This window comes from Salvia miltiorrhiza, chromosome 3 (genome assembly GCF_028751815.1).
Source record: "Salvia miltiorrhiza cultivar Shanhuang (shh) chromosome 3, IMPLAD_Smil_shh, whole genome shotgun sequence".
Taxonomy (NCBI): Eukaryota; Viridiplantae; Streptophyta; class Magnoliopsida; order Lamiales; family Lamiaceae; genus Salvia; species Salvia miltiorrhiza.
The window spans coordinates 12,190,128-12,261,676 of NC_080389.1; the positions used below are offsets into that span (position 1 = coordinate 12,190,128).

The following is a 71,549-nucleotide window of genomic DNA, read 5'->3' on the forward strand; positions in this document are numbered from 1 at the left end:
GCATGAGCTGCATCTGCGATACGCATCTCCAGCGGATCAGCTTCATCTCCATCAGCAACAGGGGACTTATAACCTTCAAGAAATTCCTGCAAAGAGGTAAGAATTTGAGTGAGAGATTCAACTTGTTGTTTGTGGATAGAAATTGGAGGGGAATGGTGATGCTCGATTGTATCGATGATATGCATAAGAGAAACCAAGGCTGCATATGCCGCCATGATCCAAGGAAAAATAGTGTATATTTTTCTGAGAATTTCGAACAAGAATTTGATGGAATCTTAGTTTAGCTTCAGCAAAAACAATGCGTAAAATGACTATATCTCCTCAATTATTATCAGAAACATTATGTGTCAAACAACTAAGATAAGATAAAATATGTGGGTTGAGACTACAGTTTACTAGCTAGTCGTTGATGTCGCCTAGTTTTTCTTTTTAATATTTTATTTATTTTATTATTATTTTGCTTGGTTTATTAGGTAATTGTTTCGCAGTATTTTTATTTGTTTGGAATTCTATCCTTCACCTTATTGGCTTATTCCCTTAAAAACATCTAGTCTTAAGACTAGATGAATCCTTCTGTTTTTAGATGAATCCTTATGTTTTTAAGGGAATAAGCCAATAAGGTGAAGGATAGAATTCCAAACAAATAAAAATAAATAAATAAATAAAATAAATAAAAATAAGGTGAAGGATAGAATTCGAAACTAATGAGCGCTCATTAGTGCGATGCACAACAAAAATCGAAATTAAAAGATATATTTAAATAAATAAATATAAATATGAAATAAAATCAACATATTTATAAAATCGAAAAAGATAATGCATTTACGCGTGACTAATATGATAATGAAAAGTATTAATTAACAATGAAAACCATTTATTTATTTATTTAAATAGAACACACTAATCTTTTGTCTGTTGGCAACTTTACCTTTTTCGGTCCCATAATTGATCTTGTTCTTGAAAATACTATACATAAATGACTGCTTTTTTGCTTTTGATAAGAATGATATCATTTTCACAAATAAAATACTATATACAAACTACATTTGCAAGAAAAATAATTGGTTGCACTGCTTCACTTTGCTTGTTCTTGTTTTTAGCCTTTAGGTGAGTTGGATGTTGCAATATGATAATGGAAAATTAGTCAACAATAATCTTCCTTTACTTCACATAATGTAGAAATTTCACTCCTTTAATGGATTTGTTAGGATTCGGCACTACACTATGTCTGTTCTCCTTTCAGAATTGATCGTGTTCTTGGAAATTAGAATCTAATCTACTTTTATTTTTCTTCTACATCTAGAAAAATGAAAAATCAATCAAGCAAAGCCACTTTTTTGGATACCATATTCAAAATTATCTGTTTTCCTCATTCTTTTTTTCTTTGATACATGGTGTCATTTTCACAAAAAAGTACTCGATGAATCATGAATCATGATCATCAATCCTTCATTTCATTTGCCCAAAAATAAAGCAAAATAAACCAAAAATTGTACCTCAGAGATGGCCTATGCTGCTCTTGTCTCCCTCACAAACACCATAGACCGATTCCTTAACAGCAGCAATCTATATGCCATCTATGTTGAAGAAAAACAACAAATTACATCTCTCCTTGATATTATATGTTACTCCCTTTCAAGATTTCCTCGATAAATTTCCAGACAAGTTCAAGAGTTTGGAAGGGTGAATGAGGGAAAGTGGCAAATGAAGCAAAAGATATCTTAGAATATCTTGTGTTGGAAAAAGATATGATTTATGTTGCTAAAAATAAAAAAGAAAATGAAAAATAAGCAAAATATATTTATAAGGGAAAATCGTGTGTTAAATATTGTGACGTCGGATGAAGTTGCCAGGCAGCGTGGGAAAGAAATCTATGTATTTTCTTTTTTTTCTTTGGATTAAGGACGAGAGAATTGAGGATTGAACTCCAGTTTGCCAAGCTCTGCAGTTCTTGGCTGACTTTGAATGGCATAACTAGAACCTGAAAGGATGGGTCCCCTTGTTCCTCTACTATCTTATTCAAAGACAACCATTGATTCACTGCAAATCCACAATTTAATTGAATTTTTAATTGTTCCGATTTTTCACACGGCTAACAATTTTCGGCTATCGTGGCTAGTTAAAGTGACAAATTAATACCATCATGACAAGCTGAAGTAGCGTAGAAATCCAAGTACCTCGTCTATCACATCAATTGTTTAAACCATGTAGGCATTTAAGGCATCCACCTCAACATTAATTTGGTTGCAATTGATAATCGTGTGAAAAATCAGAACAATTGAAAGTTCATGTGTTTGGAGGCAGATTTTTTAGTTTATGTGCAAAACTAGAATTGGTTGAAAGTTTGTGTATTTAAGCGCAACTAACCCATTGGACTTTGCAGTTGCTTAAATTTTAATAAATTGCACAATTTTCATCAAATTTGCCTCTTCAATTGAATAACATAGTTTATTGAGATAATTGAATAACATAGGTCTAGCAGATTTTTGTTTTCTCATATGAGTACTACTTTTGTTCAATCTCTCAGGTTTATAAAGAAACAATATTATCTGTGGATAGATTAATCTCTTGAGCATTTGGGATGGCCAACCTGTTATTTTCTGAATCGAGGTTATTTAATTTGGAAAAGAAACGCCGCAGTGCCGGTGGCAAAAAGATGCTGAAAGGAGAACTACTTTGCTTTTCTTGGAAAATGAATGAATAATGATATAGGCATTTCGACTGAATTATTTCAACTTAATTAAATGAAAAAGTTGATGCCATATTTGGATTCTAGCGAAAAAAGACAACGCATATCTGGAATGCATTTGTAAGTGACAAATATGATAATGAAAAGTATTAACAATGAAAGCCACACATTAATCTTGTTTATTTAGTTATTTATTTAAATAAAGAACACACTAATCTTTTGTCTGTTGGTAACTTTACTTTTTTCGGTCCCATAATTGATCGTGTTCTTGAAAATACAATACGCAAAATAATTACTGCTTTTGTTTCTTTTGATAAGGATATCATTTTCACAAATAAAATCGACCGCATAATTCATAACCTTTCATTTTCATCTCAAATTTATATGTTGATCGATTTTTATCTATGTGTACTTGGAAATTCACATGGAGGTGGCCGAAAATGATAAGGTGGCCGCTGGAAATGACACGTGTCAATTTTCGACGTCCATGTAGATAAAAACCGAACACTGGACAAATTTGAGACAAAAATGAAAGGTTATGGCCGGTTTTCGAAAATTGGTGCAAAAAAATTGCAAAAAATTAGTAACGCTTCATCTCCATCAAGATTTCAGTTTATTCATATTGTTGAAAAACATTTTAAGATGATTTTGTCCTTTTTTTAATTCACAAATACAATTTCCATAACAGTGGGGCACACATTCGTTTGTGCATCCTTTATCACTAGTTTCTGATCCTGATTGGAAGTAGCATTCGCATGACACAATATCTGTCAACACCACTTTACCAGTACAATTTTGCAAGGCACACTCTGCATCGCTCCGACACGCAGGTCCTTCAACAATAGTTCATAATAATAAAAAATTAGTATATAAATAGTTAAATAGAACATCAATTTTTTTTTATTAAAATTACCATATTCGCTGGACATATATCTTTGCTCATCGAGACAAATGCAAACGCCATCCAAGCATAATGGAGGACCTTTATTGCATCTAATTTTACAGTCCTCATGTAACACACATTTTGCTAATGACATTTTTACTGCATTTATCCGAAGAAGAAAAACAATAATACAAAACTTAAAACAACAAGTTGAAGAATATATTTTCAAGATTGAAGTCTATTTCATAGAATATATATATACATATATAGGGTTAGGATCAATGGGGAATAACTCTATGAGAATCACATCTTTTCATGAGAACGGAGAACCATGAACAAACACATAAGAGTAATTGGTAAATTAGCCAATACTTTTAGTTGAAATAAATACATGACTTCATGCTTTCAAGTCGTTTAGAATTATAAAATAGAAAACAAATGATACAAAATTTATCTTTAAAGCCTAAAATGTTATTTGAATAATCTATAAAAACAATTATATTTAAAAGTCTAATAAAATTTTTTACTTGAATAAAAAGCAAGCTTAGAACACACTAGAGGAAGAGATGCTGACCATCAACTATCATTAATTAACAAAAAGATGATCGTAAAAATCGACTTTTGAGAAGCCATGTTAAATATTTTGATGATGAATGAATGCTTACACTGAAATTGTATATTGAATAGTATTTTCTACATATTTATATAGTGTTTCAAATACGAAATCCTAATATTCCATTAATTATTATAGTTAAATTTACATTCTATAATCTTCATATTGGCATATAGAATGATTTAATCAAGTATGGTGAATAAAGATCTTGTCTAAAACATTACTGATTTCCAAGATACATTTGATTCATTATATTTATAAACGTTTTGATCTTTATTTATGTTGTACAAAAACGCTTCAAATTTATTGAACAAGAAAAAAACATAGTTTTTGCACGAACTTATACGGAAATGAAAATTTATGGACATATTCCAAATAATGAATACTACAATATATTTCCCTTTGCTTCTTTTATTTGACATCTTACCTGAATGGTTAGTTTATGCATCTTGATTTTTTTTTATTTTTATTTTCCAGTGAAGCATATGTTTCCATGTCGAATCGAATAAGATCCAGTGTCCCAACAAAATGTATAATATGATTTTAACCTTGAGACCTAGCGGAGATAGGTGGATCCTAGGGAGCTATTCGGATCCTAGGGAGCTATTCTTATGAACATTTGAGAGTTCGTATATTTTCTTGAGACCTAATGGAGATAGAGAATTTATTAATCTATTGTCATATACTGCTCTAACGAGAATGTGTATTATATTTGTGATTTCTCATCGTAACTGGATTAAATTGGTAATTAGGATTAAATGGTTGATTAAATGGATTGTATAAGTTCGTGCAAGAACTAGTTTTTTTCTTGTTCAATAAATTTGAAGCGTTTTATATATACAACATAAATAAAGAAAACGTTTATAAATAGAATGAATCAAATGTATCTTGGAAATCAGTATTGTTTAATCAATCAATCAGGTTGTAATGTAAGAGAGGTTGATACGAAACTCAAAATCTAAACAAGAAAGTAGATTAAAAAAAAACAATGGTAACCTTAGCAATTGTCTTCCACAATCACAAACGTAAAGTATCACCAATTAATAGCAAATAAATTTATTTCTAATGAAGCCAACCAAGATTTGGAAGAGCTAATTTGTGCGTTCGAGTCTCTTGATGTTCTGGATTTGCATACCAGGATTGAGTCCCTTGGGGCAAGCTTTAGCACAATTCAAGATTGTATAGGCATCGATACATCTTCAATTAATCATTGATAGCATATAGGTCCTCAATCCATAAATTCAAAACTAAATAGAATTCTAATGCAATAAGAAATATATTCCTACCATATTTATAATTTGATGTAAATTAAATACGTTTTAGTTTGGGTTATTATAATGTCTATGTTTTAGTTTGAATTATTATAAAGTATTCCTAAAAAGATTGATTACATAAATATAATGTTAATCAATAATTTGCGAATTTTCGTGTCACGTTTTATTTGTAGAAGAGTCCAAACTTTATATGCTTCGTAAATGACACGTTTTATTTGTAAGTTAATATATTAAAATATTTTGTATTTCATTGGATCCTTATTTGATGGATCTAATAAGTCCGATAATATAAAATATTCTTTATACATATATATTTGGGTGAAAAATAAATTATATCAAATAGATTTATTTTATAACTATATAATATAAAATATGTAAAGGGGTAAAATAGACAATCCACAAGTTGTCCCATAAAATGCTTAGACTCTTTTTCTATTAGTATAGATATAGATATACGTAAAATTTGAATAGTTTGTATTTCGAAACTTCTCTTTATAAATATAAGGATGGAGTCATAAAGTCATCATTTTCAGATTCCAAAAAAATTGGTGAAAATGCACACACTTGGCCTAAGCATCTTCCTCTCTTTTGAAAATTGAATTTCCTAGTTGGTATTTCAGCGGTTTTGTTAGATGATAACTCCTATATTTTTCTGGTGCTAAAAAAAAACTCCTATATTTTCTTATATTTTCTTCTACTTCTTAACTGTTGTCTGACGTTGACTTGGTTTGAATAGAAGAATAAAAATAATATGGGTTAATTCATTGAAAGAGATACTCCCTCCGTCCACGAAATGAGTACCCATATTTCCATTTTCGTCCGTCCACGAAATGAGTACCCATTTCCCTTTTTGGCAAGTGTACCCCACACAACACTTTAATTAATACACTCAAAAAGGTGGGACCTCTATTCTATTCACACTACACTCAATACATTTCTTAAAACCCGTGCCGTCCACAAATGGGTACTCATTTCGTGGACGGAGGGAGTATATCATTTTTACATGCTGAGGATTGCCGGCCTCATGAGAGAGATTGGTGATTTTTTTTTTTCCTTTTTGTTTTTTCTTGAATATTTAAAGAGCCATATATCATTTTTACAACGCAGCCTAAGGAAAAAAGCCGTTCACAAGAAATTCGTCACATTGTAGACGGCATGGGTAAGGACCTTCATTTTATGGACCATAATATTATAAATGAAAAGTGGTAAATATTTTGTGAACGAATTGAAAAATAAATTGAGAGAAATTTTTCGTAGGCGGATGAAGGGAGTAATTATCCCTTAAATATTTCAACATACAGCTACACTCGCTACCCAACAAACCAATTCAAATGGAGTTATGTTAGAATTAATCAACTCACAACTCACAGGTTTGACAAATTGTTTCTGCACAATCGAGATATATGGCTTATGAAGCTTTTGATACTCTGCTTCAAACCTTAGATCGAATCCTAAAGCATGGCGATGATCGCGTCATCACTCATTCTGTTAAACAAGAAATTTTATCCATCCGCATCCAAGCTGTCGTCTTGCAGTTGAATCTCAAACATTATCCAAACAAAGAAACAATCAGAGATGCAGCAGTTTCAACAAATGAGATTATTGAATATCTCTTCTCTGAAGAAAACCTTTCAGATGGAGTCAGACTTGCGAACAGGCTGAGGAAACTAGCAGAGAGATTGGAGTCAACCGTTGGAGATGTGGTGGACTGCATCAAGGGTAAAGGCTCAGTCGGCAGTGTAACTGATTCTGCCGATGTTAGTTCATCATCAAGATCAGCAATCACAAGCAGCAAAGATGATGGTGTGGTTGGTTTTGAAGAAGATGTGGAAGTGATCAAGAATCGGCTTTTAGAGAGATCATCCAGACTACGGGTCCTCCCAATTGTTGGAACAGGAGGCATTGGTAAGACCACACTTGCTAAAATTGTTTATAATCATGCATCCGTTGTCGAAAATTTTGATATCTGCGCCTGGGTCACAATATCACAACATCATAGTGTAGAACGTATTGTTCTAAATCTTCTAGCTTCCATGAAAGAAATTTCAACACTAAGAGATAGTGACATCCCTATGGAAACCTTAATTTACAAATACCTACTAGGTCGGAGGTATCTTATTGTAATGGACGACATGTGGAGTAAGAAAGCTTGGGATGATGTAAGGATGTTGTTTCCTGACTCCGGTAATGGCAGTTGGATCATAGTAACCACAAGGCTGCATGATGTGGCTGCTTATGTCGACTCTTCTAGTTCCATTCATACTATGAGTGTGTTGGATGCACATCATAGTTGGAATTTGCTAGAGCAGAAGGTGTTTGCCGGTACATACTTTCCTATTGAACTAAAAGATATAGGGAAGAAAATTGTTCAAAATTGTGGAGGACTCCCCCTTTCAATTGTGGTGGTGGCAGGACTTCTATCTAAGGTTCATACTCGATCCTCATGGGAGCAAATTGCTGCAAATGACGGGCAACTTGAATCAATAATTGGTTCGAGTTATACTCATTTACCCAATCACTTGAAGCCATGTCTTTTATATATGTCTGGCTTTCCAGAAGATCAGGAGATTCGTGTTACAGAGCTTGTTCATCTTTGGATGTCCGAAGGTTTCGTAACACTTTCAAATGGATCTAAAAGCTTAGAAGAGGAGGCAGAAGATTGTTTTGAGGATCTTGTCGAGAGAAGTCTAGTTTTGGTCGCCAACAGAAAGTTTGATGGGAAAATAAAGAGTTGCAGCCTTCACGATATTGTGCGGGAATTTTGCATAAGGCAAGGTGCAAATGAGAAGGTAATTCTTCCAGTTATTGATTATTTACCTACTCCTATCCTGCGAAGGCATTTTGTTCCACGTCTCATAAAAGACCATCACAACATAAGTACTACTTCCTATGATCTACTACATCTCAAAGACTCTGTGCATAGCTCACACATACGCACCATTATATGCATCCCCAAGAAAGGGGGTAGGTCTGTGGGCAATGTAGAAAAGTTTAGTTCATTGAGGGTCCTTCACGTTTTACGTAGAAGCGATTATTGGGACTGGGAGCCAGGTCAAGTGTTCGATCTGGTTCATTTAACTTACCTTGCTTCCAACATTCCCAATAATATAGTTCCTTCAGCCATATTAAAGCTTCAGAATCTTCAAATTTTAATTATTTATAGATCTGAGGTTCGTTTGCCTATGGAGATTTGGAGGTTGAAACAATTAAGATATCTTATTGCCTTCTCATTTCAACCCTTACCGAGCCCTGAGTGGGAACAAAATCCCCTCGATAACTTGCAGGAACTTTCGCTGGCAACAGACTTGGTGTGCAGTAAAAGAATGGTGGAAATAATTCCAAACATTAAAAAGTTGGGAATATGTTACTCCAAGGAGAAGTTTGATGCGAATGTAGACTATTGCCTCGACAATCTTAATTTGTTTTGTCAACTTGAGAAATTGAAATTGAAGATGAGTGGAGGTTTTTTATCGAGAAAACTTGCTGAAACTAGAGGTCTAAACTTTCCTCTACAACTGAGAAGGTTAACCTTGAGTGGTGGGAAGCTTCCTTGGGATGATATGACCATCATTGGTTCATTACCTAATCTTCAAGTGCTTAAACTAAGAAACTATGCTTGCAAAGGCAGTTACTGGATGACAATTGAGGGAAATTTTCGTGAGCTGAGATTCTTGCTAATTGACCGATCAGGTTTGGTTGATTGGATAATTGAAGCTAGCCACTTCCCGAGACTCGAGTGCCTAATACTTCGTCGGTGTCGTGTTCTATATAGGATTCCACGTAATATTGGATACATTCCAACACTTCAGCTGATTGAGGTTGAGAAGTGGCACATGCGTAGTCTTTTAAGCTCGGCAGCACTGATAGAAAAAATGCAACGGAATTCTGGAAATGATAGCTTTCAAGTTCGTGTGAAGCATTCCTGATATGATGTTGTTTGAACAATATAGATAAAGTGTCGTCCGCTCCTTTTCAGGTTAGAGATTAATTTAGAAACTGCTGTTTGTAGAAATTATTCAGATTTAGATGATTGGTATTCAATTTGTTGGATGACTTGTCTCTTTTCTTTCTTTGATCACTTGTAGAGTTTTGAATTGCTGATCTAATATTTGAATGCTCAAATTAACAAGGGAGAGTCGAAGGAATAATGATTTAGTCTCTGTTGATGAAGCTCCATGCAAATCTCAATGATATGGAAACAACACAAGGAAGATGAAACTTTCTTGAGGCTGTATTTTCCGGTGACTTTGTTGTGTCGCTAATGCTGAAATTTTACCTTCTTTATTAATGATACTTGGCGGTCTAAACTTACGAGGAGGTTAGCTGTCTTCGCAAGCAAGTTCGATGGTTATGTGATGTAATTTTCCTTTTCAATTCCTTCTTTATTGTTCTTTGTGGGGGTTAATTGCATAAAATGTTACCAAACTATGCTACTTGTATCAAATTTGTTACCAAACTTTAATTTGTTTCAAAACAAATATTAAACTTGTACTCCCTTTGTTCCATGAATCTTGAGTCACTTTTCTTTTTTCCCACGAATCTTGAGTCATTTCCTTATATGGCAAAAAAAAATTCCCTTTATTCACCTTTTTCACTTTTTCACCTACCACACTTTAACACACTAAATACTATTTTTTTAATTTATGTGCCGAAAAGAATTGCCTCAAGATTTGCGGGACTGATGAAGTATTTTATAGTATCATTTAAGTTTTTTAATTCAAGTTTCCAAATAAATTTATTTCATGTGGCAATGAAAATCTACATAGTCATTCAATTCCATTTAAGTCAATTAATTAAAATATTTGCCACATCATTTTTTATATAAAATAGAGTAAATAAAAGAAAACCTAATCTCAACCTACGTAAACTTAAACTCCTACTCCTACTCCTACTGCACACTACAACAGATTAGCGTTGTGGAAACCGGAGCCATTTTCTTCTTCCAAATATCAGAAGTTTTCTTTTGCTAAATTGTCTTCTCTTCTATGCTTTCGATCACAAGGTTTACTTCTCTCTTTTCTTTCGCTATAATATTTCTTCCTTCATATTAATCCTGCATACTTTAGAGTCTACAATAGCATTGTTTTCATAATTATCAAGTTTGTCTTATTTTTGGCCTTGTTGATTATAGGCTGACATGAAGATGGGTATCATTTATGAGATCATATTTTTATAAGAAAACTTAAAATTTCTTAATACAATACTTGTTGAATTGTTTATTGAGAAGATAATATAGGTGATATGTTCTAATGGTTAACGGATGAATGATTTTTTCCGGCAATAACCCCTTTTATGGGGTTATTATTGTTAGAAAATACTCATAGTTTACCAATTTTCTAATTTATAACATCCAGAAAATACATCAATTTTCAATTTAATCGTAATTATAACATGACTTTATAACCTGGCCAGAAAATACACCAATATTCAACTCTTAAGGTACAAAGAATAGTCAATCAAAGCCACCAACATCCTTCTTTATACAATTCATCCAGCAATCCCTTGTTCCTCCCTTAGTGCGCCAGAATCAGAGAGGAGAATTCATTCATTCTGCCAAACTTGAAGGTAAGCCTACCTTGAATTTCAACCTTCTTCCATAATTTAAGCCTGCCAATATTTAAGAGAAACAACAATGATTCTATTTCAGTTCCAGCTCATTTTATTCAACAACAAACCAACAAAGCATTCAAGGTATTCAAGTTCTTACATGCTTTACATCCTATCAGCCTATCTTCAGTTTAGAAGAGAAATAGAGGAGAGTGGCTAAGGCAGGGCGACGCCGGCATAGATGGTGGCGGTCACGCCGGCCTCGCCGTTAACGAAGGTGGAGCAAGAGATGAGCGTGCGCGTGTGTTTCTGAATAAGAGGCAGAGATTGGGCCAAGTATTTGGGCTCAACACTTTTTTTAGTGGGCCGAATTTATGTGGTTATTTGGGCTGTAGTTATTTATAGTTGGGCTATTTTCATTTTTGGGCCCATTTCCCTTATAATTCAGATGGGCTGAATAATATGGATCCATATTAATGTTTGGGTTGTCATTCTTATTATTTAAGACCGATAGATTAATTGGACTTGGAAGTTTTGATTATGAATTAATTTAGAAAGAAACTTGTTTAATTAGTAAGCGGGTCAAAAGACCCTAAGATGAGTGGATTAATTAAGATTATTAATTTGATCTCATAAGACGAGTTTATTTTATTATTTAATCCTATAATTTGGGTTATTAATAGAAATTATTGGATTATTATTTTGGAATAATAATTCTTGAATAAGAGAGTCATGCATAGGTAAATTACGCATTCTCATTAATTAAGAATTTTACTCGAGCAATGTCTTATTTTATACTCTCGCAATTAAGGTCAAGCGCGAGAGTGAAAGCTACTCAAGGAATCACAACACTTTAACAAGCTTTGCTATCAGGTGGGCTTTTCTAACGCATAAAATAAAATGCTAATGAAGAACTATGAAAGTTTTTATGCTTCAAATGCGAGTTAGATTTTCAAGTGAATAGGCTATGCTATTTACGTTTATTTATGCCTAAATATTTTACGCTTATTTATTTACGCTTGGTTACGCCCAAGTAATCTATGCTTTATGACGCTTAACCGATTACGCCTTGTTACGCTTCATTGTTTACGCAATGATAACGCTTAAATGATTTATGTTATGCTACTTACATTTTGTTACGTTTAAGTGATTTATGCTTTGTTACGCCTATGTGATTTACGCTTTGTTGCGCTTGAATACTTTGCGCATATTATTAATGCCTATGTGATTATGCTAACGAGTTTGAATTCTGAGAAGATAGCTATCCTGTCAGGATTTGTATACACAAAGCGACCGTGAGTCAATGAGAGGGTTGACCAGTCAAATGTTCGTTGAGGAGGCCTCCTTCAACGGTACGATGCTAGCATCTATTGAGGGAGGCCTCCCTCAACAGTACGATATGTCGTATCCATTGAGGGAGGCCTCCCTCACGGCGTGATGCCTTTGTTCGATGAGGAAGCCCTTCCTCACGACACGATGCTTACTTATATAACTATTAATGATGAAACGCATGCACGGTATCTATGATTATGAAAATGCTTAGTAGGCACAGGATTTGAAAGAAGGCTCTCGTGTCTTGCAGATGCTATAGTTTGTCAATAAAATGTTAATTAGCTTAAATTTTAGTTTTTGCCAACTGCCCACTAAATACTTTTGTACTTAGCCCCATTATATATTTAATTGTGCAGGTTGAGCTGTGATGGATGATGAAGAGTTGCTGAGCGGAGCTTTTGTCTAACTTAGAATAAGCTCAAAGAGGATACATGTATGAAATATTTATTGAGTCTATAACTATTCCAAATACTCTTCAAGAAATATTTAACGTTTACTTGGGTTCATCGAGTATCCTTTTTAATTATATGCGTCGATTCATTAATGTCTTTATTTTCATTTCAGTAATTAATGTTAGTTACCCATGTCAATTATCGAGTAATAAACAAGTCAAACACGCCCCCTTTCTAACCCCACTCCTTAATTCTCTTTCCTAGTCACGATTTCCCAAATTAGTTATCTTTAGGTAAGTCCGGTCGTGACAAAACACTTGTCACGACCGGCCTTAATTAAGGATAATTAATCCGGGAAAACCATGACTGGGGAAGGGAAATTAAGAAGCGGGTTTAGAAAGGGGCGCATAAAAGAATACTCAAAGGACTTGAATACGCGTGAAATATTCCTTAAAAAGGAAAAAGGCATAGGTCGCATAAAAAGGGTACTCAAAGAACTTGTATACGCGTTATATTCCTTAAAAGGAAAAAGGCATCATTAGGGGCTTGGCTAAAACATTATCAGAGTTTGCAACGGAAGGCGTAACTGAAATAATCAGTGTTTACAGCGGAAAGCATAACTGTGATACATGTATGAAGACATGTATCCTTTCTGAGCCTACTTTAAGTTCGACAAAAACTCCCACTCAGCAACACTTCATCGCCCATCACAGCTCAACCTGCACAATCATAAACATCGAAGGGCTAAGTACAAAAGTACTTAGTGGGCAGTGCCAAGCATATAACATAACATCATTAACAATTTCACAATATCGCATAAGAGGCATGAGTTTCTTTCAAATCCTTTGCTCATTAAACATTTCCATATTCATAAACAGGATGAGCGCATTCTTCATCATTAACAATCATCAACACGCATCGTGTCGTGGAGAAGGCCTTCCCCAACGAACACGGGCATCGCACCGTGAAGGGGAGCCTCCCTCAGCGGTCACGGCATCGTACTATTGAGGGAGGCCTCCCCCAATAGACGCTGTAACACTGGCATACTGGCATACTGGCATCGCGCCGCGAGAGAGGCCTCTCTCAGCGGACACGGGCATCGCGCCGTGAGGAAGGCCCTCCTCAACGGACACGGCATCGTACTGTTGAGGGAGGCCTCCCCCAACAGACGCAAGCATCAAACATAAGCATAAACTTATCAGCGTAAAGCATTCAAGCGTAAATAAGTGTAATCAAGCGTAAATTACATAGGGCGTAAATAGTATAAACAGCATAGCGTAAATCATTTAACGTGCAGCATAATAAAGCTTAACTCATTTAAGCGTAATAAAGCATACCATACTTGAAGATCCAATTTGCATTTTAAAGCATAACACATGCATAGCATTTTATTTACGCGTAAGGAATTGCCCACCTCAATTGTTCTTAAAGCTGGCGTGGAGTCGTTTCTTCTTCGGCTTCACTTTCTGTCGCCCGGACCTTCATTGATGAAGAGTCGATAAGTTCGTGAAGTAATTGTCATAAGACAAAGTCTAATTCTACGTGCCTAGGGTATCTTTTAGTGTTTTAGGGTTCTAGCATCCATAATTCGTTACATCATTACTAGCGTAACCTCAAATAATTAATAGGCTCAAAAGAGAGTAGCCAATTAATTAAATAAACCAGTGGCTTTAAAGAAATAAATGATAATAGTTCGCTTTAAAGTCCGAAGTCCAAAAACATCATTAAAACATGCTCTATTTTTACACTGACTCAACTTCAAAATTTAATCTGTTCTGACTCCGACATCTCCTGGACTCGAGACTCATACCGAAAGAAAGATCTTCGAATCTAGTTTCATATAAAAAAACGTAGAGTCGAAAACTCCAAGTGGTTTGAGAGATATGACGTTTTTACCACGATCTACCATGTTCGGCAGTTTTGAACAATCGAAAACTTGGATTTTTGAAAAATAGTAAACGTTGTCAAACTGGGCTCAACTTTGGTGGATATCTAGCTAACACAATAAGGTTAATACCATAAAAATTTGGAAAGCTAGATCACACAGGAAGCTACTGAAATAAATGACTCTTTCATCTGTTCTCTGAAATTCTCGGTAGTTATGTGCAGTTTAGGTTTTGCATTTTAAAGAAGTATCAAACGAAGTTGGAATGGCTTGAAATTTTACCAGGGTACTCAAGACTCATGTAGGGACTTGCTATAAAGTTTTCAAAGCTATTAGACATCGACAAACCGTCGATCACAGTAGGTCAGTAGGCCTACGAAATTCATATTTATAAGTCCTTAAAAAAATAATTTATATAAATCCAGAAATAAGAGTTTAATCCCAAAAATATTCATTAAAAGTCCATCATAATTTAAATAAAGAACGGACCTCATTTAAAATAAATATTCCCAAACTTGTTACGCACATATACTAAATCTTTCATGAAACATCCTTTAAAATAAACTTTGATACATAGAAAATAATTCAACAACTTGAGCTCTTAAGAGGTTGTTTTGCAACAGACACCAAATCTGCCTCGGATCTCCAAATGAGGCTCCAAAAGACATTCTGGAAACTAGACATTTCAAGGATCATTCTCCAATTTGAATCGAATGAAAAACAATTCAAACGAGCAAGATATGCCCTCTCAAAGATGGGTATTTAACTAGCAAAAATCTGAAAATTTCAGATTTCCAGATTACAACCAAGTCAGTGGGCTTTCTTTAAAAATTCATATCTCCCTTTACAAAACTCCACTGGGAACCCCAAGGGTCAATCTGGAAACTAGGGAGAGATCATAACACTCTCCAGTTGGATTTACTCTAAGAACATTCATGGTTTAGAAGATATGACTATCTAAAGTTCAGTGCACAAAAAGAGTTCAAGTTTGGCAGATTCAGAACATAAATCGGAAAAACCACTTTAGGCTTCACCAAAAATTCTAAAACTGAACAAGTAAGTTCCCAACATGTCAGTGAATATTCAGTAGAAAGATAGGCTTGAGAATCAAAGATTTAAGTCGGTATTTGCCACCTCAAAGTCGTAGGTTTGTAAAATCTACTGGATGGTACAAGGAATAAGAACTAGATTTCAAGAATTTATACCGGTTGTTTCCCTTATTCAAAAATGGTGAGGCCGATGTCAAAAGAAAGATACGGGAGTCTAGAGTGACATATTCAAGTTTCAAAGGTTTTCACCGATTGAAACTTTACTTATGGCCTCCCAAAGATTGTTTACCAAAAATGTATTCCAGATGGGCAGTGATGTTTACAAATTCATAAATAAATCATAAGAGCTTCAAACCTTCTGAAATTTTGCCAAAGTATAGAAAACATATGAAAGATGATACACAATTAATTTGGGAATTTTTGGGAACCTTTTGGATGGCTGGAATCGCCTTGCAAAACACTGTCGGAGCAGTGTGCTTATGGCAGATTCGCTGCCTTACCTCATGCACGGTTTTTCACCCAATAAACTCTACCAAAATAATCATCCAAAATCATAAAACATATCCTCACATAATTTAGCACACATATGTGTAAAAATCCATGGCCATAAAGCATTTTCAGTTGAGAAAAAGCAAAGAAAACTCACCCTCGAAGCACAACCTTCACTCTAACTTTACGCCCTAGTTTTTCCACGCTCTCCCTTGCTTTGCTACTTCTCTTGGGGCATCAAGGGCTTCTATGGAGTGTGATAATGGTGGGAGAATAGTTGTGAGAGTGGAGGAAAGGAGGAGGGACGAAAATGGAGGGAATATGGAGGGGAAGTGAGGCTTTTACTCTTCTTAGTGGGGCTAAAGGTTGTGTGAGGATATGTTTCAGCCAAATGACTTAAGTGGAGGGAGTAGGTGGGTGTGGGAGTGTAGTGGTGGAGTGGAGTTGGTGGAGTGGAGTTGGTGATTGAAGAGCTTTTGCTTTTGCTAATTGATTTGGTTGTCTTCTTGATTGATTATGCTATGTATGAAAGAGGCTTATGATGTTACTCATGTGGTCAACGTATATACATGCTTCATGCTTGAGGTCTAAATTATGCTATGGTATGTTGATAGTGTAGGAGACATTAGGGAGTGGAAAGAATAATGATGATGGTAAAGTAAATAGAATTGAGGTTACTAATAAAAAAAATCATCTAGCTTGATTAATATTAATTAATCAAGTATTTGTAAAACTAATATTGGGTTCTACTAAATAACGACGCTTCGTTATAACTCTCTACGAATTAAATATCTAATTTAACTCGTTCTTATGATTCGGAATTAGATCACGACTTCCAAGTAAATAATAGAAATAATATTTCTATTAATAACTTGACTTTGCTAAGTCAGTTATTAAACTGGATAATAAATTATTGAATGGCTCAATAATCCTCGTCGCGTTTTTCTCATACGTTATAAAAGTATAAAGCTAAAATAATAACTCCGTTTCTGATAAAAAAAAAAATCAGGACCATAAACTGGATTCATTTATAAAAATTGCATTTACTAGTTTTACTCATAATTAAAAGAGCGGGCTACTACATACTACCCTTCTTAACAAAAATTTCGTCCCGAAATTTGCATATCTCTGCTAAAACAGTTCGGGGTATTTTTCCTTCATCTTGTCTTCAAGTTCCCGCGTAGCTTCTCTTGTCTGCGGTGTCTCCATAAGATTTTCACTGATGTGATTGAGACTGATTTCGCAAGTGTCCACGTATTGCTGGCAAGGGGGTGCAGGTGTTCCCAATTACTGAACCTCGTTGTTTGTTGGGGCATTGCGTGGAGTAGTGACCTTTTTGGCCACAATTGTAACAACCGTTAGTTCCAGCTCGACAGATACCCCTATGCATCTTACCACAATTTGGGCAAGGTGAAATTCCTCTCTGACTTTGGCTACCCCCAGTTGACTCGAGGTTAGTTCGTGCCTCGTACCTTGGTTGAATAAATTGTTCGGCCCGTTCCTTTTCTTGCCACACTTTCTTACTAGTCTGATTGATATTGTCTTCGTTGTTGTCCCACTTGCGCTTCCCTTTGAGAGTATGTGAGGCTACTGGTGGATCATTTGGCGTTGAGATCAATGGTGGGGCAGACTTGTCTGACGGCATTGCAGCTTCAATGTCAAGTGCCCTGTTCAGAGACTCCGTGTATGAGAGTCCTCCGTGGCTTGCTAGAGCCATCTTAATTTCGTACCGTAGACCGGCACAAAATTTTTCTGCCATCTTCTCATCTGTGTCCACTTGTTGTGGAGCAAACCTCGACAGGTTGCAGAATTCCTTGTCGTATTCAACCACAGATTTCTTTCCTTGCTTTAACTCGTAGAACTCAGCTTCTTTCTTCTTCCTATAGCTTTTCGGGATATATTTATCATATAATCCCGTCTTAAAATCTTCCCAAGTATAGATTGCCCATTGTTCCGGTGTCAGAATTTTTCGACGTGCTTCCCACCAGAAGTCAGCTGATCCTGTTAGTTGGAAAGAGACGCAAGATAGGCGCTCCTCATCAGTACAACGTAGAAAGTTGAAAATGCGTTCCATTGCACGCACCCAAATCTCAGCTTCAGCCGGTTCACTCGTTCCGTCAAACGTAGGTGGATTTTGCCTTAAAAAGAGTTCTTCGACTCTCCTAGTCGGAGGCGGAGGGGATGGGTTATGTCCTCGAGCATCTTGTGGTTCTTCGGGTACAGCGTTACGGTTTCTGCGATTGTTATTGTTTTTCGCAGGGCGTCCTCTCTTAGGCGGCATTCTGATAGTAAAGATTTGTCAATTAGTACACTCTAGCATAATCTAATACAAGCCTCAAAAGAATTCTTGTAAAGGTCAACTTATTATAACTTGTAAACAAGTCATAACTCCAATGACAGCAGCATCTCAAATCCATAAGTCATATCAATTCTCAAGCATATAATATCACATCAACTAAACTGGATACTTAAGCATAAGTCATGGAGATTTATAGTGGCTATAATATCATCAGCTTAAGAAAATTTTTTTTTCTATACGTATCACTTATCTTGCTTCCTTCACTATAGCCACCAAAAGATACAATCTAATTTTTTTTCTATGTTTGCTTCTATGTTCTGTCGTAGTGGTGATCTCATATCTTAATAGCTCTATGTTCATAGGGATTCATTCCATAGGCATACTTAATCGCGCTTGCGTAAATCATTTCATTCAATAACAACATAACATAGTTATTAACAGTTACTCACTTTGCTATTACGAAAATTTTCACTTTTTGTAAACATTAACTCAAAACTTGGAAGAGCATACCATTCTGCTTCGTTGAGTGTGATACGATGAAGTGCTGAGCTTTGTCGATTGAACTCTAGACACTTTAGTGATCCATTCTAAGTTTGGCTTAAATAAACTCTTAGGCTCAGAGCAAACGATCTGCTCTGATACCACTCTGTCACGACCGGCCTTAATTAAGGATAATTAATCCGGGAAAACCATGACTGGGGAAGGGAAATTAAGAAGCGGGTTTAGAAAGGGGCGCATAAAAGAATACTCAAAGGACTTGAATACGCGTGAAATATTCCTTAAAAAGGAAAAAGGCATAGGTCGCATAAAAAGGGTACTCAAAGAACTTGTATACGCGTTATATTCCTTAAAAGGAAAAAGGCATCATTAGGGGCTTGGCTAAAACATTATCAGAGTTTGCAACGGAAGGCGTAACTGAAATAATCAGTGTTTACAGCGGAAAGCATAACTGTGATACATGTATGAAGACATGTATCCTTTCTGAGCCTACTTTAAGTTCGACAAAAACTCCACTCAGCAACACTTCATCGCCCATCACAGCTCAACCTGCACAATCATAAACATCGAAGGGCTAAGTACAAAAGTACTTAGTGGGCAGTGCCAAGCATATAACATAACATCATTAACAATTTCACAATATCGCATAAGAGGCATGAGTTTCTTTCAAATCCTTTGCTCATTAAACATTTCCATATTCATAAACAGGATGAGCGCATTCTTCATCATTAACAATCATCAACACGCATCGTGTCGTGGAGAAGGCCTTCCCCAACGAACACGGGCATCGCACCGTGAAGGGGAGCCTCCCTCAGCGGTCACGGCATCGTACTATTGAGGGAGGCCTCCCCCAATAGACGCTGTAACACTGGCATACTGGCATACTGGCATCGCGCCGCGAGAGAGGCCTCTCTCAGCGGACACGGGCATCGCGCCGTGAGGAAGGCCCTCCTCAACGGACACGGCATCGTACTGTTGAGGGAGGCCTCCCCCAACAGACGCAAGCATCAAACATAAGCATAAACTTATCAGCGTAAAGCATTCAAGCGTAAATAAGTGTAATCAAGCGTAAATTACATAGGGCGTAAATAGTATAAACAGCATAGCGTAAATCATTTAACGTGCAGCATAATAAAGCTTAACTCATTTAAGCGTAATAAAGCATACCATACTTGAAGATCCAATTTGCATTTTAAAGCATAACACATGCATAGCATTTTATTTACGCGTAAGGAATTGCCCACCTCAATTGTTCTTAAAGCTGGCGTGGAGTCGTTTCTTCTTCGGCTTCACTTTCTGTCGCCCGGACCTTCATTGATGAAGAGTCGATAAGTTCGTGAAGTAATTGTCATAAGACAAAGTCTAATTCTACGTGCCTAGGGTATCTTTTAGTGTTTTAGGGTTCTAGCATCCATAATTCGTTACATCATTACTAGCGTAACCTCAAATAATTAATAGGCTCAAAAGAGAGTAGCCAATTAATTAAATAAACCAGTGGCTTTAAAGAAATAAATGATAATAGTTCGCTTTAAAGTCCGAAGTCCAAAAACATCATTAAAACATGCTCTATTTTTACACTGACTCAACTTCAAAATTTAATCTGTTCTGACTCCGACATCTCCTGGACTCGAGACTCATACCGAAAGAAAGATCTTCGAATCTAGTTTCATATAAAAAAACGTAGAGTCGAAAACTCCAAGTGGTTTGAGAGATATGACGTTTTTACCACGATCTACCATGTTCGGCAGTTTTGAACAATCGAAAACTTGGATTTTTGAAAAATAGTAAACGTTGTCAAACTGGGCTCAACTTTGGTGGATATCTAGCTAACACAATAAGGTTAATACCATAAAAATTTGGAAAGCTAGATCACACAGGAAGCTACTGAAATAAATGACTCTTTCATCTGTTCTCTGAAATTCTCGGTAGTTATGTGCAGTTTAGGTTTTGCATTTTAAAGAAGTATCAAACGAAGTTGGAATGGCTTGAAATTTTACCAGGGTACTCAAGACTCATGTAGGGACTTGCTATAAAGTTTTCAAAGCTATTAGACATCGACAAACCGTCGATCACAGTAGGTCAGTAGGCCTACGAAATTCATATTTATAAGTCCTTAAAAAAATAATTTATATAAATCCAGAAATAAGAGTTTAATCCCAAAAATATTCATTAAAAGTCCATCATAATTTAAATAAAGAACGGACCTCATTTAAAATAAATATTCCCAAACTTGTTACGCACATATACTAAATCTTTCATGAAACATCCTTTAAAATAAACTTTGATACATAGAAAATAATTCAACAACTTGAGCTCTTAAGAGGTTGTTTTGCAACAGACACCAAATCTGCCTCGGATCTCCAAATGAGGCTCCAAAAGACATTCTGGAAACTAGACATTTCAAGGATCATTCTCCAATTTGAATCGAATGAAAAACAATTCAAACGAGCAAGATATGCCCTCTCAAAGATGGGTATTTAACTAGCAAAAATCTGAAAATTTCAGATTTCCAGATTACAACCAAGTCAGTGGGCTTTCTTTAAAAATTCATATCTCCCTTTACAAAACTCCACTGGGAACCCCAAGGGTCAATCTGGAAACTAGGGAGAGATCATAACACTCTCCAGTTGGATTTACTCTAAGAACATTCATGGTTTAGAAGATATGACTATCTAAAGTTCAGTGCACAAAAAGAGTTCAAGTTTGGCAGATTCAGAACATAAATCGGAAAAACCACTTTAGGCTTCACCAAAAATTCTAAAACTGAACAAGTAAGTTCCCAACATGTCAGTGAATATTCAGTAGAAAGATAGGCTTGAGAATCAAAGATTTAAGTCGGTATTTGCCACCTCAAAGTCGTAGGTTTGTAAAATCTACTGGATGGTACAAGGAATAAGAACTAGATTTCAAGAATTTATACCGGTTGTTTCCCTTATTCAAAAATGGTGAGGCCGATGTCAAAAGAAAGATACGGGAGTCTAGAGTGACATATTCAAGTTTCAAAGGTTTTCACCGATTGAAACTTTACTTATGGCCTCCCAAAGATTGTTTACCAAAAATGTATTCCAGATGGGCAGTGATGTTTACAAATTCATAAATAAATCATAAGAGCTTCAAACCTTCTGAAATTTTGCCAAAGTATAGAAAACATATGAAAGATGATACACAATTAATTTGGGAATTTTTGGGAACCTTTTGGATGGCTGGAATCGCCTTGCAAAACACTGTCGGAGCAGTGTGCTTATGGCAGATTCGCTGCCTTACCTCATGCACGGTTTTTCACCCAATAAACTCTACCAAAATAATCATCCAAAATCATAAAACATATCCTCACATAATTTAGCACACATATGTGTAAAAATCCATGGCCATAAAGCATTTTCAGTTGAGAAAAAGCAAAGAAAACTCACCCTCGAAGCACAACCTTCACTCTAACTTTACGCCCTAGTTTTTCCACGCTCTCCCTTGCTTTGCTACTTCTCTTGGGGCATCAAGGGCTTCTATGGAGTGTGATAATGGTGGGAGAATAGTTGTGAGAGTGGAGGAAAGGAGGAGGGACGAAAATGGAGGGAATATGGAGGGGAAGTGAGGCTTTTACTCTTCTTAGTGGGGCTAAAGGTTGTGTGAGGATATGTTTCAGCCAAATGACTTAAGTGGAGGGAGTAGGTGGGTGTGGGAGTGTAGTGGTGGAGTGGAGTTGGTGGAGTGGAGTTGGTGATTGAAGAGCTTTTGCTTTTGCTAATTGATTTGGTTGTCTTCTTGATTGATTATGCTATGTATGAAAGAGGCTTATGATGTTACTCATGTGGTCAACGTATATACATGCTTCATGCTTGAGGTCTAAATTATGCTATGGTATGTTGATAGTGTAGGAGACATTAGGGAGTGGAAAGAATAATGATGATGGTAAAGTAAATAGAATTGAGGTTACTAATAAAAAAAATCATCTAGCTTGATTAATATTAATTAATCAAGTATTTGTAAAACTAATATTGGGTTCTACTAAATAACGACGCTTCGTTATAACTCTCTACGAATTAAATATCTAATTTAACTCGTTCTTATGATTCGGAATTAGATCACGACTTCCAAGTAAATAATAGAAATAATATTTCTATTAATAACTTGACTTTGCTAAGTCAGTTATTAAACTGGATAATAAATTATTGAATGGCTCAATAATCCTCGTCGCGTTTTTCTCATACGTTATAAAAGTATAAAGCTAAAATAATAACTCCGTTTCTGATAAAAAAAAAAATCAGGACCATAAACTGGATTCATTTATAAAAATTGCATTTACTAGTTTTACTCATAATTAAAAGAGCGGGCTACTACAACACTTCTTAACATATAAAAGTTTAGCTATTTATCTCTCCACTAGGACCACTACACACAAATTCAACATTTTCTTATATCCTCCAAATTAAATCCTATCATATAGTTATTTATTTCCAACAGTGGAGTTAGACTTTTAATTTAGGGAGATCCAATTTTTTTCAATAAAAATTAAAAATTAAATTAAAAATAAATAATACTCGCTGCGTCCCAACGAAAGCGGTGTGCTTCTTTTCGGCACAGAATTTAAGGAAAATAAGATTGTAGTGTAAAAATGTGTAAAGGCGTGTGGTGCCACATTGTTTGTAGTGTAAAATTATTACCAAAAAAGAAAATGCACCACTTTCGTTGGGACGGCTCAAAAAGAAATACGCACCGCTTGACGGAAGGAGTAATTATTAAAATAATTATAATATTATTTAAATTACATAAAAATTAAAACAAAATACTCTCTTATTTTTTATATTTTGAAACCTCTGCATCGTAACATTTATAAAGTACATCATTTTCGATGTAAGGTGCTAAACAATCATTCAAAAGATTGTCTCTCATACGATTGTGAATAACACTTTTGATCGATGATCATATAGCTGAAAAACTTCTTTCAACTGTAACTGTGACAACTGATAAAGTCAATGACAACTTAACTAACAAATACACCAATGAGAAAATATCATGTTTTCTTGCAAGACGAAGTAACTTTTTTATATCATTTCAAAAAATAAAACTCTAGGATCCAAACACGACATACATAAAATTAATTATGTTTTGACTTCATTAAAATGTTGATTTGATTCTAAAGCTTGAATGTCAAACACAATGTAAAATAACTCAATTTGATATATACTCACTCCGTCCCATTAGTAGTGTCCCACTTTCCTTTTTGGGTTGTCCCATTAGTAGTGTCTCATTCTCTTTATGGCAATATTATCTCTCTCTATACCTAATATTTAAATAATTTTCACTAACCCACTTTATCTACTTTCTACACACTCCTTAATCTCCGTGCCCAAAAGAAATGAGACACTACTAATGGGATGGAGGGAGTAATAGTTAAGATTTTTCATTTTCTCCGCTCTACTTTTTTTTTTTTTTTTGATCGGGCAAAGTCATGTTAGATGTTAGTAATTAGTTTCTCATCCCACTCCAAGAACCACCTTATCTCTCCATTCACCAAAATCCACCTTATATCTCCAATCTCCAATTCGCTCCCAGGAGGGATCGAACCCGGGTCACTTCACTTAAGTGAGGACCCGGTGGCCAGTGGGCTAAGCCCCCTGGTTAATTTTTTTCTCCGCTCTACTGTCTTCCTCATCCTCAAGGAGCATATTCATCTTTCAAAAATAACATTTTTATCCCACTCTATTAACATCATCTCCATATATAGGTGATTCTAGCATGCATGTAAACCGCCGAGCAAAGGTACCGGATAATTATTTATTGCATTCTTAAATTGATATTTTATGTGTAACCCTATTTTTCACCTTGAATGGGTCCTCAAACGAAAATCTGATGTCGGTATATGTTTTGAAGGTCTAAAGTTTAAACGTGAATGTCTCTAAATATAGATTGTTTATTTGAACTGTACGGAATCACACCATCTCGATGGGGACCAGTGTTAGTAAATGATTCATAGCCACTTGATGCACACTATAATTAATCATATATACACATTTAAAAATATCATATCGACGGCTGCATAGTAGAAATATCGGACCGAAAAATCTCAAAACAGATCGCCAGCGATTTCTATACGCTTAATTAAAGTCAGAGAAATACAAGAGAGATGAGAGTTTTCAGTGACCATGAGGGCTGGATTCGGGTGGCAGCGTCAAGAAGAACACGACCTTTCTCTAACGTGATGGTGGCTGAGATTATGGTTGTCTTTTATGAAATCACACTAAACACTAGCATCATCAATTGGAACCCATTGAGATTTACACCGACTCCATGTTAGTGGCGCAGCAAGGGTGATGGTCAACACGGAAGATAATACTCATTTCGTCCCATTATAAATGGCTTAAAATTTTTCAACGCGAAATTGGTAAAAAATGATAGTGCCTACACTTTTTTAAGAGTTAAATTTTTTTATTTATGAAATACATGCCACTTTTAGTGGAACATAGGGAGTAGTAAGTTCCTCCTTGATGATGTGTGTGTGATTCTTCAAGTTGTGAGAGAGAATTTTTCCTTTATGTATTTCACATGTATCAATCAGCTAATAGAGTTGTTCATATAGTAGCACAATTTGTTAGAAACCTTTTACTGCCAATTTGTCGGACCGGTGACTTTTCTGTTTGGCTCAAGGAAATTGTAACAGAGGATTTGGCTTATTAATAAATTAATTTCCGTTTCAAAAAAAACATAAAATGAAATTGAAACACTCGTCTTAAAGAAGAAAAAAATAAATCAATAGACCAACAATGCTTTCAAATGCCGCCTCGGCAGCAAGAATTAAAAATGAAAAACAATGTACAATTTGGATAAGGAAAAAAAAAACAGTAAGCAAATTTATTCTAAACAAATAAGACTTGAAATTTTTCAAAGCAGATTTTGCTTGGGTCGTAACTTTATTTCATTGGACGTGAGCGATTTGGAAGATTTTTAGGACCACAAACGTTACATTCAAAAGATAACCAAAATTCAACAAAATTCTCTACACGCTTAAAGTCAGAAAATTAAAATCGCCAATTCTCCTGTGCGACCGTCGCACAGGTGTGCGACGGGTCGACCCGGCCCAAACCCGCCATCCTGACCCGGAACCCTGACCCGCGTGGGTTTGACCCATACTCCTAATTATTACATCTGTTTATAATAATGGTTACTTTTAATAAACATAATATATACATTTGTTCATATAAATGTATATTGATATGTATAATATTTTATATTGAATGAAGGTAAATATTTATATTAATATAAGTATACATTCGTGCGACCAAATGTATATCTTATGCTTATTAAAAGTAAATACTCCTATTAGGGTTTAGTGTTCAGGCTTAGGGTTTAGTTTTCACCTATTAGGGTTTAGTGTTCACGCTTAGGGTTTAGTTTACAGGGTTTAGGGTTTAGTTTATAGAATTTAGGGTTTAGAAAATATAATACTGTATATTAAATAAAGGAAAATACCTATATTTATATAAGTATACATTTGTGCGAACAAATGTATATTTCATGCTTATTAAAAGTAATAATTATTATAAACAAATGTAATAATTTAGGATTTAGGATTTCGGGTCTGGATTGCGGGCCGGGTCGGGCGCGGGCCGGGGCGGACCCGTCGCACACTGTGCGACGGTCGCACCCAAGACCAGCCCAATTAAAATACAAGAGCGTCTTGTAGTGAAGAGGACTTGTCTTTAATTTTATCAATGGCCTCAATAATTTCGAAATACCAGCCAAAACAATCCAACAATTAACAAATAATAATCTCGATTTTCAACACATCAAATTCACGTGTAAACTCATTGTGGGGAACCGTTTTGGAGTCGTCGTCATATTTGGATTATATTGATAATACTTGATATATAATGATGATCCATCTACATACCAAGGTATTAATTTATAGGTGATGGATACATGAAGAGGAATACATAAAGGTACATGCACAAATAGGTAGAGATAGTAGGAGACAGTCCATAAACTTAAGGGACATTCATGTATAGTAACAATAATTAAATCCTAAATAATAATTGCTGAGGGGGCGGTTGACAGCGGGGCATATCAGGGGGCGGAGGCAACATCTTCTCATTGGGGGCTTCCCCATCCTTAACGATGAACACCATCTTCATTCCCCAAGTCTGATGACGATCGAAATGGCAGTGCATGTACCACACTCCTGCAAACGATATTAATTGCAACTTTCAATTACTTAACTCTACAAAGGCTAGGAGATGGAAAGAGAAAATAAAAAAAAACCTGGATTGTTAGCCTTAAATCTGATAGCGCTCCATCCATTTCTTGGAACGGTAACAGTGTTCATCAAGAGCGGGTCGATGAGATTAAAGTTTTGCGGATCCCTGTTTGGGTCGAAGTCCCCGTATCCAGCTCCGACAACGTAGAAGCTGTGTCCATGTAAATGCATGGGATGATCGCTTCCCTCGCCAAAGTTGGTGCCTTGAAACACGATCTCCACTTCCGAGTTATAGTCCAACATATACACAGCCGTTCCGAATTCGGTGCGCCCCTCATACAATGACTTATGACCTTGCGTGAAGTTGAATATTCTTGCTGGCTTCGCCGGGAAATCGGTCGTGAAAACTCCTCCGATCCCTTGGTAATAGGCCTCAAGAATATTTAGGGTTTGCGGGGACAGCATGGAGATGTTGTTCATGCTGGCCAGCACCCTGTTGTTCCTCGCGCAAGAATTTGTCTCACAGGGCCACATGTTGATGGTGAGAGTGAAGAAGAGGTTGTGGGTGATGTTCATAGGAACTTTGATGGGGTGCTTGTCGTTGGCCAGGCTTCTGAGCTTGCTGCTGAAATGGATGGACTCGGCCCAGCCATAGCCATCGAATTTAGGGTAATATGGAAACTCCAGTGATGAGGGGGGCGTGTAGTTACCAACGTACTCGAGGATTCCGGTGGTGGGGACGTAAGTATGCCACCAGGGGCTGGCGTATACTTTGGTGGCCATGTAATAACGGCTGGGCGGCTGGTTGGCTTCCAGAAGGAAATCTATGGTCTGGCCGGGGGCAATCGCAATGTGATCGGTGTTCAGCGGCTTCGTGTAGGCGCCGTCCATGCCCACCACCGTCACGTTGTGGTCCTTGATTTTCAAGTACATAATGTAGCTCAACATTGCGTTGATCATTCTGATCAGGTAAGTCTTGCCCGGCTCCACACTCAACTTGAATGTATCTGCATCAAACAAATTACTAAGTATATAACTCTTATTAAATTGTTTGGATTTTATCTGGAGAGCCTACCTTGTTTTGAGCAGGGGTACATGTCGCCAGGTTGACCATTCATGAGGAAAGCATCAGAAAAATTGGCATCGATTCCTTGCGCTATTGCATCCTCGTAAACTTGTTGCACATCAGCATTCCACCACTCTCCTGCATGCAACATTTATTAATTATTCCGAATTTAATTATACAAACTCACAATTAAGAATTTTAATTATATATACCTAGTAAGATGGGCACTTGAGCATGAGGCTTAGGGAAAGGATAAGTGTGTGTCTTAGGCGGTAGAATGATGATGGCGCCATACACAGTAGCTCGAGACCAATCGCTGTGGGCGTGCCAAAATAAAGTGCCTTCTTCGTTGGAGAGCAACATCCGTTGTCTAAACCTCTTGCCGGGACTAATAGGACACTGCGTCACATGGCTCGCGCCATCTGTCCATGGATATCTCGGCATTTTTACTCCATGCCTGAAATCACAATGCTACGTACATTACTACTAAATTAATTAATAATAGTATATCACTTTCAAATATATGCTTTAATTTTACGTACCAATGGATACTTATATTTGCGTCGGCGCGATTAATAACATCGATTACCACCAATTCCCCCCTTCTAGCATATATAGTTGGCCCTGGGAACTGCCCGTTTATCGTTAGGATGCTTTTGGTGGTGCATAGCCTGGTGTGTGAAGATCTTCTCACCTGCAAACTTACACTTCCAATTAGCTACCTTTTCTATAAATAAAAAACAAAATCAATTAATTAATATTATTACTGCATGCCCAACATACTTCAAACTTATGATGAACTAAAGCATGGACTGGAGCCATAATAATACACAGGATGAAAACCTTGAGCTTCCTATAACAAGACATTTTTTTGAGTGGTGTGTACTATGAATTAATTTCCTTTTCAAGCTTACATCTCCTCTCATTTATTTCTACATTAACGTGAGTATTTAATTATTTCACGTGAACCATGCATGACTTTCGCTTTCTATTTTATATTGGACTTGATAATTATTAATTTGAAAATACTTGATCCAACTACTAGAAAAGATATATGGTTAACGATTTGATCAAGTGCATGCAGAAGAGCTAGACAGCTCATTACAAGACTCTTCTAGTTGTAATTATAAATGTTACTCCCTCCTCTCTCCATCCACGAAGAAGAGCTATACAACTCATTACAAGACTCTTCTAGTTGTAATTATAAATGTTACTCCCTCCTCTCTCCATCCACGAAAAAATTGTCGCTTCTATTTATAAATGTTTCACACGATTCTACTCACATTTAAACTAGAATCTTACTCATTTACTAATTTCATTCACATTTTATTAAAACACATCTCATTCACAATGTCACGGGGTATATAATTATTTTTTATCATTTAATTTCACTTTTATTAGCAAATAATAGGTTAATAAATTCAAAGTCATGATACATACTTTTTAAAAAAAATAATTTTTTGAAATAAAAATTAAATACTCCCTCCGTCCATGAAAGAACTTCCTACGAGGGAGTGGCACGGGTTTTAAGAAAAAAAGTTATTGAGTGTATTGAGAGTAGAGAAAAAATTGTTGAGTGTATTGAGAGTGGTGAAAATATGTTATAATTAATATTGAGAGTTGTGAAAAAGTGAAAAGTAAGTAATTATAAGTGGGGGCTAATTGCCTGTAAATCCCTAACGTTTACACGGAATTGGTTTTTGCACCTATTTTTATTTTTCTACTTTTAAATACCTAATCTTTTGTTTTTGTCTCAAATTTATCCGGCGACCGGTTTTTTCTTACGCCGGCGCCGAAAATGCCACGCCGGAATCGACGAGCTGGCAGCCGAAATTGATACCTAAATATATTTTTTACATGTGGCAATTTTTTTTTCAAATCATTATCATCTTCCTCAACCCCCTCCCCCGACCCACCGCCGCCTCACCCTGCCAACACCACCGGCGCCGCCCCCTCCCTCCCCCAATCCGCCGCCGCCTCCCCCCTGTCACCACCACCACCACCATTCGCAGAATTCCACCACCATCAAATCAATCCAACGACCACCACAATCCCGTCCTCCTTCACCTCCACCAAGATCCTCAACAACCAACCGCCGCCGTCAAATTCGAACAAAACAACCAAATCGAATTCCCCACCGACGGCGCGGTGGTTGAGAGATAGAGATGACCTCGCCGAAGGTCAAAACCTTCCTTTCACCGGCCTGCTCGGAATGCTCGGAACCACTAGGGTTGACGCGCAGGGACCAGGTGGAATATTCGGTTGTCTTCCAGGTAAGGGAGTCGGGAGATGGGGTTGTGCTGGGGTGCAGCAGAGGGTGGGGAAAAGGGAGAGGGTGGGGGAATTATCGAGATCGAGATCGGCTTTGGAGCAGAGCTTCTCGATCTGGAGTTTGGTGAGGCAGAGGACGGCGGCGGCAATCGGCTTCCTCTACTGCTCTAGGCGGTGGAGCGTTGGTGGTGGTGGCGGTGGGTGGCGGCACCGGCGGTGGTGGAGGCGGCAGAGGGCGACGCTGGGTGGAGGGAGGGAGAGTTAGGGTTTGGAAAAGGGGAAAGGACGATTGGGGGGGAATTTTTTTTTTTAATTTTTTTTCCACATGAATTTTTTATTTCAATTTTTTTCAGATTTTTTTGCCACATGTCAAAAATGAGCCAAGTGGAGAATTTCGGCTGCCAACTCGTCGATTCCGGCTGCCACAGTCAGTGACGTAGCCAGACTTTTTAGTTAGGGGGGCCAAATACTCTTTTCGTAACCAGCTAAATTTATTTTAATTTTCTAATATGGAATAAATATAAGTAAAAAACATCTAATCACTTATTCATTTTTATTACCAATTACACTTATTTTGATGGAAAAACAGAGAAAAAATATATTTTCATCCATTTTTCATCATTTTCACATATTTACTATAATGGAAAATTTTCTCTGGCCAGTGTGAAATATTTTATCGGGCATCCCCTTTTCACTCATTTTCTCTCCAATATTGGATAATATTATCCTAAGTATGGGTGTGAAAATATTTTTCAACATTTTATCATCTTTTCATCTCTAGCAAAACATATGATAAAAAAAGGAGAAAAATATTTTCTCACCTTTTCTTATCTATCATTTTCCAATAATTTTCTTTTCAACTGAAGTAAACGCACCCTTAAAACACTAGTTTTACAATCGTTCAATAGCTTATCTCCTTTATGTAGAGAAAAATTGGGATTATTACTAAAATAAGAATATTTATGTATTTATTTAATATTAAATATAAAATTACTAAAATACCCCTAGTGTTTTTGAAATTTTCAGGGGGGCCCAGTGCCCCCACTGCCCCCCCCTCTAGCTACGTCAATGGCCACAGTGGCATTTCCGGCGCCGGCGTAAGAAAAAACCGGTCGCCGGATAAATTTGAGACAAAAACAAAAGGTTAGGTATTGAAAAGTAGAAAAATAAAAATAGGTGCAAAAACCAATTCTGTGTAAACGTTAGGGATTAATTTACAGGCAATTAGCCCTATAAGTGGTGGGGTATGGTCCAAAAATAAGTAGGAAGTTTTTTTGTCGACGTCCCAAAAAGGAAAGATAAGAAGTTTTTTCATGGACGGAGGGAGTATAATTCATGTATTATAATAAATTTTATTTTTATAAAAAAATATTTTTAAAATATTAAGTAGGGATAAGTATCAGATTAGCCCTTAACATAGAAGCCCTTATGGCAAGGGGTGTGTAAAATAAATCCCTATGATAATAAAAATCAAACAATTAAACCCTAAATCCTAACGCCAACATAACGCCGTTTACTTAATATTTTTTTTTCCTTTTTTTTAATCCGTGGGTCCCACCGGAAATATTTGAGCGGGTGTTGGTATCAGACAAGGCATATGAATCGACGCTACTTCGTTTCTTCGTCATTCTTACTCGAAAATTCGAAACATCTTGCAGTCGCCATTGATAGACGAAGATAATCTACTCCATTGGGATTGATCAAAGCGCAATTAAGGTAGGTTTTCAACATTATTTTTCTGAAGTTTTGAATGTCGTCAGTAGTAACAAGTAATGCATGCAAGGGTTATTGCTTATGGTTTATTATGTTGATTTATCTCGAAGAAATCTGTGTACAATTACTGAATGTTTGCTTCTTTGCGTTTTCTTGTTGTCTGTGATGCAACATGTTGACATTCGTTTTTAATTTCATGGATTTATGGGTGAAAAATGATGATTCCGGGAAACTAATGTACGATGGCTACAATTCTGTAGAAATAGAAGAATCCTATGAGAAAATGACTTATGAGCGCATTGTTGATGAATTTGCTAATTGCTATGGTAGTAAACCTAAGAAAGTCTATGCCTTGGATGATGATTACACTGTCGAGAAGGGCTTAGTTCTCCTTAGAGACTCACAACATTGTAAGAAAGTTTTTGACTACTTTGATATAATAGGACAAGCAGAGGTCTTATTATTTGCTGACCATGAAACAGATCCCATGGCCCAAATTATACCTTTATGTATGTTTGAGGGGGAAGATGGTAGTACTGATTTAGAGGAGGTGCATGGTTTGAGTATTGTCGATGATGGTGAGGATAATCCTTAGACAGAGACTGAGGTGGGGGTAGGGACAGTTGACACTGGGCTAGAGCCTAATGCTATCCAAGAGACTGAGGTGGGGGTAGGGACATTAGACACTGGGCTAGAGCCAAATGCTAAGGAGGGAGTGACAGTACACACTGGGGTAGAGGAGTTTATGAATGAAATGAGGGATGATGAAGATTTGGGAAGTGAAGATGAGGGTGATGACCATGATGATGAAGATTTGGGAAGTGAAATGAGGGATGATGAAGATTTGGGAAGTGATGACTCTAGCTTGTATAGTGATGTCCAGTCAGATGGTGATGATGAATTGATGGAGGGAGATCATGTTTTAGATTCAGTAGAAGTTGGGGAGCAGGGTAAATTTGAACTAGGCATGACCTTTGCAGGGGCAAAGGATTGTAGGGATGCTATCAATTCCTATGCTGTGAAGTTTGGATACAAACTTAAGTTTGTAAAAAATGAACCTAAGAGAATCAGGGTAATCTGCATTAGTGAGAAGTCTTGTCCTTTTGTTATGTTTGCTTCAAAAGATGGGGAGACAGAAGGGTTAATTGTTAAGACTTTGGTAGCCCAACATAACTGTTCTAGGCAGAGGGAGGTGTCTGGTGCCTCTCAAGCATACCTTGCCAACTATTTCAAGGAGGCATTGTATAGAAATCCCAAGTTTTCATGCCCTTGCTGCTTTATTTTACTCGAAATTGGATCCTCTTAGTGTAATATCCAACTGGTACCACAAGTCTAGCTTTATGAAAAGCTATGAACACTCTATACAGCCGGTTCCAGGTTTCAAGTTTTGGAAGGTGAAAGAGAGTGATGGAGTGGAGCCTCCTCCTATTGAGAAGAAGATTGGTAGGCCTAAGAAATTGAGAGTAAGAGCTCCAAACGAGCCCAGAAAAGGCAACAAGTTATCAAGGATAGGTCAGATACAAAGGTGTAGTCTTTGCAAAAGTGCAAGTCACAAAAAAGGTCATTGCCCTCAAAGACCAAGTCAGGTATGCTTAATTCCATTAATTTAGAAGTGTAAATACTTTGTTTGTTATTCATTTTCTTAAATGCTTTTCAGATGACCCAGGATACACAAGCTTCTTCTTCATCTGTGCCTGGAAAGTTTCATAATAGCTTCTTGGATCCTGAACCAAACACAAGGTTTGCAATTCCAAATGAGACTCAATTGAGAAATGAAAAGAGAAAAGAAGTTGCAACAGTGGGAGAACAATCCAAGCTTCGGAAGGTGGCCTCCAAGCCATTTAAGGCTCCTCGAGGAAAAAGCAAACAGCAAGATGAGCAAGTTGTCCTCAGAAGATCCCCGAGAGGAAAAGGCAAACAGGAAGATGAACAAGTTGTCCTCAGAAGATCCCCGAGAGGGAAAAATGTTGCTTCAACTGTAGGTTCTACTACTACTAGTTTAAGCAAGCATTTTGGAGGATATTTGGTTCCTTTTCTTGTTTGATTGATGAAGATGCAAAACTTTTGTTTTGATGCAATAGTTTGTTTGAATTTGCACTGGTATACTTATGTTTGTTGATGGAAGAACTTGAAACAGATGTTTGATCTTTTCATTCCAGTTTGTTTTCTTAGGTGGCTGTTATCATGCTTGTAAAAGATGGTTATTTTTTGCAACATTACAATTATGGAATGGTGATGATTGCAGTTATTCTTACATTCTTGTTATATCATCCCTTATATCATTGTCTGCCAACATCAAGGATTTAATCATGATGATTGCAGTTATTCTTACATTCATATTGCAATGATCCTTGCAAACAGCAAAATACCAATCATGTATGACACAAAATAAGCTCCCTTTCATTTCCAATTTTCAAAACATAGTAGATCGACATTTACAAAAGGCAGACTAAACTAGTGCATAATATGCTATAAACAACCAAGAAACAACCAACATTGCAGTAACCAATCTAGATTTCTTCCTATTTTTGTTTGAATCTTCTTTCAACATTTCAATGACATTTCAAATCTTGGCAAATTCAATCTCCATATCCATCGGTTCCAAGCTTGAGCTTTCCTTATTCTTCATGACCTTCAACTCATTGATAACGTCTTTAGCTCTTTCACTGATTGGTTCGTCAAGCCAATCAAAATAACCACAATTCTTCATCTAAAACAAGAAAAGGGATTTAATGGCCTAAAGTTCAGCAAATACACAACTAATGGAACTCACAAACATACCTTCCAATTTCGGCATCCATAAAATCTCCTACCGGGATTTTCGTCCGTCCACGATGTCATTATCACAGCCCTCAACTTTCTTCCATCAGTTTGGCACTCACAAAACCTTGGATTTTCATGGTCTTGAAACTGACGTCCACCACGCGAAGAGCCCGATCCACAACCACCGGAGACGGAATTGAAACTCATGGCTCTTCACGAAATGCAAGCACACGGTGAATCCCTATGTTAATTTCGCAAAACTTTCAAAGATATTCTCCAATTTGAAGGCAAGAATCGCGATTTAGGGTTCTTCAAACTAACGAATATCCCCAAATAAAAAGGGGGATTTCAGTTAGTTTTCGGTGGGACCCACGGATTAAAAAAAAAGGAAAAAAAAATATTAAGTAAACGGCGTTATGTTGGCGTTAGGGTTTAGGGTTTAATTGTTTGATTTTTATTATCATAGGGGTTTATTTTACACACCCCTTGCCATAAGGGGCTCAATGCCATAAGGGCTTCTACGTTAAGGGCTAATCTGATACTTATCCCTATTAAGTATAAAGACGAGACATAATAACACACATAAAATTGTGGGACACGATCTCATCCCCAACTTCTCATATGTTAGAGCATAGATTAGTAGCTACACCCAGTGGCGAATTCAGGGGGGGCTAGGGGGGGCTGAAGCCCCCTCCCAATTTTTGATTTTTTTAAATATAGATATGTATTTTATTTTATATATGTATATGTGTATATAAATAAGATATAGAAGAAAAAATATGATACATTATTTATAGTATATCCAACTATCCATATTAATTATTTGACATTGTACATTGATTTGTTATATTTATGTTATTTTAATCCTATTTTTTTTCTTATTTAATTTTTAATGTTGAATTTGAGTTCATTCTAAAGTTAAAAGTAAAATTACTAATTATTAACAATGAAAGTTAGTTTATTTGTTTAGAAAATTAAATATATTTTTTTAAAAGAATGCATAAAAGTATGTTTTTGTATGCTTCCAATCTACTTAATGTTGAATTAATTAAATTGCAAACAATTATCTATTATATTAAGTGATTATTAAAAAAATGCATGAAAATGAAGTGTAAGGAATGCTCAAAAAAATTTGCTTCGGGGGCCCCCGAACCCCCGTGTAAATATCTTCAAACGTCGTAGATCAATAAATTCAGCCCCCCTAACCTCCAATCCTGGATCCGCCCCTGGCTACACCTAATACTCAACTGATAGATTGTAGTTAGTGGGTATACCTAACCTTCAATAAGCATGTAAATGCGCACCAGTTTACAGAGAAACAACAGAGCCCCAATTTCTCGTATGTCTAAAGGAATATTTAAATAAATATTTGTTGCCACGTTGAATAAATAAATCAAAAGATTCCGTTAGAATCAACCCCCATATCTTTAGGAAAATGAACTTCTCGTATGTCTAAAGGAATATTTAAATAAATATTTGTTGCCACGTTGAATAAATAAATCAAAAGATTCCATTAGAATCAACCCCCATATCTTTAGGAAAATGATCTACTATGATAATCTACAATGTCGCATTCTCAAATTTCATTATTTCAAAATCCCTCAAATTTCATGCATTTATAATGATTTATCATATATATTTTTCATATTTATTAATTAACTAGAAATTTCACACCGCGTAGGACGCGGTGTTTCTATAATTGCTCCGTGAATTATGGGATTAATAACGATGCTAGTCAAATCGTTTCCAAGTGCAGCCATATTATACTATGACTTGTAGGAGAATTTCTACAAGTCATTAACTCATAAAAATTGCAGCAATCACAAGTACATTTTATATACAAACTGCTTAAATATTTTTATGACATTACGCATCATATATACACAGTGCATTCAATCGGAAGCTACATTGAAGCATATACAATGTACACACAAAAGAAAACCTCAAAATGTTAAAGAAGACATTCCTATTGAATTGGAAGTCATTGGAAAGAAAATTGTTAAAAATTGTGGAGGGTTGCCCCTCTCAATTGTTGTGGTGGCCGGACTTCTATCTAAGATCCATACTCAATACTCATGGGAAGCTTGAAACAATAATCGGTTCGAGTTATACCCATTTACCCTATCACTCGAAGCCGTGTCTTTTATATATGACTGGCTTTCCAGAAGATTATGAGATTCGTGTCTCAGAACTTATTCACCTTTGGATAGCTGAGGGTATTGTAACACTTTCAAATGGATCAAAAAGCTTGGAAGAGGAGGCAGAAGATTGTTTCGATGATCTTGTCGAGAGAAGTCTAGTTCTGGTCATCAACAGGAAGTCTAATGGGAAAATAAAGAGTTGCAGCATTCATGATATTGTGCGAGAATTTCTGGTAAGGCAGGCTGCAAAAGAGAAGGTAATTCTTTCGGTTATGGATTACTTACCTACTCCTATCATGCGAAGTCATTTTGTTCCACATCTCATAAAAGATCATCATAGCATATGTGCTAATATGATCTACATCTCAAAGTCTATGTGCATAGTTCAGACATCCACACCATAATATGCATTCCGAAGAAAGGGTATAGATCCGTGGGCTCCGTAGAGAAGTTTAGTTCACTCAAGGTCCTTCATGTTTTACGTAGAAGCAATTATTGGGATTGGGAGCCAGGTCAAGTGTTCGATCTGATTCAGACTTTAATTATTTACAGATCTGAGGTAAATTTGCCCATGGAGATTTGGAGGTTGCGACAATTAAGACACTTTCGCTGGCAACAGACTTTGTGTGTAGTAAAAGAATGGTGGAAATGATTCCAAACATTAAAAAGCTGGGAATATGTTACTCCAAGGAGAAGTCTGATGCGGATGCTGGCTATCGCCTCAACAATCTTAAGTATCTATGTCGACTTGAGAAATTGAAGTTGGAGATGCCTGAAGGTTCTTTATCCAGAAAACAATATGATGAAATGACATTGAGGATGCTTGGAGGTTTTTCATTCAGACTAGTTGATAAGATACTTGGATGGATTTCATTTAGACAAGCTGATAAGATACTTGGAGGTATAAACTTTCCTCTACAACTGAGAAGGTTAACCTTGAGTGGTTGGAAGCTTCCTTCGAGTGATATGTCAATCGTTGGTTCATTACCTAATCTTCAAGTGCTTAAACTAAGAAATTTCAAAAGGATAGACTGGGTAACATCTAATGGAGAATTTCGTGAGCTCGGACTTCTGCTAATTACTGATCAATCCGATTTGGTTTTTTGGATAACAAAAGCTAGCCACTTCCTGAGACTCGAGTGCCTAATGCTTCATGGGTGTCTTGGTCTACCTGAGATTCCAAGTAATATTTTATTATCGGCAGAAAAGATACAAAAGAAACAATGGGATTCAGGAAAGTGTACCTTTCTAGTTCGTGTGAAGCGTTCCTGATATATATGCTGCTCTTTCAAATCCAGGTTAGAGATTTAGTTAGAAACTGTTATTTGTAGAAATTATTGGTGATGTATATTTAAGCAGGATTAAGTATTCTTTTTAAAGATTAACTATATAAAATAAATCAACCTGCCAAATATTTTGACATCTACTGATAAAACGATCTACACATAAATCACATGATCCTTAATCATTAATCACACACGTACACTATTAGGCCTCCATATGCTAATTCATAGTTTGATCGCCTCATTATTGATAGTAAATACATTAAGAGCCCTCAAAGAAAAAGTTACAAATTGATGTAAATATATGTAAAGAATATTCCAACAACTACTCAAGGATTCATGCATTAGCATATGACATAGCTCATTAATTTCCAGAATCATCTTTTCCCAATAATCTTTGTGTATTATGTACTTTTCGTCACTTGCATCATCGTTTCTGATTATATTTGAACTTATATATAGAGCGGTTTTCAAGTATCTGCAATCGGCATTTACTAAAGAGGCAGAGTGCAGAAGGAATGCTCTCTCGTTGGATAACCTCTTAATTGGCAAATCACGCAAGGGAGCATCGAGGATGTTTTCTGAAACACTGGTATTCTCCTACACTTCGAATTAATCTATTATGATCTTTATATTCTCAAAACTCTTTTGTTATATTTCTGAAAGTAATATTTTTATGTGTGTAAATGATCATACCACCTATACATTAAATTCATATCTAAGTTCAAATAAATCCTATGTCTAGAAAACTTGTTTTTAAGGTCAAGAATATAGTCAGTTTTGAGTTCCGGCCAGTTTGAGTATTTTGTTTTATTTTCGTTGCCCATTAGTTTGCTTGTGTTGCTGTCCCTTGGTATATTTCATCCGTGACTGTGATTGCATTAGGTTGAGACGAACAATCATGTTTTGTGTTGAATGTAAAGTAGAAAGAGGTATGAGAAGTGTGAAGAAGAGGAAAAGAAATGAGAGAAGAATTTTGTATTCGATTGAATTGAATTGGTTTACAGCTGCACATTTTACTTATTTATACAAAGGCTAACTAACTAAGAAGCTAAAGGAAACTTCTCTAAACAAACTAACTAAAACGTAACTAATCTTGCTGACTCAGCAAGGTTTACAACAGAATACTTTAACATGCTCCAAAAAAGGTTCAGAGGTGTTAACCAGAACCAACAAGAGGCTCGAGATGGAGTGAACTTTGCAGAGAACAGAATCGAGGCTCGGCAAGAGGTTTGGTAAACAAATCGGCCACTTGATCAATAGCAGGAACATGACCAACTTCAACGAACTTGTCTTGAACTTTCTCCCTTATGAAATGCACATCAACTTCGATATGCTTAGTTCTAGCGTGAAAGACGGGATTAGAGGCCAAGGCCACTGCACTGGAATTGTCGCACCATAATTTGTGAGGAGATGCAACGGGAAGATGCAACTCTTGACATAAGGAATGTAGCCATAGCAGTTCAGAGGTAGCAGCTGCAAGAGATCTATACTCTGATTCAGTGCTGCTACGAGACACAACAGTCTGTTTTCTGGAGCTCCACGTGATCAAGTTATCACCATAATAAACGCAATAACCTCCAGTTGAACGCCGATCATCAACAGAACTGGCATAATCAGCATCAGCAAATGCAACGAGTTGTGTTGAAGAAGAGGGTGCAAAGTGTAAAGCCATGAAAGTGGTGCCCTTTAGATAACGAAGGACACGTTTGCAGGCAGTCCAATGCAATGTAGTAGGGAGGTGAAGAAACTGGCTCAACTTATTGACAGCGAAGGCAATATCGGGTCTGGTATGCGTGAGATATTGCAAAGCACCAATAGTACTCCTGTATAAAGATGGATCAGAAAAAGGCTCACCACCTTCCTTAGATAGTTTGGTGGCAGGAGTCATGGGCGTGGAGCAAGGATGACAGGAGCTCATGTTGGTCTTATCCAGCAACTCCTTCAGATACTTGGATTGACATAAAGCATAGGAAGATTGAGACTCCTCCAGCAACTCATGTTAGTTACCTCAATGCCTAAGAAGTAATGAACCTCACCAAGAGAAGTAAGAGCAAACTGTTGATGAAGCTGATCAATAACACCCAAGACCTCAGATTGACTATCTCCAGTAATAAGAATGTCATCGACATATATCAATATGAGTAATAAAGCATCTTTATCCTTTCTATAGAAAAGTGAAAAGTCAGAGACAGACCTTTTGAAGCCAATAGAAAGGAGATAATGCCTGAGCTTATCATACCATGCCCGAGGGGCCTGCCGTAAGCCATATAAAGATTTTTGAAGTTTACACACATAGTCAGGGTGAGCAGGGTCTGCAAATCCCTTAGGCTGGGACATATATATATTGTCGTCGAGATCACCATTGAGGAATGCGTTATTAATATCAATTTGCTGGATTATCCACCCTTTTGAAGCAGCTAGAGCAAACATGAGCCTTATAGTAGAAGATTTTACAACCAGACTGAAGATTTCAAGAAAGTCCACACCTGCAAGTTGCTCAAAGCCACGAGCTACCAATCTGGCTTTGAGTTTATCAAGTTCACCAGTGGATAAAGTCTTGACCCTAAACACCCATTTATTACTTATCACCTTATAGAGAGGAGATGGTGGAATGAGAATCCAAGTACCTTTGAGATTTAAAGCTTGAATTTCTTTTTCCATTGCTGCACACCACCCTGGATGAGCTAGAGCTTCTGCATCTGTTTTAGGGAGAGAGGGAAGCTCTGATGTAGGAACTGAATTAGCATGCTGAACAAGATATACTTCATTTTGTTGAATAGCAAAGCACCCTACTGAAGAACTGGCAGGAACAGAATCTTGTTGTGCAACAAAACTTTTAGGTTTGAAAACACCAAGTTTGGATCTGGTAATCATTGAATGAGTATTGGAAGGAGGAGGAGGTGGTGGTGGTGGTGATGGAGATGATGGTGGTGTTGGAGATGGTAGGGTTGATAGAGATGATGGTGAACTGAGCTGCTGTGGAGAGGGAGTTAGGGATGGTGGTGAGTGTGGTGTGGCAGCAGATTGGGAAGAGCTAGAGAAGGATTGAGAGGAAGGGGATGATGGCTGAATAGTGGGATGATCAGGAAGAGGAAGAATAGGGAGAAAATTTGAAGTGGATGCAGGGGAAGAATTTGTTGGAGGTGGAGAGGAGGAAAACATGATGGGATAGGGAAACTCTTGTTCATTAAAATGAACAGTATCTGTGATATATAGTCTTTTAGAGGAACTGAGGCACTTATACCCTTTATGACACTCACTATAACCAAGAAAAAGGCATTTGGATGATCTAAATTGTAGCTTATGTTGGTTATATGGTCTGAGATAAGGGAAACATGCACATCCAAAAACCTTGAGCCATTTGTAGTTAGGAGACTGATGATATAGGGCTTGGAAAGGTGAGATATTGTTTAAGGAGGGTGTAGGAAGTCTGTTAATGAGGTAGGTGGCAGACTGAAAAGCATCCCACCAAAAGGTGAGAGGAAGGGAAGCCTGACTCAGCAAGGTTAAACCCATGTCAACTACGTGTTGATGCTTGCGTTCAACTTTGCCATTTTGGGCATGAACATAGGGGCATGGATGCTGAAAATGAATACCTAGACTAGTGAGGTGATGTACTAAAGGCCGAAACTCTCCCCCCCAATCAGACTGAAATGACTTTATAAGAGTGGAAAATTGACATTTTATCATTTGTATAAAGTTTGTGACAGCTGTAGTGGTTTGAGATTTTGAGGCGGGTAAAGTCATCCACAAATATTATATAATATTGATAACCATCAGTAGAGAGTGTAGATGCAGGACCCCACAGATCAGAGTGAACAAGATCAAAGGCAGACTTGGTTTTAATAGGCTGAGAGACATGAGCTACTTGATGCATCTTTCCTAATTTGCAGGCTTCACAAAAACTAAGATCATTGGATTTATATGGAATATTGAGAAGAGTACAAACTTTAGCTATTACATTTGGTCTAGGATGACCAAGAGATCTATGTAGTGTGTCTAAAGATGTACAAATACCAGCAAAAGCAGAAGGTTTTACACAGAAGGATGAGGAAGTACTATCTGTGCAAAGAGTTTTATTACAAGTAAAAGCAGAACTAACAGGCTGTGAGAAAGATGTTGATGATTGTGGAGTAGACTTCTTGTAGAGAGAAGACAGATCAAGCTGGTAGAGTCCGTGGGAGAGTGTTCCCATCAGCAGAACTTGATGAGTCTTGAGATCCTTAACAAAACAAGAGTTATGAGTAAACTCAATTGAAACGGCATTATCTTTGGTAAATTGAGAGATGCTGATTAGATTTTTGGTGATTTGAGGGACATACAAGATGTTATTGAGAAGCAAAGAATGATTTGCAGATAGAGGTATTGAGTTGGAACCAAAAGAAGAGATGGGTAAAGTGTTACCATTTCCAACCATGAGGCCTTCATTACCACAGTAGTCATTGTTGATAGCTAGATTCTGCATGTCATTAGTGATGTGAGCTGTAGCACCACTGTCCACATACCAAGAGGGATCCAAAGTGGATGTATCCTGAGAAGCAACAAGATTAGCAGAATTCAGAGAGGGAGATTGTTGCACATCAGAGAGAAAGGCCTGAGGAGCAGTGTTATCTGTAAAATTGATGTCGAATCTCTTGAAGCACTTGATGGCCACATGGCCAGATCTGCCACAGAGCTGGCAGACTATGCTTTTGTTGGAAGGCATAGAGCGGTTGAAACCTCCACGAGATGGAGGTGTACCTCTACCTTGACTGCGATCGATAAGCAACATGAGCAGCTAACTCAAATCCAGAGGAGACATTTTGTTGTTGAAGACGCAATTCGTAAGCCTGAAATGAATACTGAATTTCCTGCAGGTTTTGATTGTCACTGCGATGCATGATGTTAACAACCAAGGCTTCATATTCTGGTCCCAAACCAGAGAGGATATACATGATGAGTTCATCATCATTGATGATTTGGCCAACGGCAGAGAGTTGATCGGCATAACTGCGCATTTTAAGGAAGAACTCTTCAACACTCATAGCGCCCTTCTTTGTAGTTTGTAGGAGAAGACGCAATTGCATAATTCTTGCTTTTGATTGGGACATGAAGAGCCTCTCAAGAACTGACCAGAACTCGCGAGATGAAGAGCAGCGAACGACGTGACCTAGCATGGATTCAGTAACCGATGATAGCATCCAGCTGAGTAAATACTGATCACGGCGGAGCCACGCAGAATTCGGTGGAGAAGTAGAGGATGATGGAAGTAGCGGTGGTGCCTGTGCCATAGGATCAATGAACTCATGGAATCCATGAGCGCGAATAGCAGAGAGAGCCTGAGCTCTCCAGAAAGCGTAATTGGTGCGATCGAGTTTGAGTATTTGTGGAAAATGCGGCAAATTCGCAGGAGGAGAGTGAGTAGCCATGGATGCTAGGATCTATGGAAGAAGATGAGCAGAGAGAGTAGCGGAAGCAGGATCGAGATGCAAAGTATCTAGACTGAGAGGAATGTATCTAGACTATTTTGTGGCGTATGATACCATGTTGAATGTAAAGTAGAAAGAGGTATGAGAAGTGTGAAGAAGAGGAAAAGAAATGAGAGAAGAATTTTGTATTCGATTGAATTGAATTGGTTTACAGCTGCACATTTTACTTATTTATACAAAGGCTAACTAACTAAGAAGCTAAAGGAAACTTCTCTAAACAAACTAACTAAAACGTAACTAATCTTGCTGACTCAGCAAGGTTTACAACAGAATACTTTAACATTTTGCTTGGCCCTCTGTCTCCTCTTTTTATCGAACTTCTGTTTGTGTTTCAGGTCCTGAAAACAAGAGACTGCATCCGTGTGGAAGAGCGGATTCCATTTGGCGATATTAACATAAGACCACGAAAAAGGCTGATGAAATCCGAGTTCTAAACCACATCTGTGCGTGCTGGAAAGTTTCAGAAACATATTCTGGAATGCAGGAGCTCAGCCTCTCGTGCTTTCTCTCTCTCTCTCTCTCTCCATATGATGCTTTCAGAGATGGTTAGCTGGCTAATTAGGTTGTTGCATGTAACTGTTCAACTCCGTAGATTGTTTTACCCAATCATACTATATCTTGTATCTCATATATTTATATGTATATATTTATATATCTTGTAATCTCAAAGTTTTTGCGGCAATTAAGGTTGCTTTTCGATGGTTCTACCTGTATGAGTTCCTTATTCTTGTAAAAGTTGAATGGAAAACAGAATAAAAGATAAGAAAAAAAAAAGCATCTTGACTCAGTTATATATACCTTGCTTCTTGTTTCCTAGAATTTTTCTGAACTGTTTAACGCTGACTTTGCTGGAATAGGAAACTAGATAAAATTGAGTTATTTTAGACAATCATTTTTAATATGTCATCCCTCCCCCAACAAACCAATCCAAATTGAGTTATTTTAGAATTAATCAAGCTGGTAAACCTGGTCAAAGAAATGAAAAAAATATTCAAAGAAATGGTGATTGCAACAATAATTTGCTTCCTCATGGAAGCAAATTGCTGCAAATGGAGGGCAGGTTGCAACAATAATTTGTTCGAGTTATACTCATTTACCCAATCACTTGAAGCGGTGTCTTTTATATATGGCTGACTTTCTAGAAAATTATGAGATTCGTGCCTCAGAACTTATTAACCTTTGGATAGTTGAAGGTTTTTCTAAACATTCAGATGGATCTAAAAGCTTAGAAGAGGAAGGGGAGGATTGTTTGGAGGATCTCGTCGAGAGAAGTCTAGTTTTGGTCACCAACAGGAAGTTTGATGAGAAAATAAAGAGTTGCAGCCTTTATTGTGCTGGAATTTTGAATAAGGCAGGCTGCAAAAGAAAAGGTAATTCTTCCTGTTATGGATTACTTACCTACTCTTATCCTGCGAAAGCATTTTGTTCCACGTCTCATAAAAGATCATCACATCATAAGTGCTAGTTCATATGATCTACATCTCAAAGACTATGTGCATAGCTCACACATCCGTACCATAATATGTATTCCAAAGAAAGGGTATAGATCTGAGGGCGTTGTAGAGAAGTTTAGTTCACTGATGGCCCTTCATGTTTTACGTAGAAACAATCATTGGGATTGGGAGCCAGGTCAAGTCCTCGATCTGGTTCATTTAACTTACCATGCTTCCAACATTCCCAATAGTATTGTTCCTTCAGCCATTTCAAGCTTCACAATCTTCATACTTTAATTATTTATAGATCTGAGGTTCGTTTGCCCATTGAGATTTGGGGGTTGCGACACTTAAGACATCTTATTGCCTTCTCATTTCAACCCTTACCCAACCCTGAAAGGGGAAAAGATCCCCTTGAGAACCTGCTGACACTTTCAGTGGCAACAGACTTGGTGTGCAGTAAAAGAATGGTAGAAATGATTCCAAACATTAAAAGTTGGGAATATGTTACTCCAAGGAGAAGTTTGATGCATATGCGGGCTATTGCATCAACAATCTTAAATATCTATGTCGACTTGAGAAATTGAAATTGGAGATGCATGAAGATTTTTCATTTAGAAAACAGGATTGGGAGATGCATGAATGTTTTTCATTTATAGGTCTAAACTTACCTTCACAGTTGAGAAGGTTAACATTGAGTGGTTGGAGGCTTTCTTGGAGTGATATGACCATCATTGGTTCATTACCAAATCTTCAAGTGCTTAAACTAAGAAACTATGCTTGCAGCAGCATGCACTGGGAAACAATTGAGGGAGAATTTCGTGAGCTGAGAGTCTTGCTAATTGACCGATCTGATTTGGTTTATTGGAGAAGTGAAGCTAGCCACTTCCCGAGACTCGAGTGCCTAATGCTTCGTCAGTGTCCTAGTCTAAATGGAATTCCAAGTAATATTGGAGACATTCCAACACTTAAACTGATTGAGGTTGATGACGACGCCAGTTATGGTCTTTTATTATTGGCAAATGTGATAGAAATGAAACAAAGGAAACATGGAAATGATAGCTTTCAAGTTCGTCTGAAGCGTTCCTGATAAGCTGCTCTTTTGACAATACAGATACGGTGTCCGCTCATTTTCAGGTTAGGGATTTGCAAAATTTATTTCGAAACTGCTCTTTATATATATAAGGATGGAGTCATGAAGTAATCATTTTCAGATTTAGTTTTTCTCCAAAACAATTGGTGAAAATGGCGGGCAGCTAGAAACAATAATTTGTTTGAGCTATAGCCACTTACCTAATCACTTGAAGCTGTGTTTTTTATATATGGCTGGCTTTTTAGAAGATCAGGAGATTCGTGTTACGGAACTTGTTAATCTTTGGATATCTGAAGGTTTTGTAACACGTTCAAATGGATCTAAAGGCTTGGAAGAGGTGGCAGAAGATTAGTTGGAGGATCTTATCGAGAGAAGTCTAGTTTTGGTCACCAACAGGTTGTTTGATGGGAAAATAAAGAGTTGCAGCCTTCATGATATTGTGCGGGAATTTTGCGTAAGGCAAGCTGCAAAAGAGAAGGTGATTCTTTCCGTTATGGATTACTTACCTACTCCTATCCTGAGAAGGTATTTTGTTCTACATCTAATAAAAGATCATCACACCATAAGTACTACTTCATATGATCTACTATATCTCAAAGACTCTGTGCATAGCTCACACATACGCACCATTATATGCATCCCCAAAAAAGGTTATAGGTCTGCAGGCTGTGTAGAGAAGTTTAGCTCGCTGAGGGTCCTTCATGTTTTACGTAGAAGCGATTATAGGGATTGGGAGCCAGGTCAAGTGTTTGATCTAGTTCATTTAACTTACCTTGCTTCCAACATTCCCAATAGTATTGTTCCTTCAACCATATCAAAGCTTCAGAATCTTCAGACTTTAATTATTTATAGATTTGAGGTTCGTTTGCCCATGGAGATTTGGAGGTTGCGATAATTAAGACATCTTATTGCCTTCTCATTTCAACCCTTACCCTACCCTGAAGGTGAAAACAATCCCCTTGAGAACCTGAGGGAACTTTCGCTGGCAACCGACTTCTTTTGCAATAAAAGAATGGTGGAAATGATTCCGAACATTAGAAAGTTGGGAATTTGTTACTCCAAGTAGAAGTTTGATGTGGATGCGCGCTATCGCCTCAACAATCTTAAATATCTATGTTAACTTGAGAAATTGAAATTGGAGATGCGTGGAGATTTTTCATTTAGAAAATCGAAATTGGAGAAGCGTGGAGGTTTTTCACTTAGAGATTTGGAAGAATATGAATTGGAGATAGATGGAGGTTTTTCATTAAGGGTGCGTTCTCTTTGGTTGTAAATTTATCATGGGAAAATGAAGGATAAACAAAATTTCACCCTTTAAATCCTTCATTTATTTTCCCTCATTTCCTACTTGACCATTACTCATTCCTCATGTACACTACAAATGAGGGATAATATTATCACACCATTTTTGGAGGGATAATATTATTCCTCATTTGTAGTGTAAATGAGGAATGAGTAATGGTCAAGTAGGAAATGTGGGAAAAAAAAGGAAGGATTTAAAGGGTGAAATTTTGTTTATCCCTCCTTTCCCCTGATAAATTTACAACCAAAGAGAACGCAGCCTAAGAGGTCTACACTATCATTTCCAGTTGAGAAGATTAACCTTGAGTGGTTGGAGGCTTTCTTGGAGTGACGACCATTGGTTTTAACTGATAAATATAAAAAGACAGTAAACAGGTTAAGTCAGTTTATATTTAAAATTTCGTTTTAACTGAGAAAAATAGCCCATAGGTGTATTCCCCCCCCCCCTCTCACCTAACAAATTGTCTGAACTAAAATTGTCTATACTTAATTATTCAAGTAATTTTTTTTTAAAAAAAATATAAGATAAATCTATATTTTGTAAATTCTGCATGATTAGGATTTGAAGAAAATGACAGGAGAATTATTTGGAAAAAACTTATTTATGAAATTATTTGAAAATAAAAAGAAAAGTTATAAACTCGGTCAAGCAATCCTTACGCTGTTGGGAATTAGACGCAACTAGCTCCACCAACATTCTAGTGTGATGTACTCCATTTGTCCATCATAAATGTCTCAAAAAAATTCGGACGAAAATTAAGGAAAATTTATAAATTAGTTAAAAGTGGTGGGGCCTATATTTTTTAAGATTAATTTTTTTTATTTATGTAAACAATCCACTTATAATGAAATGATTTAAAATGAAATACATATCATTTTTAGTAAGACGGAGAAAATAATATTTAAAATATTGATATTTTAAACTTGATTTAACCAAACTGTCTACGTTCACAAACCCGCACCTCACTACAGAAGCTCTCTGCAATTGCCCACTTGTTGTGGTGATGTTCATAAAGTGCGCATTCGATTTAAATTAAGAAATAATGGTAGGTGTGTTAGCCATTTTTGACTAACAAATGCAGCCAACATTCATTAGCTGCTGCCATTCTTGACTAACATAAGCATATTTATTTAATTTTATTACCAATTGAGTCGAGTGTAGATTTAATGTACTACGATTTTTTTTTTTTTGAAAAGCTAATTTATTTGTACTATAGAAAAAACTTAAGCACTTAATTTGAGGCATTCCCTAGTCATTCAGGAATAATGAAGTCCTTGTGGGCTCTCTTCAAAAAAAAAAAAGTCCTTGTGGGCTCCACCCTTGGCAACTTGAGGGTCTATATATTTGTCAGCCCATGTGATATCATTTTCTGTTTTCAAAATTTTGCAATGCCCATGTGTCTGAGATGATGCCTTGTCATTTTCCTCTAAAAAACAAATGAAAAAAAGATTTCTTGTGATTTTCCATTAAGGGTGTATTATCGGTTGTAAATTTATTATGAAAAAATGAAGAATAAACAAAATTTCACATTTTAAATCCTTTATTTCTTTTCTCACATTTACTATTTGACTCTTACTCATTCCTCATTTACACTACAAAGAAGGGATATAATATTATCCCTCCAAAAATGGAGGGATAATATTATATCCCTTCTTTGTAGTGTAAATGAGGAATGAGTAAGGGTCAAGTAGGATATGTGGAAAAAGAAAGGAGGGATTTAAAGGGTGAGATATTGTTTATCCTTCATTTTGCCATGATAAATTTACAACAAAAAAGAACGCACTCTAAAAGTCAAAGGATCAAAGATGGCTTGAAGTATTGACCAACTAGACTTTTTATTTAGGGGGCCTAAAAAGAATTCTAAAAATAAAATAAAAGTAAAAACAAATTAAATTACTGCATTCGTTCTCCACATAACTTCATAATTTTTTTTCATCTCTCCCAAAAAAAATCTTTCCTTTTTATTTTACATACTACCCCATACCCCATCACAATTGATTTTTCATTTACCATTACTTTTCACATCTTTATCTTTTTATCTTCAAACTCGTGCCATCTTTATATCACAATGTTTAAAAAATAGTACCCCCTTCGTCCTACTACAAGTCTACATGTGACTCAAAATTTTTCGACACAAGAAATAAAGAGAATGTGTAAATCGATTGAATGTGGTACAGTCTACACCTTTTTAAAGATTAAATTTTTTATTTATGGAAACATGTCATTTCTAGTGGGATAACTCAAAATGAAATACATATTACTTTTAATGGAATAGAGGGAGTAAAAAGTTAGGCACATATCACATCATAACATTCTTATTCTATTATTCTTAAATTAGAGACTATTGTGAGAAAATTGAAGACATTTTTTAAAGGGAAAATTGCACCTAAATACACAAACTTTGTCGAAAATCCATATTTGACGTGAAGTTAGTAATTTACATTTTAATACACCAATTTAAGAAGTTGTTCAATTTTGACACATTTTTCAATTCCGGCGACCGGCATTCTGACGTGAACGCCGGAATGCCACATCATCACCACGTCACACACACACACACACACTCCACTCTCTCTCTCTCACACCCCACTCTCTCTCTCTCTCTCTCTCTCTATACACGTCACCTTCCCCCCCGTCCCCCGTCGAACCCTCCCCCTCCCCAGAACCGCATCGCACAGCCGCCGCCGCCGAGCCCAGCCTCCCGCCGTCAGCCACTTCCCCCTCCCCAGAACCGCGTCGCACTGCTGCCGTCGAGCCCCACAGGGCCTCAGCCGCAAACCCTCCCTCCCCCCGTCGGACCCTCCCCCTCCCCAGAACCGCGTCGCACCCGCCGCTACTTCCCCCACCACCCGCAGCCCAAAATCGACTCCGCTCTCTCTGACCTCCGACATCAATAGCAGATCATCGCTGCCTCCGTGCTTGTACTCCCTCGATCCTGAGTCACGCCGCCGCTCACGGCCAAGCACAGACCCTAGATCTGCAAATCTGTGCAAACAAAAAAAAACGATGGTGGTGGAGATTTGGTGACGGTGGATATGGCGTTTTTGGTGGTTATGGTGGAGGTGAGGGAAAACGGTGGTGGTGGGAAATCCGGTTGGTTTGGTTGGTGGAGGTGGCGGGTGCGCCGCGGTTCTGGGGAGGGGGAAGTGGCTGACGGCGGGAGGAAGGGTTTGTGGCTGCGGGGCTCGACGGCGGTGGTGCGACGAGGTTCTGGGGAGGGGGAAGTGGCTGACGGTGGGAGGCTGGGCTCGGCGGTGGTGGTGCGACGCGGTTCTGGGGAGGGGGAGGGTCCGACGGGGGGAGGGGGGAGGTGACGTGTAGAGAGTGAGAGAGAGTGGGTGTCTGACGTGGCTGCGACATTGGCATTCCGGCGTCCACGTCAGAATGCCGATCGCCGGAATTGAAAAATGTGTCAAAATTGAACAACTTCTTAAATTGGTGTATTAAAATGTAAATTCCTAACTTCACGTCAAATATGAATTTTCGACAAAGTTTGTGTATTTAGGTGCAATTTTCCCTTTTTTAAATTATTAAATTAGGTGGCATATGTTAGCTTTCAGTAAATACTACTCCATATATACATATACCCTCCCACTTGATTAACAAAACAAAATCACATGCACTTACTCCATATCTATGGACACCTCTTTCTCATTTCCTTTCACACTTGACCTCTTACTTCTAAGCATCTTCTTCTTCTTCTTCTTCACCCTCATCTCATCACTCGATCTCACCACAGATCAACGAGCTCTACTGGCTTTCAAAAAACGCATAACGTTGGACACAAATAATGTCCTAACCAGCAACTGGCTCACCAACACCTCTGTCTGCGACTGGACCGGCGTCTCGTGCGGCGCCAAACACCACCGCGTCACCGCCCTCAATCTCTCCGGCCTCGCCCTCGGCGAAACCCTTGCCCCGCATCTCGGAAACCTAACGTTCCTCCGGCGAGTATTTATCGATGCACGGAGCTGGAGGATCTGCGGTTGGCCTACAACCAGTTCAGCGGCGAGATTCCATCTGAGATTGGGAATCTGACCATGCTTACGATGTTATCTACATATGCAAACGATCTCCAAGGTAATTAATTAAATTAATTAAGGGTTAATTGTCTATATTATCAAATTTTGATTTTTAACCAACACTATTTCTATTTCTGGCTGAATTGGAATTTTCGCAATATTCTATCCTATGTCGGTGTCGCTCATTCTCTTATTAGACCATCGCTAATGAGGGGATGAGATCCAGTGTCCCACAATACTTTTATGTGTGCCACTGTGTCCCGTGCTTATATCTATTATTTTAAAATATTTTTTATAAAAATAAAATTTATTATAATACTATGAATTTTATTGAAGCTTTATTTCTAAAAATTAAATTTTTTAAAAAGTATATACCATGACTTTGAATTTATCAATCTATATTAGCTAATAAAAGTGAAATTAACTGATAAAAAATAATTATATACTCTAAATTGATGGAATAAACCCTAGTTAATAATCACAAAATTAAACTAAAGCATACAAAGTTGAAATTGAAGAAAATATACATAAGAAATTAAACAAAATTTAAAATGGAACACAAAGTGAGACATAAAGTGTGGTACATTGAATCTCATTCCGCTAATGAGGGGATGCGTACAGGGGTGGGCAGGGGGTCACTGGAGCCTCTGGATTTAAAAAAATAAAAATAAAATAAGGGTATTTTTATAATTTTATAAATATATTACTCTCTTTCATAACAATTAACAAGTGTTTTGTTTTGGCCCGAGAATTTGGATGAGTGTGATTAAAGAATAAAAAATAAAAAATGATGGTGCCAATTAGGAAATGTTTTCCATATTTTCCAATTTCTGATAGGAAATTGGAAAATATTTCAATTTAAAAAGTGGAAATTCGAAAATTAGAAAATATTATGATATTTAAAAAAGTGGTGGAGTCCATATTAACGATATTAATGAACCATATTTTCCAATTTCTAATAGGAAATATTCCACCTTCTATCTTCAACATTTCTTCGTTGGAACTGATGTATCTCTCCATCAATAATCTGTCTGGAAGCATCCCCACGAATATGGACAATTTACCCAACCTCCAACAGTTGTATCTTAGTGAAAACAACTTAATTAACAGCTATGCGTTCCTTTCATCTTCAAATAAGTGTTATTTTCGAATAAATGTCATATTTACAGTTTCGACAAATTAATTACTGGAGTATGAATTATTCTTTCTATCACATTTATATAAAATAGTAGGAAATATATTTAAGGGAGATAAATAACTTTAAAACGTGAACATAATATATTGGAGAAGAAAATAAAATATGATGAACTAAATTAAATTTGAGAGCCCAAAGTTTTTTAGGCCTGTAACTTTGGGCGTTTTGCAAATGTAGGACAAATTTTTTGGGCTTGCAATTGCAGGATAAATTATTTTTTCGGGCTCAATTTGTCCTACTTATGCCGAATTTTTAAAAATTTATCCTGCAATTGCAAATCCGAAAAATTATAATGAATTTTAAAATAAGTTTATACTTCTTTTGTTAGGTTAAAAATGACTTATTTTTGTATTTTAATCTATCTCGTTAAAAGTGGATTCTACCATTTTTATTTTAATTATACTTTCTTATTAGTTTTCTAAATGAACCACTTTTAAAGGTACGAATGGATTATACTTCCTCCGTCCACGATCAATATAATGTTCCTCACTTTTCTGGGAGCGAATTTTAAGAAAAGCTAGATGAATGTGCTGTGAGTGGAATTTGGGTCCCATATTAAAGGTGTTGTTATGGAGTAATGTTTAAAAATATGTGGTGGAAGAGTGGAGTTTGGATCTTACATTAAAACTTTTATTATGGGATAGTGTTTAAAAATGTGTGGTGGATGACTGAAGTATGAGTCCCACTATAGTAAATTGTGTTATGGGGTAATGTTTAAAAATCAAAGGTAACATTTTGTGTGGACATACTAAAGAAACATTGATGGTGAGAAACCCATGCTGGTTTTCTTATGAATCATGGTGAGCCTTGTGTAAGTAAAGACTCAATTATTTTACAATACGTGCGGATTGATATAATTAATTAATCATAAATTGTTGAGGCTGCAGGGGGCGCTTCACAGCGGGGCATATCTGGGGGCGGAGGCAACATCTTCTCATTGGGGCCTTCCCCGTCCTTAACGATGAACGCCATCTTCATTCCCCAACTGTGATGACGCTCGAAATGGCAGTGCATTAACCACACTCCTGCGCGCGATAATATTAATGCAACTTTAATTACTTAATAAACTATGAGACTCTTGCTTAACTTTAATTTATAAAGGAAAAGGAGATGGGAACCTGGATTGTTAGCCTTAAATCTGATAGCGCTCCATCCATTTCTTGGAACGGAAACCATGTTCCCCAACGGCGGGTCAATGAGATTAAAGTTTGGCGGATCCGTGTTTGGGTGGAAGTTCCCGTATCCAGTTCCGACAACGTAGAAGCTGTGTCCATGTAAATGCATGGGATGATCGATTCCATCGCCAAAGCCATAGTTGGTGCCTTGAAGCACGACCTCAACTTCCGAGTTATAGTCCAACATATACACAGAAGTTCCGAAATGGGAGGGCGCCACATTCTCTGGCTTATAACCTTGCGTGAAGTCGAATATTATTGGCGTCGTCGCTGGGAAATCGGGCGTGAAAACTCCTCTGATCCCTTTGTAATAGGCCTCAAGAATATTTTGGGTTTTGGGCAACAACATGGTCACGTTGTTCATGCTGGCCAGCATCCTTTCGTCGAACAGGCAAGAATTTGTGAGACAGGGCCACATATTGATGGAGAGAGTGACGAACAAGTTGTGGGTGATGTTGATAGGAACTTTATTGTCGTTGGCGAGGCTTCTGAGCCCGTTGCTGAAATGGGTGGACCTGGCCACCCCATCGACGATCTCAGGGAAAGATGGAAGCACCGGTGATGACGGCCGGGGCCGGGTGTAGTTACCAACGTACTCCACGATTCCTGTGGTGGGGATGTAAATATGCGACAACGGGGTGGAGTATACTCTGGCGGCCATGTAATAACGGCTGGGCGGCTGGTTGGCTTCCAGAAGGAAATCTATGGTCTGGCCGGGGTGATCGCGATGTGATCGGTGTTCAGCGGCTTCGTGTAGGCGCCGTCCACGCCCACCACCGTCACATTGTGGTCCTTGATTTTCAAGTACATAATGAAGTTCATCATTGCGTTAACCATTCTGATCAGGTAAGTCTTGCCCGCCTCCACACTCAACTTCAATGTATCTGCATTAATTGCATCAAACCAAATTAATTAGTAAAACTTTTACCCCCTCTGTCCCGGTCAAGACGATATATTTGTTTTTCGGCACGGGATTTAAGAAGTTGTAGATTAATGTTTTAAGTATGTAATAATAAAGTGATAAAGTAGGAGGAAGAATGTAATAAAGTGATAAAGTAAGAAAGAGAAGATAATAAGGGAATACTTAATTAGTGTTAATTAAGTGTTTAAAATTCCTTATTTTTGCCAAATATAGAAATGTATCATCTTCGTTGGGACGGCCCGAAAATGAATATGTAGCATCTTGGACGGGAAGGAGGGAGTATTTGACTCCTATTTGTTTGGATTTTACCTTGTTTTGAGCAGGGATACAGGTCGCCAGGTTGACCATTCATGAGGAAAGCATCAGGCAATTTGGCACCGGCTCCTTGGGCTAGAAAATCCTCGTAAACTTGTTGCACATCATCATTCCACCACTCTCCTGCATGCAACATTAATTAATAGAATTCCAACACAATTAATATTGGTCGAGAATTTTAATACCTAGTAAGATAGGAACTTGAGCATGAGGCTTAGGGAAAGGATAAGTGTGTGTCTTGGGCGGTAGAATGATGATGGCGCCATGCACAGTAGCTCGAGTCCAATCGATGTGGGCGTGCCAAAACAAAGTGCCTTCTTCGTCGGAGAGCAGAATTCGTTGTCGAAAGCTTTTGCCGGGAGTAATAGGACACTGCGTGACAGCGTCGACGCCATCTGTCCATGGATATCTCGGCATTTTTACTCCATGCCTGAAATCGATCGCCATTTATATATGCTTATATATGATGATATATGATCAGTTTCATGCAAATGCTTTTAATTTGACGTACCAATGGATAGTTATATTTGCATCGGAACGATTAATAACATCGACTACCACCAATTCTCCCCTTCGAGCATATATAGTTGGCCCTGGGAACTGCCCGTTTACCGTTAGCATGCTTTTGGTGGTGCATAGCCTGGTGTGTGAAGATCTTCTCACCTGCAAACTTACACTTCCAATTAGCTACCTTTTCTATAAATAAAAAACAAAATCAATTAATTAATATTATTACTGCATGCCCAACATACTTCAAACTTATGATGAACTAAAGCATCGACTGGAGCCATAATAATACCAAGGTAGCACAGGATGAAAACCTTGTGCTTCCTATAACAAGACATGTTTTTTGAGTGGTGTGTACTATGAATTAATTTCTTTTTCTAGCTTACATCTCCTCTCATTTATTTCTAAACTAGAAATTCTGCACCGCGTAAGACGCGGTGTTTCTATAATTGCTCCGTGAATTATGGGACCAATAACGGCGCTGGTCGAATCATTTTTAAATGTAACATATTATAGTATGACTTGTAGGTCACAATTGTAATACAGTTAAGAGTATTTAATTTGTACAGTTAGGAGCAACAATCTACACAATACAATTTATATAAAAACCATTTAAGTATCCTTTCACACATTACGCGTTATATAAACATATCGCATTAAACCAAAAACCGCATCGAGGCATATACAATGTACATGCAAAAGGTAACCTCAAAATTCTAGTAGAATATCACCAACACGGTATAATAGAGCCAAAAGTCATAGCTAGAGAATTGTACAAAGTACATACACAAGTTGCTTGAAAGTCTCATAAAATCTTTCACTTCATTAGCCCAATGTTCTTCGCTTGATTGTTCAGCCACTCCTTGACTTGAGTGTTGGTGTTTGTGGGACTCTTTTGCCTAAAAGTTGATGATAATATTAATAAAATTAGTTAATGACAAACACAATGTATTTGCATAATATATGTCGTTGATGGTTTGATTTAGAACTATTAACACCGTTGCCTCATGTAGAATACTAACCTTTATTATGCTCGACAACCACTTCAGTAAGTTCGTGGGATGAATCAAATATGCTTTGTATCTTGTCTTTTAAGATATTAGACTTCATTTTTTTTTTTTGCCTTCTTTGCTAATAATGTTGCACAGAAACTCCCATCAATCATACAAGAACACTTCAAAGATTAAGTGTCTATATAATGACAATAGTTTGTACCCTTAGCTATATGTTTGTCCTTAGCTTGAGTTATATATTTTAGTCTTCTTTGATGTTTTTGCCATAAGGTCCTATTTCTGCTGGTATATATAAAAAAAAATGATAATATTGTTCACAACGAAGAATATTAAAAACGAAAATTTATCTAATTGGTTGAATAATTACCTGCCAAAGGTAGATGCGACTCCATATGAGAATCTTCAACAAGTTTGCAATCAGTTGCTCTCTCCACAAATTTATCTACAAATAAAGTTGCTTAATTATATTTGTATATGTTTTATAAGTTGTTGGAGCTAAGCAAGTACCCGATACACATGTGTACTGGTTCATATATCATGGTAATTACACAATAGTAACAAGTGGTAGTTCAAAACATGAATAGATTAACATAGGCGATATCAATTTAAAATTAGAATGTTTAGATGTGCATGCCTGAGGATCTTTGATCTTCATGTTCACCAGACTTTATGACCTCATGCTAATGTTTTTAGCTTTCTTTTTTATTTTTGAAATTTCTAACAATGACACAATATTATTCATCATTTGCTCGATTAATAAATTCTAGAAGATTCAAAATATACTATCTATCATGTCTAACTATTACCTGGTAGAGGCATATCCAAATGTGCATCATCAAAATTCTCATGTGTATCAACATCATCTAACATTACAAAACCAATATAAATATTGTTAGATCAATAATTATTCTTATATTAGTTATACAATTTCTCCATTGCAATAAAAAAGTTAAAAACTCACTACTCATGGAAAAGAATATTAAAAGTTTCACCAACATCCGTTCAAAGTGATCAAAGAATCTATACTTTCACTAAGCCATGATTATAATTTTCTGGTGAAAAACATATCATGAAAATCTTTAGCAAAATGCACTAAATCTTGTAATAATAATTGAAGACCTGAATCTTTAGAAAGATCTAAGTGCACAACTTTTTTTTCTTTTGCTAACAAATCTTCTTTTGATTTTCCCAATGTTACCTGATATAGTATATGAATTGAACCCGATTTCTTAGATGAATAAAATATGAAAGTTAAATCTAGAAAATTTCTTGTTGGGCTCGTGCATTTTTTCATCACGTAAACTTTTGTTATTATATATGTAAAAAATCAAATACACATGTCTAACCTAGATTTTTAGAACATAAATTCCCAAATTTTTGTGACAATGCAAGTACAATATAAAGTAACTCACCTCTTTCTTGTGCAACATTTGTTCCACTTTAGTAATCTGCAAAGGTTGCTTGGGTGAGCGCAACAATTTCTTTTCAAAAAAACCACCGGTTTATACTAACATGTTAATGGCCTCTTCATTCTCTTGCTTCCTGTTTATGATAATTATAAGCAAGTTAGGAACAAAAATATTCACATGATAAGATTCTTAATTGTTATACAGATTATACAATACCATCTCTCTAGTTCAATTAGCATTTCATTCTTAGAGCCATCCAAGATAATTGACTAAGTATTGGTGGTCAGACTCAATCTTGAACATTAAAGACAAAACCATCATCGATTGTGCCTAACAATTTATGTATGTATAATTTATCTCACCACATAAAATCATGCATACCGTAACATGACACGACTGAAAAATTCAACAACAAAAACAGTGTCCTATTTGAAATAGGTTCCAATTTAGCATAGATCTCATCGGATACAAAATCTTTCCAAAATGTCACCACAAACGTTTCCAGCCTACATTTCCATGAAATATGTTATTATAAACTAAACTAAACATATGTAACGAAATAGAAAAACATAAACTCATCGTGTATCTAACATACTCTGTATGAATATCAATATACTCACAAATGACTTTACCCTGTCCTTTAACTGTGATTTCCCGAGGTTCATGGGTACCAATAATGACATAAGCAGTATCTAAGTAAGAGAAGAAAATGATTAATTAACATTTAAGTCACACTAAAATAATCTCATTCTAAAATATAATAAGTACAATAATTCTTTTCCTAAACTTACACAAAATATTGCTAAAATAAATATAGAAATATCATTCGCAATTCTTCAATGATTAAGTTGCTTAGCTTAACTCATCAATGTCTTTGTTGAGAGGAATTTGTGGAACTCTCAACTTGGAGTTGTTCTGAAACTTAGTCCACCAGCAGGTATCGAATCATTTGGTTCTTCATTCACCAAAGTATCTTTTCTGAATGTCTATTGGTAATTACATTACATGTCACAATTGGATTCTTGTATTGCTTTGGATCAAAAATATAGGCTCCTTTCACCATGTAAACATTACCCTCTTGAAGCACATGTTTGAACCTAATTATCATGGAATATCACAGCATCAAGAGTGTGGCCCTAAAAAGAACAAAAAAAATTAATATATGTCACCTTTTAAAGATAAGAAAAACTCACAACAACAACTTAAATGTAAGGGATGCTCATTAACTTACCAAGCCAGCTTAAACAAAGGTGCAACTGTTAATAAATTAATAAGGTAATCATCAGACAAACACATACCTTTTAAGTGCCTCTGTCCACAACAAGCTTTACATAAACGTTTAGACCGTGAAACACTAACATTATTAGACAAAGGCAGTTGCGTCACATCGGAACCCAACCGGCGCAAGCAGCCTGCGAACCATCAAAATGCAAGAGTAGTAACATAGTCAAGATAAGTAAGTAAACAATAACACTAAATAAAATTAATTATAACAATACCTTTTGACAATATGGAATTAGGGATCACATTTGTTGGGCTAAGGAAAACTTAAACCATTTTCAGAAGAAGAGCCGAGCAAATGAAAACAAAACGATTGTTAATATAAAAGAAATCAGTTTTTCAAATATATGCTAAATTATTAAAAGCTCTAAAGAAATTTAAAACAAAAGCAAGAGAAATCATAACCTGTCACTTGTGAGATTGGAACACTCCCACCGGTGTCAACAACGAGAACACGCCTCTTTCTATTTTTCAAAGTCTTATCTGAAAATTACAAACCATAGTCAATAAAAAAAAAGTAATAGCAGCATTACTTGCAAAGCGATCCCGCATAATGTTAAATTAAATTGTGCAAATCTAGACACAATTCAACAAATATTATGCACCTCGCAAACTTCTCGACTAAGTAGTTAGAGCATGTGAACACTCGGGGCCAAAGATAATTGGCATAGCCATATCAGTTGCAGACATATGAGGTAAACTAAAAAATAAGCGTCTTAAAGTTGTCACAGGCTGTCTGAGCCATCTAAACACAAAAATAATATAAAATTTTCATCAAAACAAATAAAAGCAACAATATTATGCTCATAAAGAGCAAATGATCGCTCTTGTCAAACTATGAAACTAATCACTTATTCTGTTTCAAGTGACAATATTATGCTTCCAAACCAACCAGTCAATACAGGAAAAAATAATTCATAACAGGACAAAAACATTACGGAGAAAATCTTCAAATATGAAGAAGCTTTAAGATGGCATACCTGATATATTTCATCCTTGTTATTATTGTAACTTTCAAGTTGCTTCCACGAAGTTGTCCGACAAAGCTCTCAAAATAAAACAAAAGTAACCTAACTTACATATAGAATAGAACAATTAATACTAACTATACATAATTATATTAAATCAGTTAAATTCAATTAATCAATTAAAATAAGTTTAAATTAAAACTCTAGGCCCATTCCTCCAATCATACTTATTTACCATCATCTGCACTCATGAGCAAGCCCAACCATACATTATTATTTTCAATTAAAAATAGAGCCCTAGTCAAAATCCACACAATTAATATACTCCATATACGTTCTCTCACACCTTCATCTCTCTCTTTACTTCACATTTGCAATAAAGAGTAAATCTCAACCCCAAATCCCTCTTCTTCTTCTTCTTCCCCTTTTTTCTTAAAACACAGCTTGTTCTCTCGTAGACCTCACTATCGTTCCCCATTGTCGACCCACTCTTCTCACCTCAGCCCGACTATGAGCAGCTAAGAAAGTTGTTGCTGATGCCGATGCCAACGCCGGCCAATACTCTCAACGCAGACAACGACACAAGAAACTGAGCCACAACTCAGCTAAAGCTGATGCCGACGCCGACAGAGGCCAATACTCTCAATGCAGACAACGACACAAGAACTGAGCCACAAGTTAGCTAAAACTCAGCCACGACTCTCTGTTCCCGATCGGCACCCTCAAAGCAAACAACAAAGCAAGAAACCCAGCCACAACACTCTAATTTGATTGTGTTATGTTGAGCTCTGTTTTTTGTAAAAATTCTAGGGCTATTTAAAATATTATTGATAAAAAGCAGGTGGTACAGAAATCAAACTCACCTCCTTGTTTTGTTGGTGGAATGGATTTGTCTAGTGTGATTTTTTGTTAGATTAACATCAGATTTTGCACTTTCACCGGGCAAAGATTCGACAAGAAATCTCTTTCTTTTTTTTGTTGCGAAACTGTGAACATAGAAAGTGAAAAATAAAAATCTGCAGGGGAGATGATTAAGATAAAACAGATATTTTTCTTTTTGCAAAAAACCCACAAATGAAACAAAAATTACCAAAATACCATGGGCACTATTTTTTCTACAGTACTATTCCTTACAATAGTAGCCAAGTTCTCTCTTATTAAGATTGTTATTAAATTAACGTGAGTATTTAATTATTTCACGTGAATCATGCATGACTTTCGCTTTCTATATTATATTGGACTTGATAATTAGTAATTTGAAAATACTTGATCCAACTACAAGAAAAGATATGGTTAAAGATTTGATCAAGTGCATGCAGAAGAGCTAGACAGCTCATTACAAGACTCTTCTAGTCAGTGGCGGAGCCAGTAATTAATTTGGGAGGGGGCTGAACAATTACACGGAGAATTTTTTTAACATTCCGTACATTTAAGGCATTATCTATCTATATCTATACTAAGAGCCTAAGCATTCTATGGGACAACTTGTGGATTGCCTATTTTACCCCTCTACATATTTTATATATACATAGTTATAATCTATTTAATATATATTTATTATAACCTTTAGTTTTGATATCTTGTCGAGATATGTGATATTTGAAGTTTAAGATTTTATTATTCTATTTAGATTATAGCTATAAATTCAGGATCCTACTAGAATTAGATTATTATATATATTTATTGTTTCCAAGTTTATCTGATAATTAGGATAGATATGTCGATAGTATCATATATTGTTATGAATCGTGAACAATAACATAGAATCTTGGTTAGTCTTTGCATTTTTGTTAACTAAGAATTAATATTTGAATTGAATTAGGAGTCCACGATAGCTACAATTCCTTCAACATAAGCCTGATTCTGTGTCATCTTCCTCGCTGACCTTCTGAAGTCTGTCCATGGTTGTCCCTCGCCGCGTTCTGAAGATCGGTCCGTGGTCCTCCCTCCATCCTCGCTGACGAGCGTATCAAGTCGTGCCCGCCCACCATCCTTCACTGCCGGCGATCATTGGTACCGATTCATAGCTAAAATTTGGATGTAGATTTCCACGCATTGAGATATGAGTTTTTTTTTTTTTGTTTGATCACCTTTTGTCATGTGAGTGGTTCCCATCGTTTATTTGTTTGTCAGAAACCAATCACCACAATCGCTATTCTGTTAGATTTAGCATGAAAGTTCCTTACCACGTATTTTATTTTTATTTTCTGATGCATAATTAATGTCATAAAGCTATTACTAACAGTCCTCTGCAATTTGTCGGACAACTTCGTGGAAGCAACTTGAAAGTTACAATAATAACAAGAATGAAATATATCAGGTATGCCATCTTAAAGCTTCTTCATATTTGAAGATTTTCTCCCTAATGTTTTTGTCCTGTTATGAATTATTTTATCCTGGTTGGTTTGGAAGCATAATATTGTTACTTGAAAAGGAATAAGTGATTAGTTTCATAGTCTGACAGGAGTGATCAACCTTTTTTTGGCTAACATATTTTCCTAATCCACTATAACCACTACTCTAAATTATATTGTCGTATACAATGTGCAGTGCAGATTGCTTTTCACCAAAAACTTTTGTTATTTATCAAAGTTTTGGGAAGAAAGAAGACAATTCCAAGTATTAGAGGGAAGGGAACTGGCCTTCAACCATTTCCCACTTGCCTGTCCCAAAGCATCCGTTCCACAACTTGAACTTCTCGAGAAGGGGCAATGCACCTATCTTTTCCAACATTTTTTCCCATTGAAAGTAATCATTCATGTCAAGAGTCAACTTCTTAAGGCTTTGGGGGAATGTGAGCACATACAAAGAAGCTGTAACACTACTCCAACACAGTACGAAGAGGGATATTCCAATTTACACAGACGTTTGATATTGTTCAGACAATAATAATCATCTTGCTTGATTTTCCCTCTCCCAGAATACTTCATCCCCAATTTTTTGATATTGGAAATTCTCTTAACCACCTCATCACTGCACTTGAAATTTTCTACTCTCTGAAGCACCAGTAGATTCTCCATGACGACGACATCATCACTCGAAGGTTCTGGAAGATAAAAGCATCTTTTCATTTCAATATGCCTAAGTTATGGCATTCTCCAAATCTCACCAAGTGGAGTGAACTTCTCCTCGTTACAAGAAACAATCAATCTGTGCAGATTCCAAAAGCGATTAAATGAGGTATAGATCGGCCTCATGCTATCAACTTCAATAGCAAGGTAGCGCAAGTTAACATACATCTTCAAAAAGTTACGAAACTTGCATGCATGTAATGTTCTAAGAAACCCAGAATTCTTAATACGCGGGACTTTCCCATATTCACTGATAATGGAACGAGCACGTGGCATAGACTGCAAGTCGTCAAGGACTTTCTTCAATGGTGTGTTCCTGGGTATAACAACGCGGCGTTGGCTACTTATGCCTCGAGGACTAGATTGCCCTGTGACATGATAGAACCCATCTTTCTTGCTCTGGTTCAAGCATAAATCCCTCAACAAATCATGAATTTTGACAAATTTGATGTTTCCTGTAGACCCTAGTTCACCAACTAGAATGAGATTTCTATCAACCGAGTCCTTTAAGAACTCTATGGCAAGGAGTAACATATTCCCAGCTTTTTCATGTTTGGAATCATTTCCACCATTCGTTTACTGCACAGGAAGTCGGGTGCCGGCGAAAGTTCCCGCACGTTCTCAAGGGGGCTGTATTCAGGGTCTGGGTAGGGTAAGGGTTGAAATGAGAAGGCAATAAGATTTCTTAATTGTCGCAACATCCAAATCTCCATGGGCAAACGAACCTCAAATCTATAAATAATTAAAGTCTGAAGATATTGAAGCTTTGATATAGCTGAAGGAACAATACTATTGGGAATGTTGGAAGCAAGGTAAGTTAAATGAATGCAATGCGCGTATTACACTCTTCGATCAAGCGGCAGAGGTATATGTAGGATGCTCCGTGGATTAATGTCTTTCTTCAATCAAAGAGGTAAATTAAGATTTCTTACTTAAACACTTACTATAATTTAAATAATTCATATTACAAAATTCGATATTACCTAATTACAACAATTATATATTTTCACTGGGTGAAACAGACTCCATATACTATAGAGGATTAAGCACACAAGCGTACACAGAAATGCGCTTCATAACGATGCTCAAGTCTATAAAATTTGATCAACGGGAAAATCTCAATATCGTTGCAAATGCAATCCAAACGATGCAATTGATGGAAAGCATCGATGTTGGAGAAATTGAAGAAGAACCCACTCAAGAGGAAGAAAAGAAAAATTCACCCGAGAAATCAAAAAGAGTAATCCCGTCTAGAAAGAAAAAATCTACGATGGAGTTGCAGCCTGCAGACCCCCAAAAGACAAAAAGAAGAGCACCCAAGTGTCACGACCGGCCTTAATTAAGGATAATTAATCCGGGAAAACCATGACTGGGGAAGGGAAATTAAGAAGCGGGTTTAGAAAGGGGCGCATAAAAGAATACTCAAAGAGCTTGAATACGCGTGAAATATTCCTTAAAAAGGAAAAAGACATAGTTCGCATAAAAAGGGTACTCAACGAACTTGTATAAGCGTTATATTCCTTAAAAGGAAAAAGGCATCGTTAGGGGCTTGGCTAAAACATTATCAGAGTTTGCAACGGAAGGTGTAACTGAAATAATCAGTGTTTACAGCGGAATGCATAACTGAGATACATGTATGAAGACATGTATCCTTTCTGAGCCTACTTTAAGTTCAACAAAAACTCCACTCAGTAACACTTCATCGCCCATCACAACTCAACCTGCACAAACATAAACATACGAAGGGCTGAGTACAATAGTACTCAGTGGGCAGTGCCAAGCATATAACATAATATCAACAACAAAACACAACTTCGCATAAGAGGCATAAGTTTCTTTCAAATCCTTTGCTCATTAAACATTTCCATATTCATAAACAGCATGAGCGCATTTTTCATCATTAACAATCATCAACACGCATCGTGTCGTGGAGAAGGCCTTCCCCAACGAACACGGGCATCGCACCGTGAAGGGGGCCTCCCTCAGCGGTCACGGCATCGTACTATTGAGGGAGGCCTCCCCCAATAGACGCTGTAACACTGGCATACTGGCATACTGGCATCGCGCCGCGAGAGAGGCCTCTCTCAGCGGACACAGGCATCGCGCCGTGAGGAAGGCCCTCCTCAACGGACACGGCATCGTACTGTTGAGGGAGGCCTCCCCCAACAGACGCAAGCATCAAACATAAGCATAAACTTATCAGCGTAAAGCATTCAAGCGTAAATAAGTGTAATCAAGCGTAAATTACATAGGGCGTAAATAGTATAAACAGCATAGCGTAAATCATTTAACGTGCAGCATAATAAAGCTTAACTCATTTAAGCGTAATAAAGCATACCATACTTGAAGATCCAATTTGCATTTTAAAGCATAACATTTGCATAGCATTTTATTTACGCGTAAGGAATTGCCCACCTGATAGCAAAGTTTTGCTAAGGTACTCTAACTCCTTGTGTAGTTCTTACTCTTGCGCTTGACCTTAATCACGAGAATATAAAATAAGACATTGCCTCGAGGAAAATTCTTAATTAATGAGAAAGCGTAATTAACTATGCATGAATCTTGTATGCATGAACTAATCTTCTGAGCGATAATCGGGAATTGTACTATTAATCCTCGTTAATAGATTTAGCTAATTCTCGTCTAGCGTGGTCGAATAAAACTTTGATTCTTCCTTTCTCATCGGAAAATTCTAGTTGTGAAGTAAACCTCGCATTTGTACTCGTTCGAAATAAAAGAACTATCTCGGCTTTAATCGAGGTGTGACCTCGTAGAAATTATCGGGCTTTTCGATAGAAACATAATTACTAACGTAATCTCAAATAATTAATAGGCTCAAAAGAGAGTAGCCAATTAATTAAATAAAACGAGTAGCTTAACTCAAATAAATAATGGCAGCTCAAAATAATAATTTGGCCTTAAGGAAACAATAATATAAGCTCAATAATTAAGAGGCTCAACAAGGCAGCCTCATAATTAATTAAGTAGAAGTGGGCCTGAATAAATAGTACGAAAGCCCAATCAAAATAATTCCTTGGCTTAAGTAATTAAATAAATCTTGGCCCAATGAATAAATAATGAATAGTTGGGCTAAGTTAAATAAGTACGCAAGGTTCAGCTGCAATTAAATAAGCCTCGGCCCAAAGAAATAAAATAATAAGGCCCAAATTAAAATAAGGTCTGTTGGGCTCAAAGTGAAGGATCCGGCCCAAAGAATCATATAATTCAGCCCAATTGAAATAATTCATGAAGGCCCAACAATTCTGCCCAAGAATAGAATGAATTATTCTGAGCTTAAAATTAAATAAACTCGGCCCAGCTGATATGGTACAACAGCCCAAAGAATTAAAAGACAAAGCCCAATTTACTTAAAATAAACAAGCTCCAAAAGAATTAAAAATCGAAGGCCCATTTGTAGAATAAAAATAAATTAGGCCCAACTTAAATTAAATAACTAAAGCCCAATTGAATTAATAAAAGAGGCCCAAAGTAAATAATAATGAAGCCCAAGTCATTAAAATAACATCAAGCCCAACTCCTCTCTCTCACTCTCGGCCCTGTTCTTCTTCTCGCTCTCTCTTATCCCAACTCAAGGAGCCGCTCATCCCTCTTTCTTTCTCAAGGCCGATCGGCCTCTTCTCCTCCGGCTAAATCTGGCCGGCTGCGCCTCCTCCGGCCGTTCAGCCATCACTTGCTTCGGCCGGCGTCATCTGTCGACGCGTCTCAGCCCCGGCGCCGTCCTCTTTCCTCCCCCAACATCGAGCCCTGATTCTCAAGGAATCAGCGCTGCTGCTGCTGCTACCCTTTCGAAATTGGGCGACCGGTCGCCGTCTGGGAGCGGCGTTGCTCCGGCCTGGAGCCCGTCGGCCTCCTCTCCTTCCGGCCGCTCTCTCTCTTTCTCGGCCAAGATCTGATCGGCCCTCTTCCTCGGCTGTTCAGCGGCCATCGGTTCCGGTCTCTCTCCCTCACGCTGAAGTTCCGCCGCCGCCTTGTGAAGGCCGGCGAGCAGGGGAGTGTCCGACGCCCTCATCGCGCCGCTGCTGCCCTTGGACTGTTGCCGCTGTTCCTCCCGGCGGCAGGTGAAAGGCTCGCCGATCCGCTGCTGTTGTCCTGGTACCGGTCGGCCTCGTCCCCTCCAGTTTGGTAACGCCGGTCTCTCTCTCTCTCGATCCGTCTGTCTCTCACTCTCTTAAATCCCTCTGTTCGACAATTATCTAGTCTCTCCTCTCCCTCGCGACTCTCGGCTGAACTCGTCTTAAGCCGAGCCCCAAATGGCTCGGTTCTAAGCATAAGAGGGAAGTATTACTCTCTATCTTGCTGTAATTATCTCTGCTTATGTTTCTCATAAAAATGAGTTCATATAATCTGTTGGTTTGCTATGTCCCTCTGTAATATACTTAATCCTGTATTTATGAACTTCCAATACATGAAGCATGCTTTGATGGTGTGAAACATATGACATCAAGAGAGCAATTGAGATAGGAATTACCTTGAATGTTCTTGTTCATGTGGTGAGTTGAAACTGAAACAATTGGTTGTTTATAACATACTGTAAAAATGAAATCGGCGAGAAGGTTACAAGATGGAACCTTAAGTTGAGCTGTTGAAAACCTGAATGTTTTGGCTTTAAGGAAATTGACATATTAATTGAATTGAAGAATGAAACCTTTTATGAAAAGATCCCGTTGTTGCTGTTATTAATTTGATGGACGATGGAAGTTCGGATCATCCAGCTGATGAAATTCTTGGTTGCGAGAGAAAACTTATGAATTGATAGATGTGTGGGAATAAAGGGCATGGTATAAAGTGGTAGATGGTGGAAGGAAAGGAGGGGAGCAAAGGATGGTGGCAACACTTTTCCTTTTTCCTTTTCCTATTCTTCTTTCTCTTTTCTTCTTTATGCAAATGCCAAATTATTGTGGTGTAATTGGAAGGTATGAACGAAAATTGATTGTAAGAGTTTGTAAAGTATGAGAATGATATTGATGAATAAATGAAGTATATCCTCATGCCTTGGTGATGCTAATACTGTAATATGAATCTAGATTAAATCCGTAGATTTAATCTGCGTTGCAGTCGGAATAATTTCTCGACTTCTAGTAGCACTAATAAAATATAACTGCTTCTGTTTTTCGATTAATAAATAACATGACTTTGCTAAGTCAGTTATAACTTGGAAATAATAATTATTGAATGGCTCAATAATCCTCGTCGCGTTTTTCTCATACGAAAAAAAATATAAAGCTAAAATAATAACTCCGTTTCTGATAAAAAAAAAATCAGGACCATAAACTGGATTCATATATAACTGACAGTTGGGTTTCATTTACTGAAAGATGCGATATTAACTATCGCGATACCATATTAAATAAAAATAAAAATGCGGGTCATTACACCAAGAAAAAGTTTGATGACTACATTGATATTCCAAGTGACGACGATCTGCCGCTAAATAACATTATGTTGCAAACCAAAAAAAAGAAGAAAATATCCTCAATCGTCAAAATCAAACAAGAAAAGATTTAAAATTCGTCTTGCTCCGTACTTAGATAATTTAGGATGTTTTTCATATATCTTTTTGCATTTTTATTTAGAGGTATATTATAAATATTACTTTCTTACATTTAAATTTATTCATTAATAGTTGCATTGATTCATTAATTACAATAATAGTCAAATGAACAAGTCAATTTAATAAATACAAATATTCAAAAAAATATAATAATGTATTTTATTTACATAATATAAAATCACATGTGTTCAACGTGCATTGCACGTTCTTCCTACTAGAAAATTTGAATATGAACCTCCTACTTTTGTTGTGATAATGAAAAAATTAAACTTGCATTTTCTAAAGTTCCTCCGAAGTTCGATGAAGAAGCTATTAGTTTTATAAGGAATATCCATGTTTATAATACTAAATTCTCATTTATTTCATTCGGTGTAAAATTGGATAAAGAACTCGCATTTGCATGACGAAGAGTTTATTCTTTTTGATTCCACAATATACATCTAGTGTTTGTTCAAGTATACTTTTATGACACACAAAGTGAGGTTGAGAATAGAATTAACATAATGCAAAATCAAATTTTATCAGAAGCAATTGTAAAGATGCTCGTGAAAATTTTAGAGATCAACTTGTATACAAAACTTTTTCGAAGATTGAAAGATTATCCTCCAATGGACAATGTTCGGCTTCATATGTTCAAAGATGTCAACTTAGATCAATGCAGATCAAGTTGGAGCTATATTGGTTGAGGGAAATAATGAAAATATTCCATTAGAGCGGGATATTGTAGTTCATGCTCATTCCGTTGATAGGTACAAAATAAAGCATTATTACAGATGTTATCATCCATTGCAATATCCACTTTCCAATGGGCGAAACAGGTTGACATCAAAACATTGAAAAGATTGATCCCATGTCTTCAATTCGTAATACAAATTATGTTTCTACTTCTACTTTATTAGCAAGAACCATAACTGCTAGCGATATTATCTCCAATGAAGAAGAAGGTATCTCTATTAACTTTTTATAAATTGATTGATAATTAAATTAGTTAAATAGCTAGTTATCATATTTTATAGTTTTATAATCTTTATGATAGATTTTACTAATTTGATAAATTGTAGTATTAAACAGTTGGATTTAAGCGTGTGAAAAAAATAAAATATACTTTGAAGACTTCATGCCATTTACCACTAACTACCGGTGCATGAATGACTTGAATTGATAAAGTGTTGATTTATGAGTGTTTAGGTGATAATGAATACATTTAATTAAATTTCTAAACATGGCAAAGCTTGACAAATTCAATTTAAGAAATTGGTTAACTTATTTTATTAGTTAAATATATAGTTTGAATGGAAAATATTTTTGTTGTTAATTAGTTTGAGATTCTTTTATATAATTAAAGAATTGTTGACATAATTATTTATTTTTGATATTGTTATATTTTATTTTATTTTTCTATATTTATAGGTGTTACAAGACAAAATGTTAAGAATGTATCGTGTAAAGAATATATTTGCTACAAGATATTGATTAGAAATCCAAGACAATCCATGCTTTTATTAGCTAGAAGATAATTACAGCAATATATAGCGGATATGTATATAAAACTACTACCAATTGGAAATTATATAATGTAAATACATCTCTTCTTTCTTTTCTAAAAATTAAAGTCAAAATCTTAAAATAGTCAATTATTGATATATATATATATATATATATATATATATATATATATATATATATAGGGGGCGGTTATTCAATAAACCACCCTTATTTTAAGAATTACGAACCAGCAAAAATGCATGAATTTTATGTATAACACGCATGAATAAACTGTATAAAGGCATGAATTGCGAAAAATAATTTTTTGCTACCTTTGGGATTCGAACTCAGGACCATGAATTTATCCAACAAGGTGATGAATCAACCGTAGATCTTGATGATCTAAGGGCTGAAAATGGTTCCTAATTTATATTTTAAGAAGCGTTCTTATTTTAGTCTTCCCCTATATATATATATATATATATATATATATATATTTCGAGATAATTATATTTTTCGAGAGAATGAAGAATAACGAATAAATCTATAAATTTTACGAACAGATCAACATAACTAATGAATAGATGTATTCAATAAATACGGTAAAAATAGTGAAAATCTCGCCCCTATCAGGTTTCGAACCCAGACCAAAAATCTTATTCATACGATACATTGATTTATTCATCGAAATTATAGACTTATTCGAACGCATTCTCTATTCTCAAAATATTTAGCATTCTCCATGGATCTTCTCCCTATATATATATATATATATATATATATATATATATATATATATATAGGGGATAGCTAAAATAAAAACACTTCTTAAAATATAAAATATAAACAATTTTCAGTCCTTAGATCATCAAGATCTACAATTGATTCATTACCCTGTTGGATGAATTCGTGGTCCTGAATTCGAATCCCAAAGATCGC

The 71,549-nt window shown here is 36.6% G+C and overlaps 6 protein-coding genes, 4 long non-coding RNA genes and 1 pseudogene across 27 annotated transcripts in view; 4 read left to right on the top strand and 7 right to left on the bottom strand.

The window, feature by feature from the left end:
• LOC131017495 (putative late blight resistance protein homolog R1B-23) overlaps positions 1–343 on the bottom strand; it is a 3,260-nt gene extending 2,917 nt beyond the window's left edge. For 2 of the 3 annotated variants that reach the window (XM_057946250.1, XM_057946248.1), the window contains exon 1: positions 1–343. This exon is cut by the window's left edge and continues 67 nt beyond it. In XM_057946250.1, coding sequence (XP_057802233.1) covers positions 1–215 — 215 coding nt within the window. In that variant the 5' untranslated portion in view covers positions 216–343. The other variant, XM_057946247.1, reaches the window with a different exon arrangement.
• Positions 344–6,862: 6,519 nt separating this feature from the next.
• Positions 6,863–9,385, top strand: LOC131018335 (putative late blight resistance protein homolog R1A-10). Its single transcript, XM_057947061.1, has one exon. The coding sequence runs from the start codon at positions 6,863–6,865 to the stop codon at positions 9,383–9,385; it is 2,523 nt and encodes an 840-aa protein (XP_057803044.1).
• Positions 9,386–13,216: 3,831 nt separating this feature from the next.
• Positions 13,217–23,220, bottom strand: LOC131017579 (uncharacterized). 10 transcript variants are annotated; one of them, XR_009099649.1, is made up of 6 exons: positions 22,361–23,199; positions 20,195–20,259; positions 18,963–19,499; positions 16,311–18,435; positions 14,145–14,209; positions 13,217–13,449 (listed from the first exon to the last, which is right to left on the bottom strand). XR_009099649.1 is itself a non-coding variant. In XM_057946383.1 (4 exons), the coding sequence occupies exon 4, from the start codon at positions 18,432–18,434 to the stop codon at positions 17,370–17,372; it is 1,065 nt and encodes a 354-aa protein (XP_057802366.1). In that variant the 5' UTR covers position 18,435; positions 18,963–19,499; positions 20,195–20,259; positions 22,361–23,199; the 3' UTR covers positions 15,017–17,369. The 10 variants fall into 10 exon arrangements, 1 of the variants encoding a protein (XP_057802366.1); XR_009099651.1 differs by lacking the exon at positions 22,361–23,199 and adding an exon at positions 22,143–22,354; XR_009099650.1 differs by lacking the exon at positions 22,361–23,199 and adding an exon at positions 22,070–22,354.
• Positions 23,221–26,784: 3,564 nt separating this feature from the next.
• On the bottom strand, positions 26,785–29,124 carry LOC131017539 (putative laccase-9). The gene is made up of 6 exons (XM_057946326.1): positions 28,988–29,124; positions 28,747–28,898; positions 28,417–28,661; positions 28,214–28,342; positions 27,204–28,145; positions 26,785–27,123 (listed from the first exon to the last, which is right to left on the bottom strand). The coding sequence occupies exons 1-6, from the start codon at positions 29,069–29,071 to the stop codon at positions 26,960–26,962; spliced, it is 1,716 nt and encodes a 571-aa protein (XP_057802309.1). The 5' UTR covers positions 29,072–29,124; the 3' UTR covers positions 26,785–26,959.
• A 7,976-nt stretch (positions 29,125–37,100) lies between these two features.
• LOC131018336 (uncharacterized) lies at positions 37,101–38,364 on the top strand. Its single transcript, XM_057947062.1, has 2 exons — positions 37,101–37,349; positions 37,678–38,364. Exons 1-2 carry the CDS (start codon positions 37,101–37,103, stop codon positions 38,362–38,364), a joined length of 936 nt encoding a protein of 311 aa, XP_057803045.1.
• Positions 38,365–43,120: 4,756 nt separating this feature from the next.
• LOC131018337 (uncharacterized) lies at positions 43,121–43,786 on the bottom strand. Its single transcript, XM_057947063.1, has one exon. The coding sequence runs from the start codon at positions 43,784–43,786 to the stop codon at positions 43,121–43,123; it is 666 nt and encodes a 221-aa protein (XP_057803046.1).
• Positions 43,787–51,261: 7,475 nt separating this feature from the next.
• LOC131017674 (uncharacterized) lies at positions 51,262–52,898 on the top strand. Its single transcript, XR_009099771.1, has 2 exons — positions 51,262–51,755; positions 52,660–52,898. It is a non-coding gene; the product is annotated as an uncharacterized LOC131017674 (long non-coding RNA).
• Positions 52,899–53,587: 689 nt separating this feature from the next.
• Positions 53,588–56,149, bottom strand: LOC131017538 (laccase-15-like; annotated as a pseudogene).
• On the top strand, positions 54,596–56,039 carry LOC131017683 (uncharacterized). The gene is made up of 2 exons (XR_009099780.1): positions 54,596–54,913; positions 55,313–56,039. It is a non-coding gene; the product is annotated as an uncharacterized LOC131017683 (long non-coding RNA).
• A 300-nt stretch (positions 56,150–56,449) lies between the features above and the next one.
• LOC131017650 (uncharacterized) lies at positions 56,450–61,494 on the bottom strand. Of its 6 annotated transcripts, none has more exons than XR_009099743.1 (10): positions 61,346–61,494; positions 60,120–60,584; positions 59,920–59,997; positions 59,733–59,780; positions 59,532–59,645; positions 58,854–59,369; positions 58,237–58,366; positions 57,631–57,687; positions 57,192–57,266; positions 56,450–56,710 (listed from the first exon to the last, which is right to left on the bottom strand). It is a non-coding gene; the product is annotated as an uncharacterized LOC131017650 (long non-coding RNA). The 6 variants fall into 6 exon arrangements; XR_009099745.1 differs by having other exon boundaries at positions 58,866–59,369; positions 60,495–60,584; positions 61,346–61,488; XR_009099741.1 differs by having other exon boundaries at positions 59,733–59,997; positions 61,346–61,492.
• Positions 61,495–65,027: 3,533 nt separating this feature from the next.
• Positions 65,028–68,932, bottom strand: LOC131017659 (uncharacterized). Of its 2 annotated transcripts, XR_009099755.1 has the most exons (3): positions 68,043–68,932; positions 65,969–66,031; positions 65,028–65,274 (listed from the first exon to the last, which is right to left on the bottom strand). It is a non-coding gene; the product is annotated as an uncharacterized LOC131017659 (long non-coding RNA). The 2 variants fall into 2 exon arrangements; XR_009099754.1 differs by having other exon boundaries at positions 65,028–66,031.
• Between the last annotated feature and the right edge of the window lie 2,617 nt (positions 68,933–71,549).

Coding starts and splice junctions, on each gene's coding strand:
- LOC131018335 (XM_057947061.1), top strand. CDS start 6,863: ATGGCTTATGAAGCTTTTGATACTCTGCTTCAAACCTTAGATCGAATC.
- LOC131017579 (XM_057946383.1), bottom strand. CDS start 18,434: ATGCCGCCTAAGAGAGGACGCCCTGCGAAAAACAATAACAATCGCAGA.
- LOC131017539 (XM_057946326.1), bottom strand. CDS start 29,071: ATGTCTTGTTATAGGAAGCTCAAGGTTTTCATCCTGTGTATTATTATG. Junction 28,899..28,987: donor TAGTTCATCATAAGTTTGAA/GTATGTTGGGCA, acceptor GTAAGTTTGCAG/GTGAGAAGATCTTCACACAC. Junction 28,343..28,416: donor TCAAGTGCCCATCTTACTAG/GTATATATAATT, acceptor TGTTGCATGCAG/GAGAGTGGTGGAATGCTGAT.
- LOC131018336 (XM_057947062.1), top strand. CDS start 37,101: ATGACTGGCTTTCCAGAAGATTATGAGATTCGTGTCTCAGAACTTATT. Junction 37,350..37,677: donor GGCAGGCTGCAAAAGAGAAG/GTAATTCTTTCG, acceptor GGAGATTTGGAG/GTTGCGACAATTAAGACACT.
- LOC131018337 (XM_057947063.1), bottom strand. CDS start 43,786: ATGGCTACTCACTCTCCTCCTGCGAATTTGCCGCATTTTCCACAAATA.